Genomic DNA, 65,000 nt, shown 5'->3' with positions numbered 1-65,000 from the left:
CGCACGGGTTTTATGGCCAGTGGGGTGGGACACATATGTGTTCACCTGGAGTGCGTACATGGAGGAGCGAGGTGTCCGAGCGGCGAGAACGCGAAGGACAAAACCATGATAGACCTTAATCCATAGGGAGTGAAACAAGATGTACAAAGGGCATAACATGGCCTTTGGCAACTCGACCCCGTGTGTGTGTGTGTGTGTGTGTGTGTGTGTGTGTGTCTTTGCAGCTCAAATATTTTTTCGGCAAATATTTCTCTAACCTGGTTTTTGACGCAGTGCGGCAGAATTGCTGATTACCACTCGAACGTTTCCTTCGTTGTGGAGAGAAACAAATAATAGTCCACTATGTATCCAGAGTCTAAACCAGCCCCCTTCAGTGGCATTGTGTATGTCATGAATGTTGTGGGTTTGAGGTGAGTGATGTGCTGAACCCCCTGGGGGCGGGAGGAGGCACAGATGTGCATGTGAAGGTAGAGACATGACTTTGGTCTTACATGTACAAAGGAACTGAAACAGCGATAGACCATTGGGTCTTTTACACATATATAGAATTCAAACAGCGATAGACCATCGGGTCTTTTACACATATATAGAATTCAAACAGCAATGGGCCATTGGGTCTTTTACACATATATAGAATTCAAACAGCAATGGGCCATTGGGTCTTTTACACATATATAGAATTCAAACAGCAATGGACTATTGGGTCCTTTGCACATATAGAAGTCAACAATATACCATTAAGTCTTTTACACATATAGAATTCAAAAAACAGCAATGGGCCACTGGGTCCTTTACACATATAGAATTCAAACTGCAATGGACCATTGGGTCCTTTACACACGTAGAATTCAAACAGCAGCAGACCGCTGGGTCGTTTACACATATAAAGCTATTGATCTCGAAGCAAAGTTGTAAGAACTACACTCCTCTCCTCTCCCCCGACGACAAGAACATGGAGGGGCTGGATGGGGAGGGAGTTCAAGGCCACCTGAGCAATTTAAACCGATGTGTGATGCAACAGGACGATGCAAGATGCAATGAGCAATGGTGCTTCAGATGACAAGGCTCAAGATAGCTTTCCTACGTCTGCCGATAGAAGGAAGGATGCGAAAGAGAGACACGCTCTGTACAGGCCAAGACCCACTCAGTCACCACTACCCCATACCACTTACCAATGCACACTCAATAAGCTTCTTGACATTTTCTGTAATTCGAACATTCACTTTCATCTCCTCTTTCCTTTATACAGTGGCAGTTCCTCCACCAGGGCAACGAGGAACCCTTCCAGAACCTGGAACACACACGTGAGAGGCATTAACAGTTTTTTTTACCAAGTCAACGAGGAACTCTTACGGAATCTGGAACACACACCTGAGAGGCAACAGCAGTTCTTCCACTAAGACAATGAGGAACTCGGTGCTTGGAACACGCACCTGAGAGGCTGTAACATCTCCTCCACCAAAATATTGAATTGATCCTCTCCTCAAGTGTTGGCTTTCCATCAGAATCTTATTAACCAGCGGAGGAAAATCGAGCATTTATGACCTTTTCAAGAAATTGTGGATCGGTTATGACGTATGAGGGTGTAGTACTAGTTGGCCAAGACCCACTCAGTCACCAATACCCCATACCACTTACCAATGCACACTCAATAATCTTACTGACATTGTGTGATCCATCATAACCCAAGACAAGTTACTGAAGATATATACATATATATTCAGTGTTAACTATTCGCACAGGGCAACTGTAATGTCTTCTGGTACAAAGGAAAGGGGTGAGGGTCAGATCTTAGAGCTTAAGGAGTGAATTTACATACCATTGTTCTCTCTCTGTACTTCTCCGTGGCCCCACGAGTGTAAAACTCCCTCCCCGTGAAGTGCAGACAGGTAATTACCCAGTGAAACGAACCTCTCAGATTTCTACGAGGGAATGAGCTCTGTTGTAGACAAAAGGGGACAGGCTGAGTGGACTGTTTGGATGGACACTACCAGAAAGCATTTGGTACTTTGTGGCATAAGAGGCTGATTAAACAGCTGAACCACAAGACAGGAATAAGATGAGACTCTGTCGATGGATCAAAAATATTAATCTTAGTTGAAGGGAACAAAAGGACTAATGTCATAAGACCCTGTGGCCATTTGGGTTGAGGTCACCAGCGGAGTGCCGTAGGTCTCTGTCCTGGGACCATTGCTCTTCTGGAAATGATGTGAATGACTTGCCATAGGGTATGGTCTCCTACCTGAGCATATTTACAGATGAAACAAAGGTCATGAAGACAGTGCAAAGTGAGGAGGACTGCAAAAGGGGGCCCAGGATAAACTCAAAAGTTGGTCTGAGGATAAGTCACACTGAAAGAAGACATATGTCATCTACCAGGATATAAGCTGCTGGAATCTGTGTGTGTGTGTGTGTGTGTGTGTGTGTGTGTGTGTGTGTGTGTGAGGGAGAGACTTGCGAGCCGACATCCATAACCTTTCGACAGAGTCTCACTTTAGGAGATTAATAAAGAAGACAAACTGTCCGCTGACGAATATTACAATAGTTTTCAGATATATGGAGAAGTCTATATTCAGCAAGCTGTTCACATCCTACATTAGGTTAGAGTTTGGAAATACGTCTCAAGTTTGATCATCGCATCTTAAAGAAGGATAAAGAACCAGTAGAGATGGTTCAGAGAAGGGCAACACAGCTGGTACCAGAATTAAGACAGATGTATCACAAAGAAAGGCTTTTAGAGGCCTGAAATTTGTCCATCATGGTGGAGAGAAGAGTGATTGGTGGACCTGATCACAAAAAATTCTTAACTCAGCCATTGAGAGATGCGGGGATCAAACAACCTTAGAGGTGACATCACGAAATTAAAGGAATAATGAAATGCTTGAAAGGATGGAAAGAAGAAGTTTTATAATTTCTCCTTCCCTTCCACTGCTACGTCTTTTCTGCCTCGCACAAGATTATCCCCCACAACTTCTGTCTCACTGCCTTCTCCTTCGCTTTCCGCCCTAGCTATATTCCAGCTCTCTTTCCTACCGACAGAACAATGCAATTTGGTTCTCTTCTCTCCTCCTCCTCCTCCTCCTCCTCCTCCTCCTCCTCCTTCCTCCTCCTACTCCAGACTGTACTTAGAAAGTCTCCAACACTTCCACACCCACAAACACATCTCTTCATCACTCCTATGCCCTATCCTTAATAGACCTTTCTCTGTGCAGACCAGAGAGAGCTTCTCTCTCTCTCTCTGAGCACAAGCAAGGCGTGTGGATCTGATGTGTCCTCCTCCTCAAATTTTAAAAGAGTTTGCTTGTGTTTGCTTTTAGAGCCATATGCTTGTGTGTGTGTGTGTGTGTGTGTGTGTGTGTGTGTGTGTCTTCTATTTACAAGATTAAATGTTTGTGTGTGTGTGTCTTCGGCTCTCACTTCTATTTACAAGATTAAAAGTTTCCTTCTAAGGGACGTGCGCTGGTACAGCCTATCCTGAAAATGGGTTTTATTGATTTCTCTCTCCCAGTGATCGTCCTTGGGCTTTGACCTCTACGGCTCAGATGACCTACGAATTACCTCACTGACCTCATCAGTGAATTATCATGAAATGCTTTTAGAATCATCGTCTGACATCGAAATGATCTTATGATTAGTGCGTGGAAGAGAACTGTATTCTCGGATACCTGTACTTTCACAAATACTAAAAAGTAAGTTAGAAATAGACATAGGCATTAAGAAGAGAAATATGTCGATATAATGATTTGGTGTGGCTGAAGTGATTAAGTTTAAAAGTTGTTTTACTTATAAATTTTCTTCCAAGTTTAGATCATGAGCATTGAATGTTGTGTGAAGTTCTGTAGTGGTCACCATGTCTGCTGCATTCACTCATCGCTAGTCTCCCATGTCTGCTGCATTCACCCATCGTTAGTGTCCCATGTCTGCTGCATTCATCCATCGTTAGTCTCCCATGTCTGCTGCATTCACTCATCGTTAGTCTCCCATGTCTGCTGCATTTACTCACCATTAGTCTCCCATGTCTGCTGCATTCACTCATCGTTAGTCTCCCATGTCTGCTGCATTCACTCATCGTTAGTCTCCCATGTCTGCTGCATTCACCTATCGTTAGTCTCCCATGTCTGCTGCATTCATCCATCGTTATTCTCCCATGTCTGCTGCATTCACTTATCGTTAGTCTCCCATGTCTGCTGCATTTACTCACCATTAGTCTCCCATGTCTGCTGCATTCATCCATCGTTAATCAGTCTCCCATGTCTGCTGCATTCACCCATCATTAGTTTCCCATGTCTGCTGCATTCGCCTATCGTTAGTCTCCCATGTCTGCTGCATTCATCCATTGTTAGTCAGTCTCCCATGTCTGCTGCATTCACTCACCGTTAGTCTCCTATGTCTGCTGCATTTACCCATCGTTAGTCTTCCATGTCTGCTGCATTCACCCACCGTTAGTCTCCCATGTCTGCTGCATTCACTCACCTTTAGTCTCCCATGTCTGCTGCCTTCACCTATCGTTAGTCTCCCATGTCTGCTGCATTCATCCATCGTTAGTCTCCATGTCTGCTGCATTCACTCATCGCTAGTCTCCCATGTCTGCTGCATTCACTCATCGTTAGTCTCCCATGTCTGCTGCATTCACTCATCGTTAGTCTCCCATGTCTGCTGCATTCACCTATCGTTAGTCTCCCATGTCTGCTGCATTTACTCACCATTAGTCTCCCATGTCTGCTGCATTCACTCATCGTTAGTCTCCCATGTCTGCTGCATTCACCTATCGTTAGTCTCCCATGTCTGCTGCATTCACCTATCGTTAGTCTCCCATGTCTGCTGCATTCACTCATCGTTAGTCTCCCATGTCTGCTGCATTCACTTATCGTTAGTCTCCCATGTCTGCTGCATTTACTCACCATTAGTCTCCCATGTCTGCTGCATTCACTCATCGCTAGTCTCCCATGTCTGCTGCATTTACTCACCATTAGTCTCCCATGTCTGCTGCATTCACTTATCGTTAGTCTCCCATGTCTGCTGCATTCACTTATCGTTAGTCTCCCATGTCTGCTGCATTCACTTATCGTTAGTCTCCCATGTCTGCTGCATTCACTTATCGTTAGTCTCCCATGTCTGCTGCATTCATCCATCGTTAGTCTCCCATGTCTGCTGCATTTACTCACCATTAGTCTCCCATGTCTGCTGCATTCACTTATCGTTAGTCTCCCATGTCTGCTGCATTCACTTATCGTTAGTCTCCCATGTCTGCTGCATTTACTCACCATTAGTCTCCCATGTCTGCTGCATTCACTCATCGCTAGTCTCCCATGTCTGCTGCATTCACTTATCGTTAGTCTCCCATGTCTGCTGCATTCACTTATCGTTAGTCTCCCATGTCTGCTGCATTCACTTATCGTTAGTCTCCCATGTCTGCTGCATTCACTTATCGTTAGTCTCCCATGTCTGCTGCATTCACCTATCGTTAGTCTCCCATGTCTGCTGCATTCACTTATCGTTAGTCTCCCATGTCTGCTGCATTTACTCACCATTAGTCTCCCATGTCTGCTGCATTCACTTATCGTTAGTCTCCCATGTCTGCTGCATTCACTTATCGTTAGTCTCCCATGTCTGCTGCATTCACTTATCGTTAGTCTCCCATGTCTGCTGCATTCACTCATCGTTAGTCTCCCATGTCTGCTGCATTCACTTATCGTTAGTCTCCCATGTCTGCTGCATTCACTTATCGTTAGTCTCCCATGTCTGCTGCATTCACTCATCGTTAGTCTCCCATGTCTGCTGCATTCACTTATCGTTAGTCTCCCATGTCTGCTGCATTCACTTATCGTTAGTCTCCCATGTCTGCTGCATTCACTCATCGCTAGTCTCCCATGTCTGCTGCATTCACTCATCGCTAGTCTCCCATGTCTGCTGCATTTACTCACCATTAGTCTCCCATGTCTGCTGCATTCACTTATCGTTAGTCTCCCATGTCTGCTGCATTCACCTATCGTTAGTCTCCCATGTCTGCTGCATTTACTCACCATTAGTCTCCCATGTCTGCTGCATTCACTCATCGTTAGTCTCCCATGTCTGCTGCATTTACTCACCATTAGTCTCCCATGTCTGCTGCATTCACCTATCGTTAGTCTCCCATGTCTGCTGCATTCACCTATCGTTAGTCTCCCATGTCTGCTGCATTTACTCACCATTAGTCTCCCATGTCTGCTGCATTCACTCATCGCTAGTCTCCCATGTCTGCTGCATTCACTCATCGCTAGTCTCCCATGTCTGCTGCATTCACTCATCGCTAGTCTCCCATGTCTGCTGCATTTACTCACCATTAGTCTCCCATGTCTGCTGCATTCCCCTCCCTCCCTCAACAGCTGTTGCCCCCTTTCCTCCCTCCATCCCCCTTCCATCCCCCTTCCATGCCAGCCTCTCCTAACTCACAGGTCCACAGCTGTTCCACATCTGACCACCATCCCCCTCCCACCCGAATGAGCTATGACCCTCCCAACAAGTAAGGTTTCCTTATGACCTAGGATCCCGTAGCTCCCTCCTCCTTCCCTTCTAGCTTACCCAACAGCCACTCGTAACGAACGAGCAATATACGACCCAAACAGCTGTCTCTCGTAACTAATGGTTGCGCAGCTGTCCATAGTAATTCTTACGGACGCAGCGCCCAGGACCTTCTGGCTCATTCCCAGTTCAAATCAGCAACCAAATATTCGCGGTCTCATCTCTCTCTCTCTCTCTCTCTCTCTCTCTCTCTCTCTCTCTCTCTCTCTCTATCTATCTATCTATCTATCTATCTATCTATCTATCTATCTCCGCTCCATTGGTGGTGTTTCCACATACTGGACAGTAACACAGATACCCTCGTTGTGCGCCTCATGGATCTTGGGGTCTCCTAACTTTGATGCCATCTGGCTCAACATTTCTCGACCCTGTATAACTTTAATGCCATCTGGCTCAAAATTTCTCTACCCTCTATAACTTTAATGCCATCTGGCTCAAAATTTCTCTACCCTCTATAACTTTAATACCATCTGGCTCAATATTTCTCTACCCTCTATGACTTTGATGCCATCTGGCTCAAAATTCCTCGACCCTCTATAACTTTAATACCATCTGGCTCAAAATTTCTCCACCCTCTATAACTTTAATGCCATCTGGCTCAAAATTTCTCAACCCCCTATAACTCTGATGTTATGTTTCGTATATTCTCCCACTATCCAATCCATCAAACTTCCCCGGCTATGTACACCTCTTCGGCAACTTGACTTCCAGCTATGAATCATTTCTCTCTTTTCCACTCGCTGAGATCCTCTGTTGCAGGGGTATTTCAATATACACCACAAGGATTGGTTCCGTTCGAGACCCGGGGTGAATCCCAGAGGAGCTGAGGCCTTTTCTTACCCCCTTCTGCAGTTTCTCCCCCGAATTAGCCACCAGCGCTGTGTCATCAGCAAACAATAACTGACTCACTCCCTTACCTCTCACTTGTTTAGAAGAGGTAATCAAACGAGGAGCTTGAGCGCCGTTCGCTATGATCACTCATCCAATAACTTCTTTTGTCCTACAATTAATGGTCCAAGCTGTCTCATTTTGCCACTTGAATTTAAGAATAGTAATGTGGGATTCATTCCCATTATATTGATAGCTTTCTCTCTCTTTGTGCATTATCATTCTTTGGTGTGCGATATCATTATTTTCACGCCTGTTCTATTTCATTTAGACAATCGTATCTTGTTTATAGCCGTATTACCCATCATCCGATGCGACGATAGATAATACTAGACGAAATTTTATCTATTTTTGGAGACAAAACTATTTTCCTAATATCATTAAGTAGTTTAAGATGATTCGTCTGGTTATATATATATATATATATATATATATATATATATATATATATATATATATATATATATATATATATATATATATGAGAGAGAGAGAGAGAGAGAGAGAGAGAGAGAGACAGAGACAGACAGACGGACAGACAGACAGACAGACAGAGAGAAGCATTAGTCGGACTGAGAAGGCAGCTGGTGTGAGGCACTGCTATACAGCAGGGGAAATGAGAGAGCCATAACCAGCAAATGAGAGAGAAGGCGTCAGCAGGGGCAAGGCGAGCGGTAACGTGCACCAGCCGGGGTGAAACAGTGGGAAGAAACTGCGGCTTCTACACAAGTATGAAATCTTCCTACATCATGTCTGTCAATGACTATTTAACCAGCGATTTACCCAGCATTCACACCATATACATCAAACATACGTGGAAATTATATCTCCCTTTATCCTCAGTGGGATCAAGAGGTAGAGCCTTTCCTCGCCTCCCCGACCCACAGTCTGAAATAATGTTCTCCAAACCCGTCTCACAAAAGTAGCGGATATGGCGAAATCGTGTTTATACCCCGGTACTCCACAACACTGAGGCGTGTGATGTTACGTTCTTAGCAAGCTTAAAGGTAATGACTTCTCGCCACTTGCGTCCCGTGAAGGCAATAATGCCTGGCTGCTTCACTCGTTTGAGCTCTGATGAAACATCGGACGAGAAGGTTCATATATTCCAAGCTAAAGAGATGAGCTTTATGCTCAATGGTAGCAAGATAAGGCATGTGTGTCTAATGAAACACTGAACAAGAAGGTTCATATGGCTCAAGGTTAATTACTCTCGCTAGTAACAAGATAAGGCTTGTGTGTGTCTTGTAAGACAATCAGGTAGTATATAGAGGTGAGAATAGTAGTGTTAAAAGTGCAATGGTTCGTTGTAGAAATTATGAACCACTTGTAGACGTGGCTTCATGATCGGAATTGAAGCTTCGAACAGAATAGCGACTCACCACCCCTCTGATACACAAGAATACCTACGTTTGCAATAACACATGTAATCGTTCATGAAATATAGGTACATATGAACGCTTATTTATCGATATGAAAATACTTCTAGAAAGTATACCCACAGAGGTAGTTCATCTACTTGTTACAGATATAGAAAATCATTCACCTGTTAGACATAAAACTATATGTGGTCATTCACTTCAGTGACAAAAAAAAAATGTTAGAATGCTCATCTTTTTCACACAGTTGTTATCCTAAGACCACTCTGACATAGATGGAAAGCAACACTCTTTTGGCTGATACAGACATCCCAAACACCAGTTATTCATGATACAGACGGGAAACAACACGCACTTCGCTGGCTGGCACAGACACGTACTTTACTGATATATAACATGACTGATTTTTCCTGACACAAGTGTATGAGAATACTCACATCTCTGACTTAAGTACATAATGGTATTGTCTTCTCAGACACGAACACCACTTACCTCTCTGACGTACACAGAGCAGCATTCACCATCCTGACAAAGATATACAGAACTACTCTTTTCTCATAAAAAACAGCCATAATATTCACCTCCATAACAAACACAGAGAAGCACTCACTCACTTTTATCAGACACACACACATGGGAACAATATAGTCTTTGACGCAGACACAGATCTCACATCTCTGACACACATACGTAATAACATTCACTTCTCTGACGTACACAGAGCAACTGTCACTACTCTGATATGGCCATTTAAAAAGTCTCTCTCTCTCTCTCTCTCTCTCTCTCTCTCTCTCTCTCTCTCTCTCTCTCTCTCTCTCTCTCTCTCACACACACACACACACACACACACACACAAGGCCATCTACATGCAACATCGCTACAAAGCACATCGCGAAGTACGAGCCGCGAAGAAGTGACCATCATCCAAACTAGGTGCATCATTCAAAGCAGGCCAACATGGGTCACTGGTATGGTAGCTCGTAACAACTAAAGGGCTGTGACAAGTGAAGATCACGCAGGATCACCCTGGACACGTCTTACACCACTTACCAAGAGACCCTCCCTTCATCTTGCTGGACGTGTCCACCCTCCCCGACCAACACCACACCTGCAACTCATCATGGCAGTCCACCCTCCCCAACCAACACCGCACCTGCAACTCACCACGGCAGTTTGGCAATCAATAAACTGCTGAAACTTGACAACCCGCCCCTTACTACCCCTTCCCTATGAGATCACAGAGACCTCCTCCCACCAACCCCCATCTCACCCCATTCCCAACGCGCCCCTCCACCACAGACCGCAGTTCGTCGCCACAAATGCCTTCCTACCACTCAGAGCTCGTACCACTCAGCTCAGAGGTCGTACCACTCAGAGATCATACCGCTCAGAGCTCGTACCACTCAAAGCTCGTACCACTCAGCTCAGAGCTCGTGCCACTCGGAGCTTGTACCACTCAGAGCTCGTACCACTCAGCTCAGAGCTCGCACCGCTCAGAGCTCGTACCACTCAGAGATCGTACCACTCAGAGCTCGTACTACTCAGCTCAGAGCTCGTGCCACTCAGAGCTCGTACCACTCAGAGCTCATACAGCTCAGAGTTCGTACCACTCAAAGATCGTACCACTCAGCTCAGAGCTCGTGCCACTCAGAGCTCGTACCACTCAGAGCTCGTACCACTCAGCTCAGAGCTCGCACCACTCAGAGCTCGTACCACTCAGCTCAGAGCTCGTACCGCTCAGAGCTCGTACTGCTCAGAGCTCGTACCACTCAGCTCAGAGCTCGTACCGCTCAGAGCTCGTACCACTCAGAGATCGTACCACTCAGAGCTCGTACTACTCAGCTCAGAGCTCGTGCCACTCAGAGCTCGTACCACTCAGAGCTCATACAGCTCAGAGTTCGTACCACTCAAAGCTCGTACCACTCAGCTCAGAGCTCGTGCCACTCAGAGCTCGTACCACTCAGAGCTCGTACCACTCAGCTCAGAGCTCGCACCACTCAGAGCTCGTACCACTCAGCTCAGAGCTCGTACCGCTCAGAGCTCGTACTGCTCAGAGCTCGTACCACTCAGCTCAGAGCTCGTACCGCTCAGAGCTCGTACCACTCAGAGATCGTACCACTCAGAGCTCGTACTACTCAGCTCAGAGCTCGTACCACTCAGAGCTCGTACTGCTCAGAGCTCGTATCACTCAGAGCTCGTCCCACTCAGAGCTCGTACTGACAGACATATGAACACTCCTACACCTACCATTGTGAACGTCATGAACATTCCCATGATCAAGTGCACAGGTATGCAAGTGAACAGCTCAGTATTCTGTTAGTTTGGCTACGTGGTACAATCATTCATCGGTTAATGTTTAACCAAACGCAACTAGAATAAACTATACTATTTACTGTATAAACCTTCCTGTATATCTGGCACCCTCTCTTTCTGGACGTACCTCGCTCCTGTGCTTCTCCAAAGCGTGGAAATATCCAGCTCATCTTAAGCTTAAGCTCTTGTATAATTAGTTAATTTGTACTGTGTGCAATATCTGCAATACCTCGATTGTGTATTTTCAGCTGAATGGCTGCCATAAATCCAATAACCCGTTATTCATCTAATTATTCATTTATCTATTTACAGCAACATTCACTTCTCTGACACAGACACAGAGAAGAACTCTTTTCCCACACACACACACACACACACACACACACACACACACACACACACACACACACTCAGACAAGGGCATATAACAGAGCACCAGTTCAGTGACCTTGTGTACACTCAATACCGTAATAAAAAAATAAGATACACCAAAAGAAATATGGTTTTTTTATCAATATATATATATATATATATATATATATATATATATATATATATATATGTATATATATATATATATATATATATATATATATATATATATATATATGTGTGTGTGTGTGTGTGTGTGTGTGTGGCGAGGTGGCGATGGGAATGAATAAAGGCAGACAGTGTGAATTGTGTGCATGGGTATATATGTATGTGTCTGTGTATGTTATATATGTGTACATTGAGATGTATAGGTATGTATATTTGCGTGTGTGGACGTGTATGTATATACATTGTGTATGGGGGTGGGTTGGGCCATTTCTTTCGTCTGTTTCCTTGCGCTACCTCGCAAACGTGGGAGACAGCGACAAAGCAAAATAAAATAAATATAAATAAATATTTATATACACACGCTATGTGCGAGAACAAACATATTTCGAATTTCTGTTTTGACTTGCTCAAATATCCAGCGAATTCAAGCGAAATTCTGTTACATTTCTTGACACAAAGTGAAGGTAGCCTTCCAATATTGGAAAGGGAAATGTTTATATAATCTGTAATGCGTAAAGAAATATAATCGAGTAGGATTTCTGTATTTTTTTCTTTTTTGAGGAGGGAGGTGCTATGAAATATAACGAAGCTGGATATCTTTTACCGAAATGTTTAAAAAATATATTGAAATCTGATTTTTTTTTTTTGCAAAATGTGTAAAGAACTATAATATCTGAAATGCTTATAGAAATATAATCCAGCTGGATTTATTTCTGAAATGCGTCAAGACATGTAATCAAGCTGATGTTCTTTTTTCTAATAGAACTAGATATCTAGAACAGATTGCTACATACGTATATTCAAGACATCATAGATTAACACCAGAGAATAAAGACGTGTTCCATGTTCTTTAAGGAAGATCCGAAGGACTGGATTGTAGTGACGTATAGAGAACGAGGCGTCGCTAAGACAAGGCCCGGCTTTTTCTATTGGCTGGTGGACAGCTGACGTCACCACCAATCAACTCAGGCCAGCTTACGACAAACTCTTCATCATCAGAGTCGAAAGACTGACGGCTTTCCCAGGGGGTTAAGTGACTCTCCTCACTACTCTCACAGGGAGTTAAGTGACTCTCCTCACTACTCTCACAGGGGGTTAAGTGACTCTCCTCACTACTCTCCCAGGGGGTTAAGTGACTCTCCTCACTACTCTCCCAGGGGGTTAAGTGACTCTCCTCACTACTCTCACAGGGAGTGAGTCCCCCTCACCACTCTCCCAAAGGGTGACTTTCCTCACTACCTTCCCCTGGGTGACTCTCCTTACTACTCTCCAAGGAGGTGACTCTCCATACTACTCTCCAAGGAGGTGACTCTCCTCACTACCTTCCCCTGGGTGACTCTCCTTACTACTCTCCAAGGAGGTGACTCTCCATACTACTCTCCCAGAAGGTGACTCTCCTTACTACTCTCCCAGGAGGTGACTCTCCTTACTACTCTCCCATGAGGTGACTCTCCATACGACTCTCCCAGGAGGTGACTCTCCATACGACTCTCCCAGGAGGTGACTCTCCTTACCACTCTCCCAGGAGGTGACTCTCCATACGACTCTCCCAGGAGGTGACTCTCCATACGACTCTTCCAGGAGGTGACTCTCCTTACTACTCTCCCAGGAGGTGACTCTCCTTACTACTCTCCCAGGGGTGACTCTCCATACGACTCTCCCAGGAGATGACTCTCCTTACTACTCTCCCAGGAGGTGACTCTCCTTACTACTCTCCCAGGAGGTGACTCTCCTCACTACTCTCCCAGGAGGTGACTCTCCTTACTACTCTCCCAGGAGGTGACTCTCCTTACTACTCTCCCAGGAGGTGACTCTCCTTACTACTCTCCCAGGAGGTGACTCTCCTTACTACTCTCCCAGGAGGTGACTCTCCTTACTACTCTCCCAGGAGGTGACTCTCCTTACTACTCTCCCAGGAGGTGACTCTCCTTACTACTCTCCCAGGAGATGACTCTCCTTACTACTCTCCAGGGAGGTGACTCTCCTCACTACTCTCCCAAGAGTGACTCTCCCAAATAGTCATATGGTGATCCAGTTGCCCAAAAAGGAATCCTCCAGGTCATACATAATACCAGACGATGGAGTCCTGCCCAGGTCAGCTACGCTTGAAGACGTACGTGAGGTCTTCAACCATAGCCCCAGGTCAGCCCCAGGTCAGCCCCAGGTCACAGCTGAGATGCTGGTGACCCCGGGCTAGACATGAGGACTGATGCAGAGGGTCGTATTTTATGATGAACATCGACTAGTCTTAAGTCTTAAGTCTAGCTCGATCCTCTGAGATACCGTGAATAGGTCCAGTAAATTTCGTCGTAGGATCAAAGATCTTATAGTTTTGGTAGGCGGTTCAATCCTACACGAGCTTATTCCTTATTCCTTCAACTGAGTTGCTGAAGTGGTGGATTGAAGGTCCGTAGAACCAAGCTTTAAAGTTACAGCATCTAAGGTATTGTGGAAGTCTTCCTCCATCCTTACCGCTTCATATCCACAAACGCCCGTTAGCAGGACGGGTAAACAAAACACACCCACTACAATAAACTTGCCGCGGTTACCTGCACAAAATCACATCAAATCGACTCCTACCAACCATCCATCTCACCCGAGTCACGAGACCAGAGGCGCCACACCAAGCCCCATGATCATCCTCTTTAACCCATCCATCCAGCAGTCTGTCTTGCCCTCATCCACTCGGCTCTGTGTGCCTCTACAGTCCACCTTGGCCGAATGCATCTTTTCAACTCATCCAAGCATGAAGGGAGTCGACTACGTTACTTTTGACGCATCCGCAAGAAGCGGGATACAGTGCCACACTCTGGCTTCGTTCCCCTGAAACCTAGGTTCACCAGCCAGCCAGAGCTTTCCAAGAATAGAGGAGTCTTCCTGTGTTATCTAACTGCCCAAGGAAGTACCACACCTTCAGGAGAAAACGAGAAATATCGCCGTTTTCCGTTGTGAGCCAGGGAGCTGCACTCTATGAATGCCTGGAAGACTTCATGCTGTAATTTGATTATGTCTTCAAGGTTGTGGAACTTCCAGAGAATTTCTGGCCCAACATGTGGACAAGTCTTATCTATTTTTCGAACCCAATTTTCTCAAGACTTTTACAAAGTATTCTGGGAGAGTTTGAAAAAGTTTCTATATCGCGATTCAGTTTTGGAGAGCTGAGGAAATACTGCTTTAAGTGTTTTGTGTCGTGGTGATGATGTTCTTTAATATATATATATATATATATATATATATATATATATATATATATATATATATATATATATGTATATATATATATATATATATATATATATATGAATATGAAAGGGTAATCGCACTTCAGTATTTCAGATAACTTCGTTTACCATTACATAAAATCACCACGGACTAGTGTGTTTAGTACTTCGTTAATATATATATATATATATATATATATATATATATATATATATATATATATATATATATATATCCCACGTATTCCCTCCGTGCCGTAGAAGGCGACTAAAAGGGTAGGGAGCAGGGGGCTGGAAATCCTCCCCTCCCGTTTTGGAATTTCCAAAAGAAGGAACAGAGAATGCGGCCAAGTTAGGATATTTCCTCTAAGGCTCAGTCCTCTGTTCTTAACACTACCTCGCTAACGCAGGGAATTGGCGAATATATATGAAATGAAATGTATATATATATATATATATATATAGAGAGAGAGAGAGAGAGAGAGAGAGGTACACCTCTTCCCTCAGCAGTACAACCGACATAGAAACAGTTCTCCTCCTACCCCGATACACCAAGAACTTACTCTACATGAAAAATACGCACCTCCTTCCCCTATACCAGACGCAGACACACCTTTGTATCTCCACACCACACAAACAAGGTCCTTTCTACCCTACACCAGAACGACACGATATTATCTATCGACGATATAATCCATCGACAATATCTTCGCTACAATATACCTGTCGCAGATAGAAACAGTTACCGATGATAGAGAGAAAAAAATCAAACATCTATTTTTTTCAAAAGTCGTATACCAGCAGTGTACTGATTGATTAACTTATTAGTCTTATCTCTAGATTATATTTCAAGTCGTAATTTATGGCCATAAGAGAATAAGAGGTAGAAATATAATAAAGATAATCGTAAAACATCTACTCACTAGTCCGTTCCAACTTTTTTCATAACATAAAAATGGCAAATATTTCGTTTTTTCCTAATGGATCATATTTCCTTGACAATTTTTTCCCCCCCCACCACACACCCTGACAAAAAGCCATAGGAGGCGGAAGGGACAACAGATATTGAAAGGAAATGCATAAAGCATTACTCCCGCTGCCGGGCGCACGATGCTGGAATAATACTACACACGAGAGCGTTTTTAGACTCACGTAAAATGCATCAAAGGGAGAGATGCTCGTGGCTTGCTAGAGTTGATTTGAGCTGGTTCATGTTCTGTGAATTTTCGGAGCTTTAGTCTCTCCTCGATATGATGGACATGTTTTATAAGTGAGTGTATGTTCGGACTTTTAAGAGCAATGTTCTTAAGGTATAGCTTCGTCTCTTCGATGTATATCAACTGACTTATATTTCTCTCTTGTCTCTCCCCCCTGATGATGTGATTATTACGCGAAAGTGCACTTGGGAACTTATCGTGTTTCATTTTCCCCGTGGACTCATGGGAATATATATATATATATATATATATATATATATATATATATATATATATATATATATATATATATATATATATAGTTAGTTTATACCGTGGAAGACGTAATTGCTAAATGATGTTAGACAATCCTTTGTCACCTGTCTTCAGCTCATTCTGTTTTACTCTTGAATTGTACAGACTGACAGACCAAGGAAAGAAGTGAAAGCACCACCCATGCCTTCATTCATTTCACATGAATCGCATCTCCTGCTTATAAGTAAAGAAAGAGGCAATATCTATCATATTCCTAAAGTAATTGAACATCTGACCTTAAGATGAGAAGTGTATGGTATACCGCACAAAGAGTGTGTATACAAAGTGGATCTGTCTTTCCCCAGATTTATCCTGGAAGAACGTAAGGGCCAACGACACTGAGTATATCTCCTGATGCTTTGAGGATTTCAGCTACGAAGGCTTCAGTTCCTCCCCTATTGGCGTCCCCACCACACTATCTAGCTTTAAGAGACTGTACGTCTAACAGTCAGCGAGAGGGATGTCCTAAAGTCATATCTTTTCCCCTATACTACAAAAGAGGGTAGATAAATCCCTCCATATGAGGGATCTTCTTCGCAACTCAAGAGTAAAAATCAAGGAACGTATGAAATATTCTCTCATCTTCCCCGTGTGAGTTAGGCAGAAGACTTTGTCTACCTAGTAACATTGAGGTTCAGCAACATAGTGACATATGAAGGATATAAGTGAGGTGCTTAGAGGCTCTGTTGTCCACAACGTATTGCCCTCACTCAGGTGGTCACCAGTACGTGGTCAGCAGCCCATGGTATGCATGCCACTAGGAGTACCCGAGAGCCCTCCAGATGATACGTGGAGTTAGTATTAAGAGAAAAAAAAAAAAAGATCGATTCGCAGATCAAAAGGAATGCAAATGCATTTCTCTTATTACTGAATAGTTATCGGACAATTTACCGTATACTTATTTCCTTACATCAATTAATGCAATGAAAGTCAAGAAAGGGATGACAAAAGCGGTTCCACTATCGGCTACAGATACTGTCTCGGTCCTCCATGGTGTATCACTGCATCGCTTCCATATTTCGCGAGAGAATTACATGAACATATTTCCCTCAGGCTGGACAACCATTATTAAGCTTTACTAACAACATTATTTGATGATCAGCTCATCGTACCACGTTATTCTGTTCTTTCATCACGACGAGACTGTTCGTAACACTTTGTTCAAAGAACCACATCACTGACAAAGAAGTTGCTTCTCACAACAGTGGACTGATTGACGCGCGAAGTCCCACGCTTTGTGTCGAGTAACTGATGAATCATTACGAGCTTTAGGAGAGAGAGAGAGAGAGAGAGAGAGAGAGAGAGAGAGAGAGAGAGAGAGAGAGAGAGAGGAGAACCACTCACAAACTACGTTATCCCTCGATAGACGAAGGGTGAGTGTGCGAGGCAAGAAGAGCTGACACTAAACACAGGTTTCCAGACATACCTGAACCCAAGAGGAACAATGCAAGATCCCATTCCATGATGTCATCGTTTGGAAAACACTCTCCTGTATCTAACAGTATTCGATCCCTGTGATAAACCCACATACCTAAAGCCAGCAACTATCTTTTTTTTTTTTCTTGATTCACGAACTCTTTTGGATGTAGCCACCTAAGGAGGATCCGTAGCCTACAGTTCCCTCTCACCTACACCCTCTTGCTGCTGCTGCTGCTTCTGCTGCAGCAAGTAAACGCTGGACCTTCTCAGGTCGTCCCCATGCAGCTGGTGCCTCTCTCCACAACAGACGATTCATAATGCAGCTGAGCGAATGTCTCCCTCACTCCCTTTGCTCCGCAACAGCTGCTGCTCACTGCACCTTCTTTTTTTACAGTTGTTCTGAAGTATGTGGCAATGTGGATGTGAGGCAGTTCAAGAGACCATCCCTCTTGGTGGATGTGTGTGTGTGTGTGACACGGCCTTTCGAGATTGCCTCTCATCTGGCTTGTAGGACGCCTCGCGAGATAGCGATAAGATAGCTCCAGGGAGCGAGCCTCGCACGACAAGCACGAGAGGCGGTGAGATAACCAGTTAGCCATTACTCACGTCTCAGGCAAAAGTTGTAAAAGTTAGACATTTTATGTAAATAGTTTGGGGGACTCAGTATCGTATTTCCCCGACTCGCTCGGAACTCACTGTTAGAAGATGTCTTAGTTCTGACGGCGGGGCGTGGGAGCCAAGTTCGTTTTGGCAGAAAGAAATGGCAAGTTTCCCAAAAATTATTCAGTGAATATATATTTTTCCTTCTAAGTAAGGGTTCTATTATATATATATATATATATATTCTTTCAAACGTGTTCGCTGTTTCTCGTCTTAGCAAGGTAGCGCCAGGAGCAGACTAAACAAGAAAAGGCCTCGTTCACCCTAGCTATCATGTTCAATGCACCTAAACTACTCATTTTACACCTGATTAACTTCAAATTTGACAAGATTTAAGATTAAATCGTCTTCAGAATTATCGATATTAGAATTTTCATCAAATCAAGAGGGCTTTAGAAATTATCTTTTGTACAGTGTTAGATGTATCATGGAAACACAATTAAGATGCAACCTCTAACTTCAACTGCACCCAGCTACCACTGCATCTCCCTCAGCCACTCCCAGACACCACTGCATCTCCCTCAGCCACTCCCAAACACCACTGCATCTCCTTCAGCCACACCCAGCCATCACTGCATCTCCCTAAGCAGCACCAAGCCACCACTGCATCTCCTTCAGCCACACCCAGCCACCACTGCATCTCCTTCAGCCACACCCAGCCACCACTGCATCTCCCTCAGCAGCACCAAGCCACCACTGCATCTCCTTCAGCCACACCCAGCCACCACTGCATGTCCCTCAGCTACTCCCAGCCACCACTCATCTCCCCCAACCATTTCCACAAACCTGTAGAGTTCACTCACCTTTTTTTTCCCCTCTTTTTTTTTTAGGCAGAAAGTTTTGCTTCCTTCAAACAAATTTATGATACATTTACTGCCTGTTCTCCCCTCCATATAGTTATGGGGAATTAAACGTCTCCCGCTTTTCCCTGAGCCTAGGAGACAACTATAGCCCCATGTCCACTTCTATAAAGTTAGAGGACGTTTACAGCTGGCTCTAACTTACACAGACCTCGGTAGCATTTACAGTTAGGTAGTGTCTGTCACATCGAAGATATTTGTAGCTCGTTCTCGCCTTCCCCTACAAGGTAAGAGACATAGACGGCTTGTTTTCTGTTCCATAATATTTTGGGGGGAAATCTATCACTCGATTTTTATCTGCTTGTCTAGACATGATAGATAGATATCTGTAGATATCTATTACTCCTATAACCTCCGTAAATGTGTTGAGACATTTATATTCCGTTCTGAGTTCCATAAAGTTTTACGAGATTTTTGCAGCCCGTTCTCATTTCCATAAGGTTATGAGACATTTATTGGTTTGTTTTCATCTCTATACACCACTTGGGAAACGTTGGACCACCTCCATATACCACTGGAATATCAGTGGGCACCCTTCCACACAGACTTTGGGAAAACACTGGATCACTTTCGTAAACCACTTGGTATTCACTAGATCACCTCCATACACCACTAGAGAGCCACTGGACTTCCTCCATACCACCCTTGAAAAATAATGAATCACTTCAGAAACCATTAGAGAACCACTAGAGAACCATAATCCTCCTCCCCCTCTAAACAGCCCATAGAAAACATCTTCATAACCACCACTAGGGGATCACTGGATCCCCATCTATACTACCATTGGAAAACACCAGACTGCCTTCATACACCATTTTGTAACCACTGGATCACCTCTATAAACCACTAGGAAACCACTGGGTTCCCCTCCACACAACCTTTGTAGAACACTAGGTCCCCTTTATAAGCCACTGGGAAACCACTGAGTACCCCTTCATACAACCCTTAGATCGTCACCATAACCCATCTGAAAACCACTATATCACCTCTATAAACCACTAGAGAACCACTAGATCACCTCTATAAACCACTAGAGAACCACTAGATCACCTCTATAAACCACTAGAGAACCACTAGATCACCACTATAAACCACTAGAGAACCACTAGATCACCTCTATAAACCACTAGAGAACCACTAGATCACCTCTATAAACCACTAGAGAACCACTAGACCACCTCTATAAACCACTAGAGAACCACTAGATCACCACTATAAACCACTAGAGAACCACTGGATCACCTCTATAAACCACTAGAGAACCACTAGACCACCTCTATAAACCACTAGAGAACCACTAGAGAACCACTAGATCACCTCTATAAACCACTAGAGAACCACTAGATCACCTCTATAAACTGCTACAGAACCACTAAATCACCTCTATAAACCACTACAGAACCACTGGGCCCCATTTCCTCCCTACACCCCCCTTGGAAAACACTATATCGCCTTTCATAAACCACCTGGGAACCACTGGATCACCTCCATACACCACTTGGAAAACACTGAACCTTCTGCTTGGGCTTTCCCCCTGTGAAAATCTACATAACAATTGCACTCCCCCTGTATACCAAATCAGTCCTTAATCAGCCTTTACATAAAGAGTTTTCTCCTTCTCCTTCATCTCCCCGTACCACACACACACACACACTTCTATTTCCGTACATGTAAAATTTTGTTCCGTCAGTGCCAGTAGATCTCTCTCTCTCTCTCTCTCTCTCTCTCTCTCTCTCTCTCTCTCTCTCTCTCTCTCTCTCTCTCTCTCTCTCTCTCTCTCTTTCATTCCCTGCCCTGGTACATACTGCTTACTGCTGACAGCAGGTTCGACCCCTCTGCTTGCTACCTTCGTTCACTTCCTGTCTGCTTCATTCAAAGACTCCTGCTCACTGTTGTTTTTTCTGCTTCTTTCTTCTGTTCACTGCATTCCTTCTCTCTCCAATACTCTTCATTTGTTTCTTCCTCTTCACGTCTTTCATTGCCTCCACTTTACTTCATTCGAGTCCTTCTATCTATTCACTTCGTTTCCTTTAGTTTGTTTCACCTGTTTCCTCATGTTTACCTCCTTAATTCCCCTTTTGTTTACATCAGTTCCCCTTTACTTCATTCGTTTCCTCCTGATTCTTTCAATCGTATTCTCGTGTTCACTTCATTCGTTTCTCTCCTTGCATCTCTTATTTTTTCACCTAATTCATTTCTTTCTTTTCATTCTTCATTATTTCCATCTTTTCTCCTCACTCACCTCCTCCTCTTTACTTCATTCTATTCTTTCTATTTCATTCATTTCCTTCCACTGACATCATTCGTTCCTACCTATCGACATCATTCATTTCTTCCCTCTCCTTCCCTCATTCAATTTTCTCTTCACGCCCTTCCAACCTGCATCTTCCTTCCCTTTCCACCCATTTTCTATGCCACACAATGTCTCTCTCAGGCTCTCGGTTCCTACATTGCTTCCCTCCTCTTCATTTAAGTCAAATGATAAAGGCGCCCAAGTGCAGCAGCCCCTCTCTCTCGTCCAGTCCTCATGATTCCTCATTGCCATTCCTCATAACACGACTCACCTCATTCAAGATCTCTTGAAGCAACACCGCAGTTGTGTGAAAATGTGGGAGGTGGCGGTTGGGGGGAGTGGATGCCAGTTTCTATCGTGATGCAAAAATCGAGTATAATGCATAGTTGATGGATTATATATTTCCCCTTTTTTTCTAAGTCTCCAAATCTTTATCATTATAATTTCTTTGATTGTTTATTGCATTACTCCTGTTGGTCCATCCGTTATTATAACTGAATATTTGTTCTGCATTCGTAAGATTCTTTGGAGAATTAACATCAACACCACTCTTAAGTTATTCCCTACAGCTACTCTCCCCATTATGTGTTGTCTGAATGGGTCATCTTGTTCAATTTCCCGACTCCTATGGCTACTGCCTCTCCTTTGCCATCTCTTTACCATCCTTGCTATCATGTAACCCTCTGGGAAGAACAGATGAGATCTTCATCTCTTTTAATGAGCCTCGTTTCAATAACTTCAACAGCATCAGGTGCATTTTCTTCTTTCTGCGATCCTTAAATTCAGCTCTTTGCCATCAACTATACAGACGTTTGTATGCATCACTTTCAGTAAGACATCACCATTTCCTGACCCTCCTGGCCTCTCCACCAGTGCTGGTAGGGATACTACGTTCTCTTGCCTCACTTGGTATCTCCAGTTTCTTTGCCTTTTGAATTTTTTCTTTGCATTTTCTCCTCTTCCGTTCATCTGTTTTTTTTTCACATTTGATGAATGCCCCACTGAATGAATTCCACTCTGTCCCCAAGTGTCCCATCTTGCTTCAGTACTTTCCAGTTAATCGACGCCAGATCAATTACAATCATAAATGGTCATCCTCTTAAGTGTTGACATTAACCACCAGTTCCTCTCCTTTCTTGAGCGTGTGTGTGTGTGTGTGTGTGTGTGTGTGTGTGTGTGTGTGTGTGTGTATGTGCGTGTGTGTTTAGAAACGCACCAGTATAATGAAACCCCAAACATTAATGTATGAATTTATGAGCTACAGCTCCAATATCTATCGTCGTAACTCACAAAGAAAGTCTATATTTCAGAAGGCCATTTTCATCCATAAAAATGCCTCGCGCGTCTTCATATGATTTATTTCAATGAATATAGAGTTAACATTTAATATTCTACCATCTGTCTTTCATATATTAAGAAGGATGGAGGTATATAACTTCTCCGCCAATATAGCGTGAACAATGGGCTGCCTCGAGCATGTTATAAGATATATATATAGAGTGATAGATATTCCAATATCTACACGTCAGGTAAAGTATATATATATCTTTTTTCTGGAGCGCATATGGTGAACTTGACTGAATTCCATTATCTGTCTGTTTATCTATCTATCTGTTCATCTATCCACCTATCTACCTATATATATATATATATATATATATATATATATATATATATATATATATATATATATATATAGATATGTTATATATATTTTTTTTTTCCCTTATTATCATATTTTGACGCTGTCTCCCGCGTTAGCGAGGTAGGAAATAGGCGAAAGAGTGGCCCAAACCACCCACATACACATGTATATACATAAATTCCCACACACGCACATGGACATAACTATACATTCCAACGCATACATACATATACATTCACAGACTTATACATATATACACATGTACATATTCATACATGCCGCCTTCATCCATTCTCGCCGCTACCCCCCCCACACATGAAATGACACCCCCCCCCCCCCTCGCGTGCGCGCGAATTAGCGCTAGAAGACAGCATGTGTAATGCACCGAAACCACAGCTCCCTTTCCACATCCAGGTCCCACAAACCTTTCCATGGTTTACCCCAGACGCTTCACATGCCCTAGTTCAATCCATTGCCAGCACGTCAGATATATATATATATATATATATATATCTTTCTTTCTTTCAAACTGTTCGCCATTTCCCGCATTAGCGAGGTAGCGTTAAGAACAGAGGACTGGGCCTTTGAGGGAATACCCTCACCTGGCCCAATTCTCTGTTCCTTCTTTTGGAAAATTAAAAAAAAAAAGAGAGGGGAGGATTTCCAGCCCCCCGCTCCCTCCCCTTTTAGTCGCCTTTTACGACACGCAGGGAATACGTGGGAAGTATTCTTTGTCCCCTATCCCCAGGGATATATATATATATATATATATATATATATATATATATATATATATATATATATATATATATATATGCCAACAGTACCTTACTATAATAGAAAATAACAAAATTCTTACCAAATAATACTGGCAGTGGACAGCCTTTGAATATTTCTCTCTTTTTAGCGTATTTTATTCCCTTGTGTAGCACTGTACATTTTCCCTCTAACCTCCCACAACACTGGTTAATCTTTTGTAAACACCTTTTGAAAATGGGAAATCGAGCGTACCCGCGTTTCCCATTTTTGTTGAACCCCCCCCCCCCCCCCAATCGATTGGCCGGAATTCAGTTCCCGATGTCAATGAAAGTGGAAAAAAAAAGAAAAAGTATTCAGCAACCAGTATGGTCAGAGATGTGTATTCAAAAGAGATTGGGAACATAGAGTGAAGTTTTCCCTAAATGTTTGGCTATGGGGCAGGACGACAGAGGTGCCTCCATGGAATAAAGAAAATGGTAGAGCAAGCAAGTAAGCAAGTAGGCAAAGGGCCTATGAGGGTTGGTTACCAGCTAAAGACTTTGGACTTTGCTACTACACCATAGCCACGACCACCACAGCACCACAGCCACGACCACCACAACACCAGGGACAACCACCACAGCACCACAGCAGCGAGAACAGCAAGACACACACACACACACACACACACACACACACACACATACACATACCCATTCTCGCCACCGTGTCTGAGGCTAATTAGGGCAATTAGTGGGGAAGTGGTGTACCTTGTAGCCAACTTCTTTCAGGACTTGGAGAATAGCTACTAACATCACTGGCTGTTCATGAGATACGCTACATTAACTGGGTATTAACAAGTTAATCATTTCTGAAAAACATGATATTGTTAACATCTTATAAGCAAGCTCTGGGTCATTAGGCAAGACTTTGGTTCTGAATGGCACAGGGTTACATTTTACAACTCAGCAACACCTCATTTCATGCTTGAATTGGTGTACAGTTGATGAAATCCTTGCGGTCAAGTGAACCCGAAAACTTGTGGTACTTAAAAGGGTTAGCGGTTACCATTCGTTTTCTAATCTTCTAGAGAATTCATCTCTGGAACTAAAAGAAAATGGTACATCTTCTAATGAATTCATTTCTGGAACTAAAAGAAAATGGTACATCAAAAGTATGCACGTTAATGCTGGTATTTATTTCAACATTTAATGATTTGATGTACCTCTGTGGTGTAGCGCTTAGCTTTACTGGCATGTGACGCATTCACTCGATCGATCCGTAGTCAGCTTTTACATCTACCATTTCCAAAATCTTGGAATCCCTCCTCAACTCCCATATCTTCAGCTATCTTGAATCTCACAGTCTTCTCTCTGATCACCAATATGGCTATTGTAAGACGAAATTCACTGGTGATATTCCTTCCTATCTTACTAGTGTCTGGTCATCATCCATGAAAGATTTGGGGAAGTCAGAGTGTAGTTGCTCTTGACATATCTAAGGTTTTTAACAGGTGTGTGGCATAGGAGTCTCATCTCAAAGCTCCGCGCATTTTGCTTCTCTCCCTCACTTTGCTCCTTCATATCTAGCTTCCTACCCGGTTGGTTTATCTCTGTGGTTGTTGATAGATCAGTCTCTCTCCCTTTCTTAATCAACAGCGGTGTTCCTCAAGGTTCAGTCCTGCCTCCTGCCCTTTTTCTCTTCGATTGGCCTTTGACCAATGAGTTCGGTCAAAAGTATTTTGAAAACTTCACAAAGAACTCCATTAACTAGGAAAAATGATCTTCCCAGTTACCTATGTTTTCCTTCAGATTTCGTTCGTTTCAAAATTCTATTCGTTTGTTGATATCTTTAGCGGATTCTTTTCTTTAGTGCTTCAGGTATTTCGAAAGTTTTTCTAGTAGTTTTCTATTGAGCTTTTCTCCTTACATATCCCTTGGATAGTCTTCCCACTTCTCTTACGGTCTTTTAAATTTCTTTTCTGTCCAACCACGGCATACATGCACTGGTTTGTGGTGTTGTTATATTTGCTTTTCAGTGGGTCCAAGACCAGACAGGTGAGGCTTCGTTTAGAGTGGAGCGGAAAAATTGGTGAGTATGCCTAGGATTTTTCTTTTTCTTGATAGACAGATACTATTACTTTCCGATGAATTCTGTTCTTGTCTCCATTGTCTTCATCTCAGTCATCAGAGACTAAGCGTATCTCAAAAAAGCCATTTCGTCTCTTTCCTTATAGACAGCCATAAGAACACTCTTGTTCCCAGTCCCGTCATCACAGATACGGCACAGTGATACAACTCTGACCCTGTTGCATTCGATGCAACAAATGTTCAATCTTTCATAACGTTTACTTGCTGACAAATGAGTCTGGACCACCTCTTTAACATCAATCCTCGAATGCCAGTTCTATCCCCCTCACATCTGAGTCCTTGAAGTATTAACATCCTCTTTCACTGCCACATTCTTTTCACTTTCATCCACCTGTAAAGAGTGCCCTTTGAGGTATCGACATCCTCTGTCGCAGCCAATTTTATCCTCTCTCGTCCAGCCAATTGACCATCCTCCGGAAGGACCATCCTTCTCTTTACGGTATAAGAAGACTGTTCCCAGGCACTGAGGGAGGGAGGAGCCCTTTCAGTCAAAGGCTTTTATATCCTTTCATCAAAGTCTCAAGCCTCTCTCCTACCCTCCTTCGTCTTCATATTGTTCGCTATTCTGTCTCCTTCCTTCCTTCCTTCCTCGTTATTATGTCTCCCTCTTTCCTCTAACGTACCATTATTCCTTCGGTCAGTGATCTGAAGAAATTTACCTCACTATATTTCACACGTATGAGCTCATAGGGACTGCTCACTTCTCAACAACATGTACGCTTCCTTGAGGCAGAATTTCCCTACACTGAAAAAGACTGGCGTCAACCCCTCTTTGACATCTTTAATTCCTCGCATTTTTTTTTTTTCATCCCTGGAGTACATACCATCCATACCTATTTCGTTCCAGACATAACTGCTCTCTTGTAAATACAGAACGCATGTACATTATCATCTTCCCTAAGACTGGAAGGCAAACACAGCTTGTATATAGTCACAGCCGCTAACCAAGGCTGTCGCATGCGTTTCCCCTATGCTACATACTACTTGGAGAAGTGAAAGAGGTGGCCACACCTCACCAGTGCAATTTAACAGTTGGCATTCTCTCATTGAGGATAACCAGGCACCAACTAAGACTGTTTGGTATTCTCTCATTGAGGATAACCAGGCACAAACTAAGACTGTTTCAACTCCCTCCACACTTTCACAGTCCAAACCATCTAGCTTAAAGCTCAAGGGGAGTGTGGTATACCTAGCATCGAGACATAGTGATATGACCGACTAAGCTCACCTGTTGTATGCTATCAGGCTGTGAGCTGCCGACTTCTCTAAGACCCATTGACGAAGTCGAAGGCTCTCAAGTCCAGTCTTGCGGGTTGGGGGCCAAAGCTCTTCGTCTTGGTACCCCTCGGGTACAGCAGGTCAGTGGCGCTCTTTCGGAAGTAGGGCAGACATGGGGGTGTCTCCTCTCGCAGAGAACCTGTAAGTATTGAAATACGTCAAGACAAAGGAGTTAAACTACGAAGAGGTCGTTACATTACTAGAATACTGTGATACGTCTACCTCTCAAAAGACTTTTTGTAATGAACTTTTCTTCTTGTAAACTTACCTATTGAATACCCCTAGAATCCCCTTATACACATTTAATACTTTGCTCAGTATATCTAAACAATCCTAGGACTTTATCATTTCAATATCATAAAATTCTTTCACTAGTTTTGCATGATTGTAGAATGAAGAGTTGAGGTAATTCACCAGATATTGGGAAAAGACGGAAGGAATACGTGGGAGGAACTGACTACAGTGGGATGAGAGTGGGAGGATGAGGAGAGTGAACAGGTGTCGATGACTTGGAGTGAGTGTACGTGGGAGAGTGTGCGTGGGAGAGTGTGCGTGTGCGAGGTGATGGGAGAAGCCACGATATTGGCTCCCATGGTAAACGCATCGAGACCTCCTGTTCAATAACACGTAGATCAGTGAGGCCCTAAAGTTTGAGTCCCTGAAGAGCTGTTGTTTGGGCCTTTAAGGGCTATTGATTAGGTCTCTATGACGTTGTAGCTTGGGTCCCTGGGGCGCTGTTATTTGGTCACCTGAAGAGTTGTTGCTCTGGCCCCTAAGATGCTGTTGTTGCTTGGACCCCTCGGGCGCTGTTGTTTGGGTCTCTGTTGCGCTTTTGTTTGATTCCCTGGGGAGTTATTGCTCGGGTCCCAAAGGCGGTTTAACTTGGGCTCCTGAAGCTCAGTTGTTTTGGTTCCTAACACGCTGTTGTTTGGGCTCTTAACTTTCTTTTATTTTAGTGGGCTGGTGGAATGCTACTTCAGCTCTGTTGTTTTAGCCTCTGAGACGGTGTTGTCTGGGCTTCCGAGCTGCTTTTGTTTGAACTCCTTTGGCACTGTTGTTTGAGCTAATGTTGCTCTGTTGTATGAGCTCCTGAGGTGCTCTTGTTTGGTTCCCAAAGGTGCTGTCGTTTGGGCCCCTGGAGCGCTGTTGATTGGCCCACTGAGGCGCTGTTATTTGGGCCCCTAAGGCTCTATTGTTTAGGCCCGTAATACTCTCTTGTTTTTTTTGGGGGGGAGAGGGCTCTCCTCTCTCTGCTTTATACCCATGGCATTTACTCTCTCTCTCTCTCTCTCTCTCTCTCTCTCTCTCTCTCTCTCTCTCTCTCTCTCTCTGGGATACGTAATTAATGAACTTGCCAAAGTTGGCGTAAAAGTCACGATTAGCAGTCAATTACCTACGAGAACTTTTCCCTCCTGGCAAATAGCACCGCCACTTCAATTTTGGGTCTGGTTTAGACTGGAGGCCAAAAAAAGATAGATATTTTTTTCTCTCTCTCGATTATCGGTTTTTTTTTTTTTTACCAAAGGCCAAACGCGAGTAAAGATTTAGCGAAAAGTAAGTGAAGAGGATTAAAAGTTTGCTCAATAATGGGACGAAAGACTCGGAAGATTTCGTTAGGTGAAAACTATGGGTCTTCTTCATCCCAAAGGGGTAGCATTCTCCCAGAGGACCATCTCTTATGGAACCACATCTCAGAGAACCACTTCTTGGGGAACCATCTCCTAGAGAACCAGTTTCCGGAGAACCATCTCTCAAAGAACCATATCTCAGAGAACCACTTCTTAGGAAACCATCTCCCAGAAAACCAACTCTCAGAGAACAATCTCCCAGAAAACCAGCTCCCAAAGAACCATCTCTCAGAGAACCAGAACCATATCTCACAGAACCACGTCTCAAAGAACCTTCTCCCTGAAGACCATCTCTTAGACAACTATATCTCAGAGAACCACGTCTCAGAGGACCATCTCCCGGAGGACCATTTCTCAAAGAACCACCTGTCAGAGTACCATCTCCCAGAGAATCACGTCTTAGGGAATCATCTCCCAGAGAACCATCTCCAGGAAAACCATCTCTCAGAGAACCATCTCTCAGAGAACCATCTCCCAGAGAACCATCTCCCAGAACACCATCTATCAGAGAATCATCCCCAGAAAACCATATCTCGGAGAACCATCTCCAAGAGTAGCATCCACCAGACACCTATCTCTCAGAGAACCATCTCCCATCAAGTCATGGAACCATTTCACAGACACCCACCTCTCAGTGAACCATCTCTTAGGGAACCATCTTTCAGAGAACAATATCCTGGACTATCTCACAAAGAGCTATCTCCCACGCAACCTTATCTCTTAGCGAAACCCTCGCACTACCGGCTCATCATGCAACAAAAACATTGACAAAAACAAAAACAGTCAATTTCAATTTGGTTGGCAGGTTGGTTGGTTGGCCTATCAGCTTCAAGGGTCACTATGAACGTCCACTTCAAACTTAAGAATGTAAAACTCACTCCTCCCAAAAATACGCAAATAATAATCACAAGTCGTAATCACAAGATGTTTATGATTCCGTAAATGCAATTACCTATTTATGATTACTTGTTTGATAACTTCCTTCTTGGAATCACTAATTTGTGTTGCACGAGGAGGAAGTCCAACGCTCATGGACCTCATATCTCTTGAACGTTCTCCATCGTCTTGCATCTTTTTATACGTCTGTATGCTCTCCATACTCACAGTTTCGTCAGTGTATACCTTTCATCCACCACTCTTATACCAAAAGAAAAAAAAAAGACACTTCTTTACATCGTTTTTAAATACTTCTTTACATCTCTTTTAACTAGCTTCTTCACTTCCGTTTCATATAAATGGCATCTGTTTGTTCTATACCTATATCTTTCGAAGAACTGTTCATTGTCTGAATCATCAAATTGATTTAATTATTCAAATGTTATGATTAGTTCATGCCTTACGCCTATCCCATATGGTGAACAATTTTAAACTTTCTAGCCTTTCCTTGTACCTCAATTCTCTTAACTCTGGTGGCGTCAATTTTGCCCTCCTCTGGACCTTCTCTATTAGTTCTTTGCCTCTTCAAGTACAGTGAGGAAACTTGAGTAGCATATGGTAGATCTGGCCCATTGCAGGATGTGAACAGGGCGTTGAATCCTTATATTCTTATCCATGTCCTTGAGTGCAGATAGTTTGTTTCGTTCACTATTCTCCTAAAATGGGACTCTAGCAACGATTAAAGGACAATGTTAGTTTGCATGTTCCCCTCACATACATATTCCTGCTGCTTATTCCCTGTTAGATGATGTTCATACTGATGCCTTCTTTCACTCTGTCTCATTATAACTGCTATATTAATCGCGTTGAGTTTCGTCAACCATGTATCAGACCAACTTTGGAGTTTGTATTCGTCCCCTTGTAATTTGATGCAATCTTTCTTGCCTTTCACGTCCCTAAAGAGTTTGGCATAATCCACAAACATGTTCAGGTAGGTTTCTAATCCAGTCCTTCCAGCAAGTGGCACACACAGATCAAGAAGAACAATGGTCCCAGTGAAAAACCATACGGTATGCCGCAGTTGACCTTAACACACCAAAAAAAGGTTTTCCTGACTTGTGTTCTTGAACTACAGATAATCTTGATAAATCAGAGAAGTCTCTCCCTTATATTTACCTGAAGATCAGTCTTCTTTACCAGCCTCCTGTGTGGTACAGTGTCAGATGCTTTCTGGCAGTCCAAGTACAAACAATCTACCCAAATTTGTCCTTTTATCTAATACTGAACTCACTTTCGCTTTGAAATCTAAGAAGACATTTGTTACACATGACCTCCTTCTTAAAACAATCCCCTCGGATAACAGCTTTACAGCCATGGAGTCTTCGTCCCAGAGAACCAACCAAGAAAATCGTGCCCAAACCTAATTTTCTGACAGATATATCTCAATGAAATTGATATCCGAATCTAACTCGACAGAACATATCGCTATAGAATCTGTACTGAAGGCTATAACCTGGAGCTACGTGTACGGCCATTTCAGTCCACTAGAGAACTTTAGTTCTTTTAAAAAGTTTTATCTTTTTAGTAGAAAAACCACTGGGAAAACTGTTCCAATAATGTAGTACATTATTACGAGAGTTTTACTAATCTAGCTTCCGTGTTTCTACTGATCGTGTACATTTCTGTTTTCCTCACGACCTGCCTGGAGCTTAGCAGTGATTAAGCATGTGATACTGTTTTCACCGTCAGACCTCAGTGACTTGACCACCTGACCTGCACTGCCGGGCGTACGATTTGTGCGAACGAGTCGGTGAGTATGTCTCTGGGTACAGGCTTGCACTGCCGGGCGTACGATACGTTCGAACGAGTCAGGCGAGCTATGTCTCTGGGTACAGGCTTGCACTGCCGGGCGTACGATGCATGCGAACGAGTCGGTGAGTATGTCTTTGGGTACAAGCTTGCACTGCCGGGCGTACGATGCATGCGAACGAGTCGGTGAGTATGTCTTTGGGTAAAAGCTTGCACTGCCGGGCGTACAATGCGTTCGAACGAGTCGGCGAGTATGTCTCTGGGTACAGGCTTGCACTGCCGGGCGTACGATGCATGCGAACGAGTCGGTGAGTATGTCTTTGGGTACAGGCTTCCACTGCCGGGCGTACGATGCATGCGAACGAGTCGGTGAGTATGTCTTTGGGTACAGGCTTGCACTGCCGGGCGTACGATGCGTTCGAACGAGTCGGTATGTCTTTGGGTACAGGCTTGCACTGCCGGGCGTACGATGCATGCGAACGAGTCGGTGAGTATGTGTTTGGGTACAAGCTTGTACTGCCGGGCGTACGATGCATTCGAACGAGTCGGCGAGTATGTCTCTGGGTACAGGCTTGCACTGCCGGGCGTACGAAGCATGCGAACGAGTCGGTGAGTATGTATCTGGGCACAGGCTTCCACTGCCGGGCGTACGATGCATGCGAACGAGTCGGTGAGTATGTCTGAGTACAAGCTTGCACTGCCGGGCGTACGATGCATTCGAACGAGTCGGCGAGTATGTCTCTGGGTACAGGCTTGCACTGCCGGGCGTACGATGCGTTCGAACGAGTCGCGGTGAGTATGTCACAGGGTACAGGTACAGGGTCAGGTGTAGCAAGACATTACGTACGTAAAATCATTCAGTTCAGCTTCTGCTGAAGTCTTAGTAACCAAGTTATACCATACCGCTTCCCCCCTTACGTTGCCCGTAGCCTATGGCAGACCCAGCTAATCCAATTTGTTCGAGGGTTTATATGGCCCAGTTTCTTTTCACGGAAGTTTATTCGGGTGATTGAAGAGTGATATTCGATTTCACCCCGAGTGAAGAACCCAGCCAGTCGCTGCTGGTCTTTTCAATGTTACCAAAAAAAAAAAGGATAAAAAAAACTAGCTCTTTGAAGTGTTTTCCAGGTAATGTAATCAAGACTTTAATACTCTCATGTTTAGCTAGCACCACGTACTGGTCCACACTCGTTGAAGTACTTCACGACTTCCCGAGATTCACGAAATGGCGAGACTACTTTTTAATACAGTGATATAGAATGATAGGTGAAATGAAGGTTGCTTTAAGGTGGTTTGTTACGTAAGCCAAAGTATTGTTCATGAACTTTATGGAATCCCGTTGCAGCATACCTTGTCCTCATGGTCAAGGAAAACCATATCTGAATACATTAAAACGGTATTGCATTTTAGTGTAAATTAATGGCAAATAAACTCTGTCGTTTTGGCCTTATTTCTTCATTGTTGGAGTGTAGGCAATTTAGCTACTCGCAGAGAGAGAGAGAGAGAGAGGCAGATTTTTCTGTTTGAAAAATTTTCTATCAAGTCGAATTGGAGGAGGGGAGAGACGAGGCGTGGCACGGGAGATGAAGGCGAGGCGTGGCACGGGAGATGAAGGCGAGGCGTGGCACGGGAGATCAAGGTGAGGCGTGGCACGGTGATGAAGGCGAGGCGTGGCACGGGAGATGAAGGCGAGGCGTGGCACGGGAGATGAAGGCGAGGCGTGGCACGGGAGATGAAGGCGAGGCGTGGCACGGGCGGGGGGAGGAGGTAGACGGTGTGGAAGGTTGTGTCAACAGGAGCCACACACAGGCGGCCGGGGATGGTGGTGGGTGAACCACCGCCTCCCAAGGTCCTCCAGTATTGATCTAGGTGCCAGCCACACCATCTCCTCACACCTCCTCCTCATTCCTCATAATGGTACCCGCTCCTCACCTCATGCCTCCTCACACTTAGCCTTCTGACACGGCTAAATCCCAAGGATCAAGACAACTCCAGAGGATATTAGAATACGTGTCTTGTTTCTATACTTTGGGTTTTACTCGTATCATTTACCAGTTAGATTTTATTCCCATTTTCACTTCGATGATGGAGTGTGACCCAAAGACGAGGACGAGATGTACCAGTGAGATGGCTTTGAAGGCATCCACTGTATCGAAGGACTTAGGGGAGTAGCTGTGCCAGCGATGACCAATTCTAGTCCCCCCAAGACTTAAAAAAAACGTAAAGTCACACGAACTCTAATCAAACCCGCAACCCTTAAGGTTCTGGGAGCGCACAAGAATGTGTGGAAATAAAGAATGTTATCAAGGAGGGCAAGAATAGGTATGTTTGAAGGTATAATAGTCCCAACAATATCATATAGATGCGAGGCAAGGGCTGTAGATAAGACTGTGTGGAGGAGAGTGGGGGTGTTGGAAATGAAATGTTTGAGGACAATGTGAGGTAGTATGTATGTGTGTATGTATGCATATGTGTGTGTGTGTACAAAGACCTTTAAGTCACAACTTAACCGCTTTTAACGCCAATTTCTCATCTAATTCACCTAAATCCACATAACAGCTAGGGTAACTCTTCCCCCTGTAAACCACCTCGCCATATATATTCAAATCCCAATTCCTCTCCCCCAACGCACGACGTCCACACTCATTCATGTTTCATAATGTTTCCCTTGGTACCATTTTTTCCCGTGAATGTTATTCCTAGAATGATATTTTTACCCTTTTAGTTTTTCATGAAGTGCTTTGCCCCCACTCGCCAGCCATATGCCAGGTGAACCTTTTCTCCTGGTCCTCACTGCATATTGTATGGGGTACACACACATACACACACAGGATAACCTCCCTGTGCACTTCAACCGCTAGGAAGCCTCACGTAACATGACCTCTCGTTGTTTATTCTAAATCTACACTCATTCGGTCCCTATACGCCTCCTCATTTTCCCGCCCCACATACTTCCCTCTAGTCAGTCCCCTACGCACATACTCCCTCTACTTGGTCCCCTACGCACATACTCCCTCTACTGAGTCCCCACCCCACATACTCCCTCTTGTCAGTCCGGAACCCACATACTCTGCGTTAGATGCCACCCTACACAGTCCCCTTTGCTCTCCACATCTACATACTCCACCTAGGTCCCCATCCCAATTACTCCCTGTAGTCATTCCCCACCCCACAGTCTCCGCTATACAAACTCCCATACAAGTGACATCCAACACACACACACACACACACACACACACACACACGTTAGTGCTAATACGCACATCCACACACACACACACACACATGTTAAGTGCTAATACACAGCCATACACACACACACACACAATCATGGTCATAAGTGACAACAAGAGTGACGAAGACTGCATCAGCTTACAGTGGGACCGAGACAAAGAAGCACAAGAAGATAAAATCATCCAGGGGAGGACAACAAAGATGGCAACAGCACCAGGAGATCAGAGTTACATTGAGAGGTTAGAAAGCAAAAGATTTTTTGCACTGAAGAAGAGAAGAGTAAGAGGTGACTTGATCACAAAACTTCAATCTTCCAAACCAGTTTGATGTTCGAAAGATGCAAAGGTAAAACAACCAGAGGATATAAGATATTAAGAAAAAGTATCATTAGAAATACTGTAAAGAAACTCTTTCATGGTTTAAAAAGAGTAGATGAAAGGTATAGACTGAGTGAGGAAAATATGAAAGTAGAGAGTATACAGAAGTTTAAAAAAGTATGACATAAGTGAAAGTTCAAGGGATGGGGCCCCTCTCATATAGAACTCCCTCCCCGTACCTCGCAAATAGCAAATCACATATAAATAATGACACCAACGCCTCCGTAAACTATCCTCTCATACATACACCTCCCACACATACACACGCATATTCTCAGACTACATTCTCTGAATACCAAAGACCCTGAGGCGAGATTGCTGCGAGATCGAATACTCTTAGACCAACCTACCCACAGAATGTTCATCTCCCAGGCCAGGACCCTGCATGTAAAGGCACATCAGAGGGAACCTCCCACATGCTTCTAAAGACTTAGTAGCTCACTAGCAGGTCAACAAGACACAGCAGCTCTTCCATCAATTATGGATGTTATGATACGCGCCTCGTCCCTCCGCTTCGTCTGTCGTGGGCAGCCGCCCTGGGCTTCGAAGGACACGCTGCGCCAGCATATCCACCGCAAGTCGCACAAAAATGAGCGTCGTGAACCAGAAGAGGAGGCCTAGAGATTCGGCAACAAGTGTTCGACAAGCAGCTTTTTTCCCACGCGGTTCTGACGTACGCCACCAGAGCAGCAAGGACTGGGTAGAGTATGGTCTTCCTTACTATGCTTAATACTGACGGGTTGAGCCACTCTCTCCCTCTCTCTTGGCTACATCGATTAACACGGGTCTCTGCTCGGGAACTTCTGAACCACACTGCCGATTTGGGACACCAGGTTCATGTACCTTCCTCTCAAGGCATCCGAACTCGGCGTGGAATTCTGGGTTGTAATCTCTTGCGTTCGGTCAGAAAGTGGTGTATACAGATACTTTAGCTAAAAGAAATAAAGAGAATATGAGTTTGAAAGTCAAGAGGGCGAAAATATGAGGAGAGAGAATGATTTGAATGCAAATGCCAAGAGAGATAGAGTCAAAATGGTAAAAGTTGAGAGTAAATGAAGCCAAGGGAGTGGGTAAAGAGTGGTATTTACAGCAGTAGTACTGGCATATGCGAGATGCGTGTCTCAGATCTGCCTTTCTACCTATATGTCAGTATGATTAACATTCTGTAGCGCTTCATTTAGGTTGGGCGATTCATCATTGCTTAGAACTTCTGTGCCACGTCCACAAGAAAAGGTCATTAGAGGCTTAGGTTTGGCAAGAGCCTCGAATGGAAGTTTAAAGGATGAAATCCCTTTGAAACTGAATGGTGCAACACCACCTCTATCTATCACATACCCACACCTGATCAACACTAGATCGTCACTCACCCCAATAACAGCAAGAAATACATTAAGACAACGAAACACACACACACACACACTACGAACTTTTTACTTCATCGTTCAGGACGGGACGTCAACTTTATAACGAATACAGGAGTTCCTTGATTATTCATACATCAATCTGCCATTGGCACAAGACAAAAGGGAAAAACAATGCATTCAGTCCAACGCTACAAAGAACATAAAAACAATAGTGTAAACACTAACATTTTTAGGGACTCGAACAGCGAAGAATATTTTATCTTTTCTCGTTTTCCTCTGCAGCAGTTCGTACACTTACGTAGCCGAGAGTAAAGACTGCGATCCAAACAAGCGCAAAGCCAATAAAAAAATATATATCGAAACTAGATACCGGATTCCGAGGCGGGAAAAAAAAAATACGCAGTGGAAAAAACAAAATACCATCGCCCAGTTTTGAGGATTTTTTTTTTTCTGGGATGATCGTGTATCTTTTTTCTATCGTGTTAAATCTCCCTTTTTTTTACAGGAGCAAGTACAGACGCGTGTTTGTGTATATAGTGGTCGGGTTCAGTCTCTCTTTCTCTCTCGTCATCTACCTGTTTTGACTACCCTCATCCTGATTATTTACGTCCAACAGACATGCACAGAGGAAGATGAGAAAAAAAGAAGTCCTACTTTTTTTTTCATGTTTATTTTAAAAGACATAGACAGCCGTTCTTAGATCTAATTTATCTCCAGTGGAGATCTGTAAAGCATTATGCATATCATATACACACACACGATCAAAACCTATGTACGTAAAATGTGAAAAAAAAAATGAACAGTAAAAACAAAGCTGCATGAAACTTTGGTCATTTAAAAATAAAAATCATACCATTTATGAAGAGCACTTTATAAAAATCATGGCGTAAAAAATCTGGTAGAATTCGAAATGCACATATTTCTTTGAAAGTTAAAATTCTTACAAATTAAAAATGATCGAACATCAAGACTGGAGGATATTGATTCTGAACACTATATATATATATATATATATATATATATATATATATATATATATATATATATATATATATATAATGAATCCAAAATGAAATGTATCATTAGATTTGGATACAATTGACTAGTTACAGATGGATATCCATCCTTCCGGCGCAACACCATCATTGGCTATAAGTTTGATCCCATATACACCATTATAAAACAAGCTAAACTGGAAAAGTTACGTCCTTATTCTCTAGTCACAAGACAGCTCTTCCAGGCTGATCACAGAAGTCGCGAGTGATGCTGGCGTATTCCAGTCTGGTTGCAAGAGGTCTGGAAAGAGACTACCTATAACCAAAAGGTCTGGAAAGAGATTACCTACAACAAAAATGTCAAAGGAGATTACCCAATTAGGTTAAGTCCTAACGCCGTGAACACTACGTGGTGATATACCCATAAAGTACGCATCGTCATCAGCAGTATGTATGTATGTCGTCAGCAGTATGTCTTTGCGAGAGGGTATACATGCTAACTAACGCCTATCAATATGAAATCATCAGACGGATTTCGTCTTGCAAATTGTCTACCCTAATTCCTTGTTAATCTCCTATATTGGAAGATGTAAACGTCGACGCATCCAATTTTAACATCTAGTATCATCATAACTGGAAAAGGAAATTTATTATATGGAATTGTCTAAATCTAAGGCGAGATGTGTAACACGCAGGACTGACAAGAGACATACATACGACAGCTCTGCTGACTTATGACATAACGTTACGAGAGCCAAGCCAGCATCACATCTGCTGTTTCAAGACCAGGCCACACCTACTGACGTACACCTGACCCACTGGGTCATAAATGAGAGCCTTCCTCGCCACCTCGAGGCCTGACACCACCTGGCCGAACGGACATCGAACCAAGCCGCGGGCTCTTTGGCTCGTGCTTATGCCGAAGCGGGTGTCGATCTCTTGCACGCCTCCGGAGCTGGCGACCACCATGCCCTCACGGCGTTCCCCTGCGTACTGACAACCCCACTCGAGATCGGTCATCAAAGGCTTGGCGGTGACGACGCCGTTCATGGATATGTAGTCACCGCAGGTCACAGACTCTTCGGCGTTGTTTCTGAAGGTCACTTCGAGTAGCTTAGCTCCCACGAAGGATGGGCCGAGGGTGCCAAGGCACAGGGCGAGGAAGTGCTGGGCGCGTCGTAGGTGATTCCACAACCGGATGTACACCTTGCCCAGGGTAATCTGGCCAATACTCAGCTCCAGGAACACTTCGGGCATTTCCCTCGTCACCAAGCAGTCCATCGCTACCACCTGTCGGGTCAAGAGTCTCCATCAAAGACACGGGTAATGGTGGTCTTCGTGTACCATCTGCCACACATACACAAAAAAAAAAGGTATTCACAATTCAGCCTATCTCGAAACAGAACACCACAAACAAGCCCCATTCCACCTACAGGCCATTAAAGAATTCTGAAAATGAATGATAATTATCTCAATTCGATATTTACTCCAGCTGTCCAAAAAAAGAAATGTATACAGGGCGAGATCAAGTCAAAACTCCAAAAGTCATACTCGTGTAGTTACACAGGTGGGATGAAAAAAGGTGGGACCCCCCTCCTCCAGACGAAATGCCAATGCAACAGAAATGTATGCCCAGCTCATGACTGGTGGAGCACCACATATATTCGCTCTCCTCTGTGAAAGGCCATCAAGGTGCTCTTACTATCAGCTAATGTGTTATGATAACAGAAGTAATGAATTTTTGACACTGCAATAAGGATATCCTTCTAGCAGGATCTTTACGTAGGACTTTATACCAACAGAGGAATTCAAACGAACTACAGACCATTTGGTCCTAACGAGGCTGTTTGTGACGGTAGAAGAGATCAGAAATTCGTGGATTACTGTCGTTATGAGTAGAAAGGCATACAGACGTTTCGAAGTGAATATAGCTGCGCAGTTTTCTGTAATTTGGGAGGCTCAAATAATGTCAAGTCATGGATTTGAAGAGAAATATCTATGATGTTTACTCTTAAATCTATGGTAATGTTTACGACGATTGTGAATGGTGAATACATCGATTTATTTTTACTAGCAGATTCAGGGATCTCTGGGTCCTTATCTACTCACTCCTGCTGAGAGATACCATACCCTTCCTCGCTATAGCCACTACTCCCTTCCACCCTGGCCACCATACTGTCCCTCACTGCTACCAGTACTACTCCTTCCCTCCTTGGCTACTATACATCCCTGCCTTACAACCACCACGCTCTACCACCTTGGCTACCACATTCTTCGTCAGCGCGACCACGCCCTTCCTTGCTACTAAAAAATCCTCCCTCCCTGACTGCCACTCCTTACCTCCTTGCTCACCCACTCCCTAGCCACGACAACCTCCCTCACCACCACCTCTCCTCGCCTCCCTTGACCACCCCACACTGAACAGCAAAGAGCATTATTCAGTGGTTCCAAACACATGCCCGACCATTTTCCTTCTCAACACCTCCCATATTGTCGGCACAACTTTCCTTCTGAAAAGTGAAATATTATACAAAAAAAAAAAAAAAAAAATTCATTTAAGCAGCCAGCAACATCTCTTCTGCCAAGAACTGGATGATTCACTGGCAACTGTGCATGGGAGTAAGTTGTACGTCTGGCAACGTATATATAAAAGTGAGTGTATATGGAAACGCCCTCGCCGTGCATACACGGGAAAGATAGACAGAGAACTCCTATTTTACATTATAGTTAAGTTTTCCTGGACGGAACAACTTTGACATTTCGCGTACAATATGGTTATTCATCAATTTGACTACAGAGGAAAAAATCTAATTTCTGAAAAGCCTCATTTCTGCAAGATCTTACAATAATTGGGGGGGTCGGTCTTCAAGCGCACACTAAAACTCAGGAGACAGTAAATAAAGTAGACGGAACGAGCAATACTGCATACGAAGGTAGACCGGACACGTAGGAAGCTAAATACAAGACAACAAAGCAGAGAAAGCCAAATGATACAGCTTCGAGCTCAGACCTTAACGTCCAACTGTCCAAAGACTTTCGACATATCGAGATGTATAACACAGGAGTTCCACAGTCTCTCAGAGAGGATAACCAGACCTTAGCAACATACGAAAGGATATCGCGGATGGATCTCGCCTTGCAGAGTCCTGTAAGAAGACAGATTCGAAACGCTTATCAAGAAATGGGGGAATTCAGGAGACTCAAAGAAGATGGAATCTAAAATTGGTTCTGCGACGACGAAAGTTTCCAAGATGGAATATTTACGTCCGTGCGTGCGCATGTGTGTGTGTGAGGGGGAAGGCTGGTTGAGCCCTGCTGCCACTGACTATGTACAGATACGTTGCTCACTCCTGATGGATGAAGACGCTGACCAGTGACGCCCAACAGGAAGAGACAACTCTCGAACTCAGACAGCCAGAGCGGGAAATGTTAACAAGGAAAGTATGGATAGATATTCGTGACATAGTTCATTACCAAAGCGAAAGAGACATCTAAGAAAGATTCAAAGGCTTAGATCCATCACTGGGGAGGAGGAATGAGAAACTTGGACAAACGAGCAAGCTTAGAGTCACATGGAAAGAAAAAGAAAGATTCCTGGACTGTAGATCCAGGCGGGATCAGCGATATGTCCATTTGCTCAGAGAAGTTAGTGGACCTCCATAGGCGATCCACCATCCTTACTATCCCACAACATTCTGGTAACAGTGGTAAATACTCGATCGAACCCACAAAACACAGGAATTGCGACATTTCTGTTGTGATCTAGTTCAGAAGTCAACATAACCACATATATGTCACTAGTATATAGACATCTCGTAAGGCAATGTTCTCATTCCTGGTCTCTGATATTATTCATTGTAATTCCTACCTCGTCTGTTCCTTCGTGCACCAGACATTCAACCCTCGAGGTCTATTTTCGAGACTCATTCGAAAACAAGGTTCACGCGAAGGAAGGTATTGCTTCATACAGGTGACAGAGCGAAAAAAAAATGAGACGTTAAACATATGGTAGGTTTACCAAAAATGTCGCACATCTGAAGGACACATCTTGATGTCAAATCATATGATTCTAATCACCATTTAAATTGGTGCACCAGAAACGAATCCTCATTTCGATGCAGGATTTCGATCAGGTGTTAAAAAATCTTTCGTCACCCGCTTGCAGGCCGCGTTTGACTGTGTGTGTTTACCAGACGACCGTGGGATTGAAACAAGGCTGGGGTCACCTCTCGAGGTGCAAGACCTTTTCTTGAGCAACTGTAGCTTCGGGAGGACTTGCCCTTCTCCCATCAAGACGCCCAACCCAAGTAAGAAACATCCTACGGAAGTAACACAATGGCACATATTTTCCTGTCGGGGACAACAATTAAAAAGGAGGGTTTACTTTGCTCACATTAACCTGAAAATGTACGAAGGTGAACGGCATTGATCTGGTTAAGGCAACCAAACGTTCAGATTATTATCTGTGTAACGACTGTTAAAAGTGTAGTCCACCTACGCACCCCATACATAAGGCTATACCTTGGGTTGGAGACGGTCTTGCGTGAGGTTAGAGTGAATCTATGGAATCTCTGAAGTGCCAGAGCCTAATGGTTATCCATAGCATTTTAGCATAAATAAAAAGTATAAACAAAGCCATTTAATCCAATTTCCAAAATTAGACTTCTTTTCAGTACTTAAAACCTTTGGAATGTCTTTATTGAGCTATATATTATGGCTTACTTTAAAAAGAATAGAGTTGGTAGCAAAAAGGATTATACTTAATTCTAGTTAGATGTGGATAACTTGTGCCTTCATGTCTTTACTTCTTCCCGAACGATTATATCATACACCATTTCGAACAATCGGAAAAATAAATCGAATCATTTGCAACGTACGTATTCACTCGGTTCCTCGAGAGAAATGTTCAGTTCATTAGTGTTGCTACCGGCTCGCTATTACCAGACATTAAAAGCCAATGGAAGAGAAACCCGACAATAGGACAAGAATGAGAAGTTGCATGACGGTCGTGTGGTCGCATATGCTTACCTGTACGGGCTGCGGCGGGATTTTGAATGGCGTGGTGTTGAGGAGGAGTCTGCCATCTTCCCATTCCAGCCTGGACTCCCGACTGTCAAAGTTGGTCACTTTCATCCCAAGGAGACACATTAACCCGGATGCTGCGGCCTCTTCGCAGTTCCTCTCGCGTTCGGACTCTCTCGTTGAACTCTCCCCATCGCCACTGCCTTCTTCGCCCTCTTCGTTTAACCTGGCTACGGTGACGTGTATTTTCTGCTTGAGTAACTGAAGCTTCGCTTCCAAGGCGTTTACGGTCACTAACCCCGCGACGGTGTTGATCTCGTTCAACATATCCCTCAGTTCCTTCTCCATGCTGTTGACGTCTCGACTCTGCTTCATCAGCTTCACGATACTCGCTCTGCAACTCCTGAAGGAGGCCTCCCTCCTACCCATCTCCTCTCTGACGACCTGGAAGAGTTCGTTGACCTGCGTCCTCATGAACTCTTTCTTCTCCTTCAATGTGGCTCGGTCGTTGATGACGTGGTGCTGATCCTTCGGATGGGCTTCGAACATGCATTCGCCACAGCCTCGCTCCTCGCAGTCCACACACCAGAAGCGCAGAGGGTCCCCGTGCACTATGCATGGCTCAATCTGTACACACGAAAAAAATAACATTCATTGGAATGCTTTTAGAAAATACTCGTACAAGTTTTCTCAGCGTGGCACAAGCTGTATACAAGAATATATCATTAGAATGCTTTTAGAAATGAATCTTGTACGTCTTTCATGCATGGCACAAGCTGTATACGAGAAAACATCCATTAGATTGGATTGGATTATAGAATATAGGCTTATAAACCAAGCACTGCATCATCTATGGCTACTCAGCGCTCTTAATACTCTTAGAAATCCTTTTTAACTCAAATGACCAATTCCAGTTTTGATAGACCAAGAGGGAAGAACGAAAAGTATAGGAGAGAGGAACTAGTCTACATATGTTGGTGAGAGAGCTCAAGCTTGACCCTGGCAGCTTGGTTAAGCCCACGTATACCAGAGAAAGGTAAATTCCCGCTGCCATAGCTCAAGCCATCATCACTGCTCCACACATACCCCACCACCGCCTTAAGGTCCATGTAGATCAGGAGGCAATAACCATCAGAATGCTTTTAGAAAATACTCATGTATGTTTTCCATATGCATGGCTCAAGCTGTATTTTAGGAAATACCTGTAGAATGCTTTTAGAAAATACACGCGTAAGAGTTCCGCGCACAGAATCAAATTCAGTGGAAGTCGTAACTTGGACCGTCGGCAGAAACGACAATGTCTTACCGTATTCTTATTCAAGGCGATGTTCAGCACTGCGAAGTTCTTCGGCAGGTTATTGACGCTCAGGGAAGGGTACTTCCTCCTGCAGACGGGGCACTCGACTCTACGGGCCTGGATGAGGCTACTGATACACTGGCGGCAGAAGGTGTGTCCGCAAGGCAGCATTAGAGGTTCTCGAACCCCCGTCCAGTACTCCTCCGCGCACACCCAGCATGTTACATCGTCCATTCTGACCAAAGAAATATCATCCCATAAACTCAGAACTGTAATCGATGTTTACAAACAAAAGACTATTCGATCTCGTAGAAGCAAACTAGAGTATACGTAATTACCCTAAAATTACAGGAAACTGTAATAATACGTTTGAATATATTCCCAATCACACAAAATTGAAACGTGAGAGATCTTTTTCTTTTAAGTTATGGAAGAAAGTAACAATCGTTTCCGATATTCAAATTACAGATAACCAAATTTTGCCAAAATTACCCCACTCCACGGCAAGTATTTACTGCCAATTACAAAGTATTACGATGCAAAAAAAATGAATAGTTTACAAAAAAAAAATTGCCCTTGAGAAAAATACAAGTTTCTGGTTTCTAAGAGAAATTATGGTAATACTGAAGGATCTTAAGTGCTCATACTATTAAGCATCGTAAGGAAAATGTGCAATGTCAAATATTTTGTACTTAAGTTGCGTATAGAAGTGCCAGTTACGAAACTATCGTTTTTTCTTTTTCTTCCAGTTCTTCACCTAATGATTCTTGTTGCACATGGCACATTCGATAGCCATCCCGTACCTCACTGCTAATGAATACTGTTTAACACGTAAACAATTTACCAGTGGGCTGGCTCAAGGGTCGAATCCCGGCCATCTGCCTTCAGCTGCCATTCAAATGACCAAGGTTTAAATCCAGGGCGCTGACTTCGACCAAGCTTCAAGTCCTGAGCGCTCGTTTGGTAAACTGTACATATCGATTTCATGTACACAGTACGTGCTTGTGATAACGTATGCCATGTCTGCGATCAGTACCACACATACCTATGGAGATATAGATTTGGGTTTTACGAATGTTAAATACTTCGAGCTGTTCCAAATTCCGTCGTATGCGTCCACATACGACGGAATCATTCAACGTGTGTGTGTGTTTGCGTCCACACAGTCATTGGTACGACTCGTTCAACGTGTGTGTTTGTGTGCGAGTTAGTGCAACACCACCGACTTTATATTCACTTGGGAAGCCTTTAAGAGAAACATCCTTGTGCCTTCTTTACAAACGGCAGCAGCTTTACAACCTCAACGGTGTTGTATGTAAAGTCGGTGCCACAAGTCTACAACCCAACCGATCCTTACGTCCTCATAGAGTTGGGCATTTCACAGATGAAGATAAACCATTTCGCAGGAAAAGTAGGCGAGATTCCCCCTCTGTGCGCAGCCTGCTCGAGGACATTGCAATATAAACGCGACGTCAACTATATCAAGACATTCGGGAAGCTGACGTACTTCATCCTTTTTGAGAGCAGCAGATATGCACACAGACTTCCGTCACCTGGGAATTGGTATATTCATTCGAGGGATCAAGACTCAAAGTGGGATTACTAATATCCTCCTCCCGTCATCAAAGCATTCGTGGAAAAGTGGCGGTATTCCGTAGAAAAGTGACTGCTGCGCCAAGGCCCGTGCAGGGAGAGAGAAGAGGAAGCTCGGTGGAAGAGGACAGTGCAAGTGATGGGAGGCAGAGGAGGATGGGGTGTGTTGCTCCTGGCCCTGCAGGGGGGTTGGAAGTAGGGTCAGGAGAGAACAGGAGAGGGAAGGGCGGTATAGAAGGGGTCGGAAGGGGTCATATAATGGAAGAAGTGTTTGTGTGGACTACGTCCATACAGCTTCGAAGTTTGTATGGCAAATGATCAGTTAAAGTGTCTAGGACTGAACCTAATCATATATGCCCAACACCTCACATAAACCATTTGGTAAAGCCAGCTCTTGCGTCAATGGTTGGTTGGTTACTCTAGGCCTCAAAAAGACACCCATCACCCCTGTGCAGTCGCTGACGCAGGTGTGGGGGGATCTGGGTGATGCGCATCGAAGGCAGGTTTCGGGCAAACCCACTCTAAAAAAAAAATGCTACACCAGCAGATAGCCACACTCCAATACACTGGGAAGGTGTAGGTTACGTGCGAGAGATTATCCCAACGGAAGGATTACTATCCCATTTTCAACGGTGGTCCGAACCAACCTCTCCCGTTTTCAATGGTGGTCCAAACCCACCCTCCCGTTCATACTGTCGAACTCCCAGTTTCAGAAAATAGCGCCTATCACAAAAGAATTAAATGAATCAAAAACTCTTTTGACTCTTTCCCTCTGACGCTAACACTTTTTTAAGTATTTTTCCGCGAGTACCAATGATATTTAATAACCTTTTTAAACCGGACATTTAATAGGTAATGAAATTTTTATTACCTTTCGATAAGTTGGAGGAGAGGTATGATTAGACGACAGTTACGATGATTATAGAGATTTAATTGTTGATTGGGACACTTTGTTCAAGGGACATGGCATGATAAGATGGGAGATTCAGAAGTGGAATCGTTAATTCAAAAATGTTGGTTTGACCTCAAAACATATATATATCTGGTTCGACCACTGTGGCACATGTATGACGTTGCACAAGTCAGTGTCGCTGACGGAGGACAGCGACGAAGGGCGGGCACCAGCGGGCGCGGCACGGGGCTTGGGTCGAGATCAAGACTCCGGGATTGGAGAGGGGGATCAGGGACAGTGTGGAATTAGGGAAGAGAGATCAGGGACGGTGTGGAAGTAAGGAAGATGGATCAGGGACGGTGTGGAAGTAAGGAAGATGGATCAGGGACGGTGTGGAAGTAGGGAAGAGAGATCAGGGACGGTGTGGAATTAGGGAAGAGGGATCAGGGACGGTGTGGAATTAGGGAAGAGGGATCAGGGACGGTGTGGAATTAGGGAAGAGGGATCAGGGACAGTGTGGAATTAGGGAAGAGGGATCAGGGACAGTGTGGAATTAGGGAAGAGGGATCAGGGACAGTGTGGAATTAGGGAAGAGGGATCAGGGACAGTGTGGAAATAGGGAAGAGGGATCAGGGACGGTGTGGAAGTAGGGAAGAGAGATCAGGGACGGTGTGGAATTAGGGAAGAGGGATCAGGGACGGTGTGGAATTAGGGAAGAGGGATCAGGGACAGTGTGGAATTAGGGAAGAGGGATCAGGGACGGTGTGGAATTAGGGAAGATGGATCAGGGACAGTGCGGAATTAGTGTAGAGGGATCAGGGACGATGTGGAATTAGGGAAGAGGGATCAGGGACGGTGTGGAAGTAGGAAAGAGGGATCAGGGACGGTGCGGAATTAGGGAAGAGGGATCAGGGACAGTGTGTAAGTAGGGAAGAGGGATCAGGGACAATGTGGAATTAGGAAAGAGGGATCAGGGACGGTGTGGAAGTAGGGAAGAGGGATCAGGGACGGTGTGGAAGTAGGGAAGAGGGATCAGGGACGGTGTGGAAGTAGGGAAGAGGGATCAGGGACGGTGCGGAATTAGGGAAGAGGGATCAGGGACAGTGTGTAAGTAGGGAAGAGGGATCAGGGACAATGTGGAATTAGGGAAGAGGGATCAGGGACGGATCATAACTGGTAAAAGGGTGGAGAAGAGGTCTGGGGCGGCACGAATGCGCTGTGATATGGGTGGGGTGCAGGAACCAGTATGCTGAGGGCCTGGGCGAGCATGAAGCCAGGGAGTGGACCGGTTCAGCGACGGCGTGGCAGAGGGAGGGATCAGGACGCAGAGGAAAGGGGGGAGGGAGAGAGAAAAAAAATCGATGTCAATACAGCAAAATAAATAGCCATAACAAGATAAATATTGATAAGTATATTACTGTTTGCCAACCCTCATTTCGCCGGTTCCCATCGAGGGCAGTGGAAACAATTACGAACGCACACCACTGTTTACACCCGCATTGTAGCAGGTAAAATCTATTTACTTCGTAAATGAAAAACCAAGTACGTGTAAACAAAAATGGATGCATCCATTTAAAAATGCACAGAGCATGTAAGCAAAAAAAAAAAGACAGGAAGCGATCATAGACTGTGGCAAGAACGACGGGAAGCCACGGTTGAAAACACAGTGACGCGAAGCATGGCAACGATTTCTGTACGAGAGAGACTCACACTGTTGGTCGGGTTTGTGAGTTTGGATCTTCAGCATTGAATGGTTCAGTTCTTCTGCTCCCTAACCTCAGATAGCCAGCCAGCCGTGTTGATTGCCTCACCCAACCATAAGCACCGAAACAACATGACCCATAATTCGCAGAGAAGTCGCTATAGTCACACACATTTTGTTTTTAATACTATCCATGTACCAAGCTATTACTGCAGATACCAGTCTATTTTCTTTTTAATAGAAAATATCACCATTGTGACAACAGTAGAAAACAGTTATTTTTCAACGCGCACCAAAAAATGGAACACTGCTTGCGCATGTGCAAAGCCTCTGTCCTAGAAACTGAATATGTATGATTATAAAAAGTGGCAGCGTGTCATAATGGATATGTCCCTACAATCAAACCAAATCAATTGTCGAAATTATGACAACATTGCAGCCTATAGCGTTTCACTGACTGTTGCCAGTTACCAAGTGCCTAACTACTACTATTCATACTTCCTGAAATCCGTCGTTTCTTGTCCAGCGGCCGCTCGGGCAGCCGGACACTTGAAGTTATTCAAAATATGGTTACGTGGCCGGTAACCGGTGACGTATACTTTCACTAATGTATTTCTAATGATGCTTCAAATCGTACTGGGGTGACGAAGTACTTCATTGTACACATCAATACATTCTAATGGTATATGTATTTCTAATGATGCTTCAAGTCGTACTGGGGTGACGAAGTACTTCATTGTATACATCAATACATTCTAATGGTATATGACCCAATAAAAGTAAGAGTGTAAAAAAGGAATATCTAGAGTTAGCAACATGATAATACTAATTGTACCGATTCAGATCAATTGGTCTTTAACTATTTTCGTCCCAATTCCAAACTAGATCGTTCAGGAGTACTAGATTGTTCAGGCGTGCTCGCCACCCACTGAAATAAACACTAATTAAAGTAATTATATTTTTGGGTAATTTTGCAGTTTCAGCACCACAGAGATTTTTTGGCGAGCGATGGCGTACCTCCTAACCTACTGAACGTAAGGGATAAATTTTCAAAGACTTGAGTCGTCTAAAAAAAAAAAAATGCATCTTGTATCAAAGAACTTTAGTAACAAATATGGAGCGTGAACAGTTAAGATATTGAGCAATGTATGTCAAACTGATGATAATTCAATAAGACGTAAATAACAGAGTTCAAACTAGAGAGAGGAATGAGCCTGTTTCGTTTTTAGTCATTTGAACACCTCGGCGACCCAAACTTGGTTCGTGACCCATAGTTTATGAATCACCGATTTTGGCTATGAATATTTTTGCGAGTCAAATGCAATAGGCTGCACGCGCCAACAGTAATTGATGTAGAGCAGACACCTGAAGAACGCAGTGCTTGTCACTCAGCGCAGTAATGGGTTCGTTCCGAGAGACCCATTTTCGGAACGCTTCGACTTCCGAAGCATTTTCACATTCATGTATATGAAAACGAATTCGGTCCATGACTCGATGTAAAGTTTGGTCTGGTTGGAACACTGAAGAAAACTCAACTTTGGGAAACGTAATTAGTGAATCTTATTGCCTTAATTAGGCACGTAAATCGGTGTGCTCATTAGAAGGAAGAGAAGACGGTCTTAATTATCGTTATAGTATCTTCAGATTATCCCACTCACTCGTAGTTCATGAAATAAAAAGTCTACTAGTCGGAATATTATTGTATCATCACGGCGAATATATACCATTTGATATCTGATATACGTCTGCCCTGTAATGATGTGTTGGAACCACAGACAAGCTATCTACTCCGGTTTACCTCGAAGAAAAAAAGAAGTTTCAGCTGCTATGGACCCCTATCCTTTTCTTATGAACCTGGTGTTTTAGGCAACATTTTGTGGGGATGTCCGCGATTTCTACCATTACCTAGAAGAGGATCTAACTCCCCGATACCCTGTTATGCACTAGTTGTCTCGTTGAGATCGTGCAATGATCCCTCTTACCTGGAAGAAGTGGAAGTGTTGACGCCAATGATCCTCGTCTTCCTCGTACTGGCTAACTGAACCGTCACACCTGACAGCAAGGAAGATGTACCCAAGAAGCGTAACTGCGGTACAGTTACATTATCTGAAGTAATGACTTATCTATAAGAGATAGGTAAACTCGCGCGAAAAGCAGTGGATGTGGAGTGCGACGCATGATCCCGTGTCAGAGCCATCTGTTGATGAGGCCCGAAATTTAAAGATCGAGTTTCAGGGTGATCCACTTAATTTTTCTGTCTTACTTTTGTGAATCTATTTCAATATTCAATGTTGCTCTTGATTTCAAAACTTGTTAGCTTTGATGTTTCCTCACCTTTCATGGCAGTGCCAAAAAAAAAATAACATCTGGAGAGAGAGAGAGAGAGAGAGAGAGAGAGAGAGAGAGAGAGAGAGAGAGAGAGAGAGAGAGAGAGAGAGAGAGAGAGAGAGAGCTTTCTTTAGATCGTGTTCGAAGCAGCTGGAAGATAAAAAAGAGAGCATTTACTGGACACTGAGCCAAAGCGATGGTTCAGGGGTGGGTGGATGAAAATTAGGAAGAGTGATTAAAGCCGGATGATCATTGTGTCCTAACGACCCAAGGTGTAAACGAGGGAGAGGGGTCGAGTGAACCTAAGAGTGCTCCAGAGCTGGATGACCATCATGACCGTGATTTCCTCCAACCACATTAACTCTCATAAGAGGTGTGTGTGTGTGTGTGTGTGTGTGTGTGTGTGTGTGTGTGTGTGTAACTGATATGGAAATAGCGATATATGTGTGCATGCAACAGATATGGAAGTAAGAACACAGGTGTGTTTGCAATATATACGGAATTAGCTACGTATGTATGTGTGCAAAAAATATGGAAATAGCTACATATGTGTTATGTGTGTGTGTGTCTGTGCAATAAATAGGGATATATCTACTCGTGTGTGTGTGTGTGTGTGTGTGTGTGTGTGTGTGTGTGTGTGTGTGTGTGTGCATTTAGTATGGAAATAGCTACCTATGTATGTGTGCAATAAGTGAGGAAATAGCTACATACGTGTGATCTGTATGGGCAATAAATAGGGATACAGCTACATATGTGTGTGTGTGTGTGTGCAGTAAATATGGAAATAGCTACCTATGTATGTGTGTGCAATAGATAAGGAAATAGCTACATATGTGTGATGTGTGTGGGCAATAAACAGAGATACAGCTACACATGTGTGTGTGCAATAAATAGAGATACAGCTACATTATGTGTGTGTGCAATAAATAGAGATACAGCTACATAATGTGCGTGTGCAGTAAATATGTAAACAGCTACGTACACGATACTTCACATTTGAATTTACAACAAGAGCCTTGACCTCAGGGATACTGCGGGAGACTCCTCGTAGTGGGTCAGGTCACTGGGACGGAGAGGAATGTTTACCATCAACCAAAGGAAATGAAACTGGAGGGAAAGGTCGACCAGCGAAGGTAATAACTTGCTGGTGATAAGAGGAATATTGTGCCTCAGGTTTTTGTGTTGCTATATTTCTCGCGTGAGACCGGGACTTAACATCATAGAAATTATCAGTTCCATCAATGTATAAAGTGTCTGTTGGTTTAATAATCAAACATGTGAAATAAAAATCGAATATCTAAGAGGAAAGTAAATATCTGAAGAAAGATCTTAAGAAAGTACATAGAAGAATGTGTTTTCCTTTTTCTTCTTCTTTTGCTGCAAAGTGAATTTACAGTAGTTCCTCAGTGACGTATTCTATACGTTAAGACTTTACAGGTGATCAACCCAAATATGCGGGCTGATAAATTAGTCAATTTTAGTCAATTCTGCCAATACCTTACATCAACTTTGTCTACACTCTTCGAAAGGTCGCAAGACTGGAAAAGTTGCACTTCACGTTATATGTCAAAGTATTATCTATCGTACACCTTCTCTATCTATTGCCGTCTGAAGATTGCTGGAATGAATCTTAACGTATACACAGTATGACAAATGTATGTATGTACGAGTAAGCTTGCAAGGGGTCGCTCCATCAACCCTTGCAAATGTGAGGTCGTCAACCCCACTCAGGAAATTACCGACACTTTATCTGCGATCTTCATGGGACCTCCGACTACCAACCCTGAAGACAGTATTTTTTCCGGGTTGCGCATCCCTGGGTTCCAGGGCCACCGATGCCACCTTAAAGAAAGAAAAAAAGAAAAAAGGACAAAGGAACTAAGAAGGATGAAGGACAGATCCCTATTATGCCATCCTCCTTCGACTTATCAATTGTTGAGACGACACCAATATCCCAAGAGTTTTATGAGGACCTTATTCTCACAGAGTGCTGTGAACGTCAATGTACACACACACACACACACACACACACACACACGTCATTTTCCCGGCACCAAGTTGAGGCAAACACTCAGGGAATATACTCAAGCAATGACGTCTACCTTAAAGAAAACCATTGCGAAGATTTTCAGCGGAAGCAAACGAACCTTACTCTCAGACTGGGTGGTGTTCGGATCTTCACGTTGCCTCACAGAACCACCATGCCAGATGTTATGCCATCCACTCCAGCCTCTTACGAGCTGGTGTCTCAACTCCAGCCAGAATCGGAACGGGGTTTTGCAGGTTAACTTGGCATTATACTTCACCCCTGCAGCCAGAGGTTGTGACAAGTACACAAATAATTCATCTAACGACTTGCTGACTACTCAAAATGAAGCCTCTAGGGCACATACACACACATAGTAAAGGAGACAAACTGTGTGTTGGTAGATACCAGATTAGCATTCAAGTATATGGATATGGAAATATTCACGCATTGTCCACATCCTACATTTAGGCCAAAAACTAAAATATGCTTCTCAGGTTTGGTTAATGCACTTAAAAACGAACAATGAGCCAATAAACTAAAATATGCTTCTCAGTTTTGGTTACTGCACTTAAAGACAAACAATGAGCCAATAAAGAGGTTCAGAGGACCTAACGCTCTCATTAAATCATTAGTTCTCCTTACACTATTCACCTCCTTTTAAAACATTTTCTTTTTTGTCCTAACTAAAGTTTACCCCTCTCTCATTTACCCTCTTTTTCATCCCCTGTACCTCGCTCTTGATTACCTGACACCGTCTCTTTTACACCTCCCAATCACTCGAATTCCTTCCCTGCAATTTATCTTCGTCGCTTCACCACTCACTCCATACAAACATACGGTTGGCCTGTATCTTACTATGCATGTGTCGAGCTGAAAAAAAATCTACTTCACGAAATTCTAAATGGAGATATCGTGAACAGTAAATACGTATATACTAAACTCAAGGTCTGCTTAAAAGGGCGGTCACTTCCTTCTCATCGAAGACAAGCATATAAATACGAACAACTTCAGAATTCTCTAATGGCACCGATCACTGGACATTAGTCCACCCACCAAGGCGGTCTGGTCTGAGAGGAAAACTGAAAGGCGTCATCCACTCTTCAAAGTACCTCCTCCTCCTCCTCCTCAAGCAGAACAGATCATCAAGTGTCGTGATAAGGATGAAAAGATAAAAAGATCAGCAGTGTATACTTGTCGAGGGAAACAAGATAGAAATATGGAGATACAAAGGTTTGAGGAGCATTGATTTTCACTGAGTTACAGGCGCCTGAGTGAGAGATGTTATTCATGTCTGCATTCACTGAATCAGTCCATGTGAGACGAAAGATAGAAGAAAGAGACAAGTGAAGGAGTTGTGCATTTGAAGGGGAGAGAGATACAGGAGCAACAGAGGTGAGTTATTGCAATTGGAGGAAATAAAGAGTCGAAAGATCATTATCAAAAGCGTAAGTCATACGCTAGTGATGATATCGGGCATGTCCACCTGGGTGTCGAAGGGAGTCCACCAACACCACCAGCGTAGCAAACTACACATACGCAGGTGGTGGCAGCGGATCATGTCAACCCGGAGTGAGAATAGTTGAAAACGAACACCACACATCCCAGCAAGAATGCTACACTCGACCAGTATATCATCGCCCCCAAGTCCACTACATTCAACACATCAGACGCAAACCATTCACCATTAGTCGACATCACAGACGAGATCCACACTCTAAATAACGCCATTCCAAATCTGATCACTGAAAGACACTCAGAAGCCTCGCTACCCGCTCCTCAACACGTTGAGTCGGTCATAAGCCTCACCTCACAGCAGCTAGCCAAAGGCGCACATGAAAGACAATCCATTCCCATCGCACTGGACCAGCCCATAAAGTACTCCTGACCCATTCTAGTGAAATCCTCTTCCTCTCAAAGACCACACAAACGTATTCATACGTTACAATTATAGTTATAATCTTAATTACTCATACATTACAATATACTGATTACATTCTGAATTACTCATACATTAATCTCAGTTTTGATCTCCCTCCCCTTTCACTAACAGCTTCGAAAAGATCCAATAGCTTGTTGCTTCGTGCTTTTCTTTTTATATTCATTTCCATACAAGTGAGATAGGCATGAGGTATACAATGTGCAACAAGACTGAATGAAATGCCATTAGTTGAGGATTATAAGAACATACAGTTACAACGAATACCTTCCTGAAGAGGTATGTGATGCACGAACATATCATCATACAAGGGGTTATAGCATCACAGTGACATGAGAAAGAAAAAATATATATATATAATCAAGAAATCGTACGTAGATATATAGAAAATCCCTGACTTTCAATTCAACAGGATAAAAATAGTCCTTGGTGAATGAAAACGACCCATCATATTCTTCTCTCTTCTTTCATGCATGCCAGGGGCAAAATTCTAATAAAATCCTAATCAAAGAATTCTTTTTCTTTTGGACGAGGCACACGTTATCACCAGACATTTCACACCCACGGTGTCGTAACCTAACCTAGCGCACACACTCACTGGGCATCACACGAGCGAGCGAACAAGCCTGGACTGTGGACTCAGGTGCTATCAAGAACTACCAATGAGTTCGGGCGCCACAATGGGGATCTCCTCACGGGCGTCATCACCAGCCAAGTTCCTTAGGACGCTGAGACACGTCACGTAGCCCAGGAAGATGGCGCCGTTGGTCGGAAACGCCCGCAGCGACATCATCCAAAACCCTCTGGTGAAGACTTGAAGTCCATCCGCGTAGTAGCTTTTGACGAAGCAGTCCCACGAGCCCTGCGAGGAAGAGTGTGGACGTTTCGGTGTCCAACCGAAAAGAGAAAAAAAATGATAAAAAGAAAAAAAAAATAATCTCACGGCAAAATTTCATCCAGGCAAAAACAGATTAGATTTCAGAGAGAGAGAGAGAGAGAGAGAGAGAGGCGGGAGGGAGGGAGGGGAGGAAGGGAGGGAGGGAGGGATGGAGAGAGAGAGAGAGAGAGAGAGAGAGAGAGAGAGAGAGAGAGAGAGAGAGAGAGAGAGAGAGAGAGAGAGAGAGAGAGAGAGAGAGAGAGAGAGAGGACGTCACCATCTTTTTCAAGAGTAAATATGTAACTTCCTACCTCGATGTATCTGAGAACACATATGTCTTGGAACATTAAAAAAAAAAGAAGAAGAAAAAATCAAGGACACTTTCAAGTATTTCCAAACCCCTACTGAGAACCTGGGAAAAAAAATAAATTCACCATCACTTAACCTTCCAACACGAATCCTTTTCCTATCTATTTATTACGATGGATTGTCAAACTATAGTTAAACAGCTTTACAATACGGATAGCATGTGTAACCTCCCTCTCCCCTTGACTACATCTGTGTCTAACCTTCACCACCACGAAGGCACTCCTCCATGAGATGTTCCTTTTCCCTCCAGTGGTATTACGGTCACTGACAATCGCATAGCCCTACTCACAACTAACGGACGAGCTACAACCACAGACATAAACACCCATGCCAAAATCCTCCTGGCACAAAACAACCCACGCGCAACGGCACAATTGACACTAACCCCACAACCCCACAACCCAACTCCTCCTCATCGGACGATCCTATCTACCTCACAGAACTCCAATCATGCACATAACAGTCCAGCAACACAACGAAAAGGACACACAAGTACTCAAAACTTCGTCATGAAGGCAACATGCACACAGCCCTCATGTAAGAAATGAGACTCGCATCTACCTCCTTCTTCCCTCCTCCCTATAACCGAAAGGCGAGACAGACAAGGATAAGGACACAGAACACTTGTACAACACAACATCCCATTGACTGAGACCGCTCACAACACAAAACTGATCACAGGCACTGAGGAGAACAACACGCCTGCAATACAAATCCATAAAAAGAAAATTTCACAACACTCCGTTGATTGTCTACAATTACCCCGAGTCAAATTCTTATGAAACAGTCCTGGCGGTACGTGTTTAAAAGGCTGCTGCAGCCCAAGACTGCGCTACTTCCAGCAGCAGGGAAACGTATATATATTCCCCTGGAGTGAGAAATTCTATGACGAAACTGCACTCCCGATGATAAAGCTACGCCAAAGACGACTCTTCACTCACGGTGTTCCCTCGACCAGGCGTAGCCCGGTAACACCACACACAGCTCTTCCTCCAACACAATCAACAATTACATACACCTAACCTTACCCTTGCAGATACCCACCCCAACTACAAAACCTGACCAACACATCCTATTCTAATTCCCTACAGAGGGAGCAAGTGGAGGGAGTTTGGGAGCAACAGAGCTCAGGTACGAAAACCATCATATTCAAAAACATAGATGTACACATTCATGTATAGCATATCTACTTTTTCTATAATATCTACGAACTCTTATCCCTCTGCTGCATTACCTTGTATTGTGGATTTGTAGAACAATCAGCCTGGATCCGAGACTTGACGACGTCTAGCGGTAGTATTGAAGCCCACGAAATCACTCCTAAATGGAAAGAAATATATCTACATCTCGAAATTATGCGAGTGATAAGATATACTTCAAAAAACAAACTGTTTGATACACAAAATATTTCACTGTGTGTGTGTGTGTATATATATATATATATATATATATATATATATATATATATATATATATATATATATATATATATATATATATATATATATATATATATATATGCAGAACCTTATCCGTGAAGAGATATATGCAACAATCATCACTGGAAAGAGAAAATAAAGACAGTGAGTACTTTCGTTTATTACATCCTCTGTCTGAGAATGTAATAAACGAAAGTACTCACCGTTTTCATTTTCTCTATCCAGTGATGAGTGTTGCGTATATATATATATATATATATATATATATATATATATATATATATATATATATATATATATATATATATATATATATATATATCCTTTCGTAAGCAGACGATCTCACAGTTACAGTACAATTTCTTGACACCACATTAGCAACATCAAACAGGCAGCACTACACTGCACTGGTGGAGCAATGGCTCAGCAGTGCAGCTGTCTTAACCCCTAAGTTTTAAACCACTCTTTCATCCCTAGACGAACATGGATCCATCACACACCCTCGAGTCAAGCTGAATGGACAGTCTCTCCCAGGTAACAAAACACCAACCATTCTAGGCACCACATAAGAGGCACACATGACACTCACTCCCCACATGAAAAAACATCAACACAGAACCGACACGTAAACTAAATACCCTTATATCACTAAACTGACATCACACATTCTGACAAGAAGAAAAAATAGAATCACTCGACATCCACTACGAGCAATTCACCCGCTCCACTTTAAGCTACGCCTCACCTGCCTGCCTGGCCTCATCGTTGTCTTATCCTGTCACGAATCAGAATATGCTACTGTGCATTCTTCAAATACATGCTTACCGTCTACAGAGTCCAGACCTGTGATCGCTTTAAACCTTCGTTGTTCTGTTGCACTGAAATCTCCGCTTTGCCAAACAGTTTTTTTTACCTAAAATTGCTAACGAAAGATCTCAAAATTTTCCAGACGAGGTGAAAGTTTCTCAATCAGGGAAATGCCATACAGAGCAACAGAACTACAGTACCTCCTTTCCGAAGGATTCTACTCAGCCATCAAAAAGAAAAGGATGCCAGGTCAAACGATAATTGATTAATGAATTGATTAATTCAAAACTGCTGCCCAGCCTGCAGCATCTATGATTTGTATCGCCATATAAATCACGTTTTCATAGACCTAACACTTCCTCTAACCTGATTGCCATTTTAGACTCGTCTTAATTTCTCTCTATCCGCAGATTCTATTTCAATACCTTTCAAAATCATCCTCCTGGACAAAGATCAGACATAAACGTTTATAAAACTAAGATTGTACACGAGGAGAACATGGGAAAGATAGGCGACAAAGGACAAAGCTTATCTCTTTCGAACTTTATTCTACGTATTCTCATTCTAAGTGGATGATGTAAGGGAGAGAGGAGTAAGATGGCTCTCTTAAACTGGAGTTTCCTGTCCCACTGTCAGTGTACAAGGCTGTGTTATTCCAGGCTGTGTTACTCCTCTCTCATAGCAGAGTAAAATTACCATAGTAAAGCTAAAAGTGATATGAATAACGTAATCTGTATTGCACATCCATCCACTTAGAAACCCAAGGTTCTTAGGAGTGTCCACTGACTTCAATTGTCATGCCACTGTGTATTTCTGTTCCCTTGTTATCATCAGTGGTATTAACATTGACAATTACTGGCACTAATTTCCATTTTGTGTTTTGAAATAGCCGACCATACCCTGTCGTCTTAGGAGTACATTCTCACCTGCTTTTTACCAACTAAAGATTTCAAATTACTTATTAAAATGAAACAAAAATCTAAGTTTAGGATCTAGTGAAAGTATTTAGAATATCAACTCGCCTCTCAGCTGACTTGGATTACAAACGTACCTGCCAAACCCCCTGCCCAGATGATGGATGAGGTAGGAGGAGTACTGTTGCCGTCTACCATCCACTCATAAAACACCACATACACGCCAGAGGCAAAGACATCCCTACAGTAGTAACACCAAGAGCGTCAGAACTTGGATAAGGGAAGGGATCGTAACGTGTGATTTTAAGGCAAATGGGAGGGACTGTGAGGCGTTGTCAAACATGCTATACACGAATGGAAAATGGAAAAGATTACACTGAACATGCTACACTGAAATGGAAAATGGAAAGGATTATACACGACACGCTACACATGAATAGAAAATGGAAAGGACCAAGAACAACATGCTACACACGAATGGACGATGGTTAAGACTATGTGTAACACGCTACACATGAATGGAAATTGGAAAGGATCATGGTTAACACATTACACATGAATTGAAACCAAGGCAAAAAATCTTGCCTTTTTTTTTTTCTCTACATCTGCATTTACGATGGAAGACACAAATCAAGCACTAAATCCAGTTTCACTTGTAAGAGAAATCGTTCTGTCTTGCAAGCCTATCGACACGAAAGTTGAGGCCTATGAGCAACTAAATGGAATGGGTGAACTAAACGGCGGGCTCTTGTTAAAAGGACAATGAAGGGCGAAAAACTGTGAGTTTGTTAAAGTCCTTTGACTGGTCTTTACACTTGCTACGGGACAAGTTCCGGATAGAAGGCACTAGTATTCTAACATGGTATTATGTCACTGCCCTGAAATCATCTTTCAGTTACCTTAACATCTGAAATTCGTAAACTTCTGGAAACCATCATTCGAGACAAAATTGTAAACCACTTCGAAGACCACGATTGTCAACAGAGAGTTTTCGACGAAATTGCCCTTGTCTGACAAATCTGCTTTACTTCTTTTATGATGTAATCAATAAGTATGATGAAAATAAAGCCGTTGATGTCATCTATCTAGACTCTCAAAAAACATTCATTATAGTTCCACAAAAGTTAAGTCATATGGGACAGTTGGGGTTTTACTACGATAGTTTGGAAACTGGGTGACTGGAGGTAAGCAGAGATTAGTGATTAATGGTTAAGCCTCAGTAGATGGGTTAGACGTGACAAGTGGTGTGCCACAGGGAGCAGTCTTGGGGCCAGGTTCTTTTTTCTCATACATATATATCAAAGATCCGGATAATGGGCTACATTAACGTAGTGAATAATTTACCAATGAAAGAAGCACGACAGATACGTCTAAAGAATACACTTAATAGATATTCCCCATCAGGTCCATGACCGACGTCATTTGAGCCCCCTTAATCAAGGGAACAATTTGCAAACTCACCTCTTGAAATAACTGTATGCCTCCCTACTTTTTCCTCACTAATCTATGAGTTTTTCATACTTTCCACCATCACAAACTGCCTCGAGGGGAGGGAGACGTCTGTTTCTGTTGGAATGCCTTCGCAATCTTTGCAGTGTGATCGACATGCTATGCATGAATAGAAAATGGAGAGCATGACTGACATGCTAGGCATAATGCAACAAGGTCGTAGTGATGCGCGTGATCAATTATTTGCGGATAACAGCGATCAAAAAAGAAAACACATATTCGTGTACAGCACATATTCAGGGGAGACTTAGAAATAGAGTAGAAATTTCTTGTACAGAAATTTCTTGTACACTTGATCGCCGTTTCCCACGTTCACGCCGTACCGCTCGTAGCAGACTAAGAAAAGCCGCAAACGCCTACATCCATATTGTAGTTCTTATGTGTAATGCATCGAAACCGAAGCTCCTTATCCACAACCAGTCCCACACACTTTTCCTGATTCATGTGGACGTTTCACATGCCCCGGTTCAGTTCACGTCAACAGTACATTATATATATATATATATATATATATATATATATATATATATATATATATATATATATATATATATATTTTTTTTTTTTTTTTTTTTTTTTATACTTTGTCGCTGTCTCCCGCGTTTGCGAGGTAGCGCAAGGAAACAGACGAAAGAAATGGCCCAACCCCCCCCATACACATGTACATACACACGTCCACACACGCAAATATACACACCTACACAGCTTTCCATGGTTCACCCCAGACGCTTCACGTGCCTTGATTCAATCCACGGACAGCACGTCAACCCCTGTATACCACATCGCTCCAATTCACTCTATTCCTTGCCCTCCTTTCACCCTCCTGCATGTTCAGGCCCCGATCACACAAAATCTTTTCACTCCATCTTTCCACCTCCAATTTGGTCTCCCTCTTCTCCTCGTTCCCTCCACCTCCGACACATATATCCTCTTGGTCAATCTTTCCTCACTCATTCTCTCCATGTGCCCAAACCATTTCAAAACACCCTCTTCTGCTCTCTCAACCACGCTCTTTTTATTTCCACACATCTCTCTTACCCTACGTTACTTACTCGATCAAACCACCTCACACCACACATTGTCCTCAAACATCTCATTTCCAGCACATCCATCCTCCTGCGCACAACTCTATCCATAGCCCACGCCTCGCAACCATACAACATTGTTGGAACTACTATTCCCTCAAACATACCCATTTTTGCTTTCCGGGATAATGTTCTCGACTTCCACACATTTTTCAAGGCTCCCAAAATTTTCGCCCCCTCCCCCACCCTATGATCCACTTCCGCTTCCATGGTTCCATCCGCTGACAGATCCACTCCCAGATATCTAAAACACTTCACTTCCTCCAGTTTTTCACCATTCAAACTCACCTCCCAATTGACTTGACCCTCAACCCTACTGTACCTAATAACCTTGCTCTTATTCACATTTACTCTTAACTTTCTTCTTCCACACACTTTACCAAACTCCGTCACCAGCTTCTGCAGTTTCTCACATGAATCCGCCACCAGCGCTGTATCATCAGCGAACAACAACTGACTCACTTCCCAAGCTCTCTCTTCTTTTAAACTATTCGCCATTTCCCGCGTTAGCGAGGTAGCGTTAAGAACAGAGGACTGGGCCTTTTTTGGAATATCCTCACCTGGCCCCCTCTGTTCCTTCTGTTGGAAAATTAAAAAAAAAAACGAGAGGGGAGGATTTCCAGCCCCCCGCTCCCTCCCCTTTTAGTCGCCTTCTACAACACGCAGGGAATACGTGGGAAGTATTCTTAATCCCCTATCCCCAGGGATAATATATATATATATATATATATATATATATGATAATGATCACACGTGTCCGTGATGATAGTAGGAAGGTGAAATCGTACTTCAGTAGTTCATACAATTTCGTTTAACATGTATTTTTTTCTATACATGTGGCAGGACATCTTTCGTGGAGACAGTCCACCTCATCATTTGAATATAGGTATTCTAATCCCAGCATCACACTTGGTTCCCGCCGTCCAACACCAATCTCTCTAGACCTAGCACTGTTTGCTATGTTTGGTCGTAACCCATTCGGGCAGTCACTTGTTTACCAAATGGCGCCCTAGCTACGTCTCTCCCTTGTACATCAACTGAATGATATATTACTTTTTTGTATCTCCCCTGATGATGTGACGAACCACTTTTCGTGTTTCATTTCCCCGTGGATTACAAGAAATATATACATTAGCGAGGTAGCGCCAAGAACCAAGAACAGACGAAGAAACGCCGCATTCGCTCACATCCATTTTCAAGCTGCCATGTGTAATGCACATAAACCACAGCTCTCTCTCTCTCTCTCTCTCTCTCTCTCTCTCTCTCTCTCTCTCTCTCTCTCTCTCTCTCTCTCTCTCTCTCTCTCTCTCCACTCAGGCCCCATAGATCTTTCCTTGGTTTACCTCAGACACTTCACATGCCCTGGTTAATTCCAGTGACAGCACTGGTGAAACCCAGTACATCACATCATTCCAGTTCATTCTATCTCGATCATGCCTTTCACCCTCCTGTAAGTTCAGGCCTCTGTCGCTCAAAATCTTCTTCACTCCATCCTTCCACCTTTAATTTGATCTCCTTGTTCTCCTCCTTCCCCACTTCTGACACACATATCCTCTTTATCAACCTTTCCTCATGCATTCTCTCTATATGTCCAAACCATTTCTGCACACCCTTCTCATTTCCCTCAACCACACTATTTTAATTACTATACATCTCTTTTACGCTTTCAGTACTTACTAGATCAAACCACCTCACATCATACGTTGTCCTCAAACATTTCATTCCCAACACATCCACCCTCCTCCGTGCATCCTTATCTGACCCGTTTTCCAGGCCCTCTTATCACCCACAGACTGCATACTAACCCCTCTCTCCAACACTCACGCATTTAACTCCCTCACCACCCTATTCATAAACAAACTGAACAACCAGGGTGAAGTCACACACCCCTGCCGCAGACCAACCTTCGCTTGGAATCATTCGCTCTCTTCTCTTCCTACTCGTACACATGTCTTACACCCTTGATAGAAAAAAAAAATCACTGCTTCTAGCAGCTTACCTCCCTCACCGTATATTCTTAAGACCTTCCACAAGTCATCTCCAAGTCCATTAATGCCACAAACAAATTCATCTGTTTCTCTGAGATATTCTAACAGACGTTCATGAAAGCAAACACCTGACCCACACGTCATCTACCACTTTTGTAACCACACTGCTCTTCCCCAATCTGATGCTCTGTACATGCCTACACCCTCTCAATCAATACCCTCCCATATAACTTACCAGGTATACTCAACAAGCTTATACCGCTGCAGTTTCAACACGAAACTGGCATTCCACCAATCCTCAGGTACCTCAATCATGATCCATACAAACACAAAAAATGCTTACCAACCAATCAACACTACAGGCACTCCCTTTCTTAATAAATGCCACTGCAATACCATTCACTCCAGCCACCTTGCCGCGTTTCATATTACTCAAAGCTCTCCTGTCTTCACCACACCACTCTCCATGACTCTGTCACTAACACCCTACATCTGCCACTCTATCATCAAACATATTCAACAATCCTTCAAAATGCTCGCTCCATCTCCTCCTCACTCCACGACTTACCTGTTATCACTCACTTCCCCTTTTGCCCCTTGAACCGATGCTCCTATTTGTTTTCTTTTCTTCGCACATTATTTGCCTACTTCCAAAAATCTTATTCTCGCTAGAGTCTACTGATACTCGCTCACTTCAATTCTCATTTGCCCTCTCTTTCAACCCTTGCAACTTTCTCTTGATTTCCTGCCGCTTTCTCTTACACATCTCCCAATCATTTGTATTTCTTCCCTGTAAGTACTACCCAAACATCTCATTCTCTTTTATCAGTAATTTTACTTCTTCATCCCACCACTCACTAACCTTTCTAATCTGCCGACCTCCCACCTTTCGCATGCCACATGCATCTCTTCCACATCCTAGCACTGCTTCCCTAAATACCTCACATTCCTCATCCATTTCCCTTGCTTTTGCAATTCTACTCTCAATCTCTCTTGGTATCTCTTTACACTAGTCTATTCTCCAAGGTCTCTTACTCTCACCACTCTCTTCTCCTCAGCATTGTTTCCTGTTTTCTGAAAACCTCTACATGTCTTTACCCTCGCCTCCAAGAGATGGTAATCCAGTAATGTCCGCTGACTCTCTCCTCCTCACATACGTATATTTGTGTATATCCCTCTTTTTCAATCAGGTATTCCCAATCACGATTCCATTTCAGCACAACTTCACAAGCTCCTCATCATTTCCATTCATAACACTGAATACCCCATGCACCCTGATTATATCCTTAACTGTCACATTACTCATATTCCCGTTCAAATCGACAATCACCAATACCAGGTCTCTTGCATCAAAACTGCTGACATACTCACTCAGCTGCTCCCAATACACTTGCCTCTCATGACCAGGTGCATAAGCACTAAGACTCATTCATCTCTCGCCATCCACTTTTAGTCTTACCTATACCAATCTAAA

The 65,000-nt window shown here is 43.4% G+C and overlaps 2 protein-coding genes across 9 annotated transcripts in view; both read right to left on the bottom strand.

Moving 5' to 3' along the window:
* Positions 1-37,763: 37,763 nt before the first annotated feature.
* Positions 37,764-50,371, bottom strand: LOC139745952 (uncharacterized). 2 transcript variants are annotated; one of them, XM_071656679.1, is made up of 4 exons: positions 50,228-50,371; positions 44,068-44,293; positions 42,768-43,388; positions 37,764-39,029 (listed from the first exon to the last, which is right to left on the bottom strand). In XM_071656679.1, the coding sequence occupies exons 2-4, from the start codon at positions 44,290-44,292 to the stop codon at positions 38,505-38,507; spliced, it is 1,371 nt and encodes a 456-aa protein (XP_071512780.1). In that variant the 5' UTR covers position 44,293; positions 50,228-50,371; the 3' UTR covers positions 37,764-38,504. The 2 variants fall into 2 exon arrangements, with proteins under 2 accessions (XP_071512780.1, XP_071512786.1); XM_071656685.1 differs by lacking the exon at positions 50,228-50,371 and adding an exon at positions 48,254-48,425.
* Positions 50,372-54,792: 4,421 nt separating this feature from the next.
* The window catches only part of LOC139745961 (solute carrier family 25 member 45-like), a 49,991-nt gene continuing 39,783 nt past the window's right edge, over positions 54,793-65,000 (bottom strand). For 5 of the 7 annotated variants that reach the window (XM_071656715.1, XM_071656734.1, XM_071656707.1 and 2 more), the window contains exons 8-9: positions 57,019-57,104; positions 54,793-55,400 (exon numbers count right to left, since the gene is read on the bottom strand). In XM_071656715.1, coding sequence (XP_071512816.1) covers positions 55,188-55,400; positions 57,019-57,104 — 299 coding nt within the window. In that variant the 3' untranslated portion in view covers positions 54,793-55,187. Of the gene's footprint in view, positions 55,401-57,018; positions 57,105-59,081; positions 59,186-65,000 lie in introns of all 7 variants that reach the window. The other 2 variants (XM_071656749.1, XM_071656741.1) reach the window with 1 other exon arrangement.

The sequence above is a fragment of the Panulirus ornatus genome, chromosome 4 (assembly GCF_036320965.1).
Source record: "Panulirus ornatus isolate Po-2019 chromosome 4, ASM3632096v1, whole genome shotgun sequence".
NCBI lineage: Eukaryota > Metazoa > Arthropoda > Malacostraca > Decapoda > Palinuridae > Panulirus > Panulirus ornatus.
The sequence above is the reverse complement of the archived record's forward strand: the minus strand, read 5'-3'. Positions and strand labels throughout refer to the sequence as shown.

Coding starts and splice junctions, on each gene's coding strand:
- LOC139745952 (XM_071656679.1), bottom strand. CDS start 44,292: ATGGACGATGTAACATGCTGGGTGTGCGCGGAGGAGTACTGGACGGGG. Junction 43,389..44,067: donor TCGCCTTGAATAAGAATACG/GTAAGACATTGT, acceptor TCGTGTGTACAG/ATTGAGCCATGCATAGTGCA. Junction 39,030..42,767: donor TCCCGCCGCAGCCCGTACAG/GTAAGCATATGC, acceptor TTGACCCGACAG/GTGGTAGCGATGGACTGCTT.